This window comes from Coptis chinensis, chromosome 6 (assembly GCF_015680905.1).
Source record: "Coptis chinensis isolate HL-2020 chromosome 6, ASM1568090v1, whole genome shotgun sequence".
Classification (NCBI taxonomy): Eukaryota; Viridiplantae; Streptophyta; class Magnoliopsida; order Ranunculales; family Ranunculaceae; genus Coptis; species Coptis chinensis.
Genome location: NC_141461.1, coordinates 64,256,239 through 64,328,327, shown reverse-complemented (window position 1 = coordinate 64,328,327; position 72,089 = coordinate 64,256,239). Strand labels below are relative to the sequence as shown.

Here is a 72,089-nt window from a genome sequence, read left to right as displayed (position 1 = left end):
TTAATTTTGTGCTTAATAATCATAAAATAATCATATTTTCATGCGTTTGCAGGTTGCAGCAACCAACGTAAAAATGATGATAAAGCCAGTATTTAAGCATGGAATATGGAGTATACATAAAGCTTTCCGATTAAGCCATGTGAAGCCTAACAAATTTAGACTAAAGCCCAAAGACTCAAACAGGACAGAATCAAGTCAGAAATAGGATTACGTGCACAGAAACAACAAGTTTCCATAGCTCATATCTCTTAAACCAGGACTCCGAATTTGGCAAGTGAGTTGCTTAGACCATCAGTGTGACGAGCTCTACACAAAGGCGGAAAGTTGTTAAAATGCCAAAAGACCGGCCACCACTGGACACAGCACATGGACCCACTATGCAGGCCCGCAAGATTTGATGAGTCATCATGCAAGACAAGACAAAGGTGCAAATAATTGGCACAAAGTGGACACCTTGCATGCAATTAATAAAGTTAGTTGGATTTAGGTGCTAATAATGGAAAAAATGCAAGGTGTCAAAAGGGGGTTTAGTTTTAGATAATAAGAAAGTTAATGAAGGTGGGTGTTTCACGTGGGATGAAAAGAGAAAGCTAGCATATGTAAAGGGTGGTTGATTTTGAGCATTAACTCCTCTTGCCTTTTTCATTCCTTGTCTTGTAATTTAGTTTTAGTTTTTGTTTTATGAAAAAGCTTGTAATAGTGTTAATGGAGAACATTCTTAGTTCTTAATAAACTTCATCACTTCCTTAGGTAAATCAAGTTTTAGTATTCTTCTTCCTCTCTCTCATTAGCATATATAACTTTTAGTTCTTCAAATAATCCAAGGATCATGAGCTAAAACCCTCCACGGTGGAGGGTTAATGATGCTCATGTGAGGATTCATATATGTTTCTTAGAAGTAGGATTCACTGCTTAGGACTAAGGACCCATGTAGCACACTACCCCAAAATGGTAGTGTCCTGCCAAACTTGAGGCCTAGAGGTTTGGAATGACTGGCGTGCACCACCCTTTTCATGCCTGGGCTAGCCGCGCGCGTGGGTCCTATTTGACCTCTTAATTCTCTATTTGAAAGGATTATGTTGTATGAGTCCAGGAGTTGAGATGGTATTTCAGAGATAAAATATTAGTTTAACTCTTTATGCTAGGGAAATGGACTTAGAGATGAGTTCATCTTGCTAGGGATCGATGCTCAATCTGTTTTGGGTTTGATAATGAACCCAAAACGGCTTGGAGATGGTAGTAATCTGATTCTAAGTGAATATAATGAGACCTTGCATGAGTAGCATAATCATCTACCTTTTCTTTCTCTTTGAATATCGTGTTAAAAATCTTAGTTGTTTCGTTTTCGTGTCTCGTATTTTAAGTGTCCATTAGGATTTAAAACAAAGCAAACCTTAGCATACAAATCAGTATGAAACTTACTCACTAGTTTCCTAAGGAGCATAATAAAGTTGTAATATTGTCTTAGACTTTAGGTTGGTTCGAATCCCTACTCGAACTAAACAAACGAAGATTTGTGAGTAAGGATATTGAGTTTACAACGAACGGAGTAGAGAATCCGGATCTTTATATCGCAAAGTGTGAATATCAGTCGAACTTGGGAAGTTTTGGGCAGTTTAACTTGTTTTTAGTAGTAAATACTAAATAGGACTCTTAAAGTATTTTAGCATAGATTCCGAGGAAATCATGACCACCACTTAAGCCATTACAACTTTGTTGACAAATTGAGCTATTTTGTATTATAGATCCAATTTGTTCTGTGTAGCTATATATATGGATCTAATATATAACTAAAGATATCGATATTAGGTACTCATAGAACCACTTTAATCATTATAATTGGAGGTTACCTGTTATCTCCACCATTTAAAGAAGAACGTTTTTTGGAGAAGAGTTGAACTTGAAGGAAAAATCAGGGTGAAGTTTTTGGGCATGAAGAAAAGAAAAAAAAGGGGGTTGGACGAACTTGGGAAGTTTTAGGAGGCTTAACCTGTTTTTAGTGGTAAATACTATATAGGACTCTTAAAGTATTTTAGTACAAATTCCAAGGAAATCAGGACCACTACTTAAGCCCTTATAACTTGCTTAAAAACTGAGTTGTTTTGTATTATAGACTAGCTAAGGCCCGTGCCTATTGCAAGGATTCCATCAAGAGGCATCATTGATAATGTGATTTAAAATTCCATATGCATTTATTGTTTATTGTAATGGAAAAAAAAATTTATAAGTAGGCAACTCGATGAAAAGTCTAATTAATGCGCTAAGAAAAATTATTCAATGATAGATTAGTTAAGATATAACCGGAATAAGACTTGCAAAGAACACAAAGTGTGTTTAGCAAAAAAGAATCGAAAGTAGCTAACAAAGTTTAAACAGATGCTATACTCTATCAATATGGGAATCCAACTATTTGGTCCTAAAAAATATAGGATAGTGTACAGGACATGATATCTGTCTTTAGCATAAAAAGAAGCAAAAGTAGTTGACAAACTTTAGATAGATGTTATACGCTTTCACTATGGGAATCCGACTGTTTGGTCCCAAAGTTGGCTAGCAAAATACAGCTTTCTATATATGTATACTATGACAACAACATGCTCATGGAGTCTTATATACCCCTTTTATCCAATATAAATAAGACATGCAGTAACGAAAAATACAACAACTTTTTTTTTATCGTGGAAGAAGATATATGCACCATGGTTTCATTAACAATTATAGGGCGAAGATCCTCCCTCACCATTGATTGAACAGTTGGCTGTCATAAAAAAAATGAATCTGTCAGTAATCAAAATTATATGCATACCCCAACTTCCTTCATGTAAAAAGAAACCTTTCCTTTCCTGTTCACAATATACACGTACCTCAGTTTCTTTCACAACTTCAGTTTGAAGTTGCTCCCTTAAATTTGATCGATGAACTTGTGACTGTGAAAGTAACGGTCATAAATATGCTAGCATTGGACAACACCAATTCTGAGATTATAATGCCCGAAACATTTTTATGGTACTTGAGAAGTGTAGATACTCTCCATTGTTCTAACAGTTGGTCTGTGTGATGGTAAAATACAGTAATATGTAACAGTTCAATTGCTTGACAAACAACTTTTCATAGACTACAAATACATTCAAATCTTACCAAAGCAAAAAAAACAAAAAATCACAGAATACAGATTGTGCTGAGCACAAATTACACTTGTTCTCACTCACTAACTCATAGTTTTACTATTAAGATTGTGCTAGTAGTATCTGTATAGATTACACTTTTTTGTCACATTGTAAATCATACTTTCACTCTATAAATCAATTTCAAAGAGGAAGCAGATTTTCAGGTTGCAACGGCAGTACCAGCCCCAACACCAACAGTACTTCCAATTCCGATTCCAATACCTCCATCGCTAAACTTGACGACAATGTGAGAGGTGTAACAGTCCAGTGAATATATTTGGTAATAGTATGCCAAAGTACCAAAGTCAGGACTAGCCACCACCAAAATCAAAACCGATGATTCCTAAATATACTCAATAAATGCATCATTTTAGACTATTACATGAAAACAATATATGCACTAAGTAGCAGTCAAGGAATCTTGAGTCCCTACTTAGTTAATTTTTTTCTAGCACACCCAAACTAAAGGTGGAACCTTGTACAACACAATTACTGAAAAATGTTAAAGTGTGTCCTGGTGTTAAACAAAAAATGGATGCAAAGAAATATAACAGAAAATGATCATATAATAGAATACAATCATGAATGGATGTAATATATAAAAAAAAATCCGTACACCATCACAATCGATAAAACCAATAACACTATAACACTAGTATAATCCGTACACCATCACTAATAACAATCGATAAAACCAATAACACCATCACAATCGATAAAACCAATAACACTAAAAAATCCGGTCTACTATTGCACAACTCCCTATATTAGGAAAAAAAAATTGGACTCAAGAAAAATTGCAAAAACATGATTGGAACAGAAGAGGAAAAATTTACCTTGAGCTAGCCCACCAATAAGACTGAAATTCAATGGAAAATTCCTTAACCATGCTAGAAATGGGGTTTAAATACTCTGAAAATGCGGTTTGGCAAGACAAACTACCAAACATCAACAAAAATAGGGTAGCATTTCTTCTGAGTATAATTCCATGATTTACTTAGGCAAAAGATGTGCCATTCGACAGGGGAATTAGTGTTGTGCAATAACTGCGACTTCAAAATACATGGAAAGCCCTTAAGCTACACAGGAGAAAATCGTATCAAACCTTGAAGTGACTTAGCCATGCATATCTATTTACAATGACATTTCAATACGATAATGGGTGTTGGAAACATGCCAACACCGTTATGGGTGCTGTTTGCTCCTTTTAAAAGGAATGCATCTAGTTTTGTGCTTTAGTCAAACACCTATGAGGCAAATTACTAAGGATGATTGGGTATTACACAAATTCAAGATGGAGACATTTATTGTACAATAAAATGGAAATGAAAGAAAAAATGTATATTTAGATTGGCTTGAGAGTACCTTCAACAGAAAAGCTTATCAGAATGATTGAACGCTATCCAAAGTCTATATTCATTTCCATCTTTGTATCACGTTCACAAGCACTAAACTTTAAAAGGAGGATTAATTAAAAATGGTAATATTAAAGAAAATGGTAATAGAGAAAGAACCGAAAAAATTAAAAAGGAGGACTAACTTACTACTTGATGTCGTCTCTTTCGTGAAGAACTAGTATGCATTTCATAAATTTGACACAATCTGAGTATTAAATTCAATTCAAATAGAAATAAAAAATAATATATGTTTTGCCTAAATATGAAAACGGAAAAATTACAACATCTGAAGGAGAAGAAGTGAAAAGACAAACCTGGTGGATGATCGAGTTCTGGAGAACTAAAGGTTTTGAAGGGAACGAGATTTTTTTTTCCAATTTGTTGATTGTGAAGACCAAAAGATTTCACTTTGTTCGGTTTCCATAATTAAGATTGGTAAGTAATATCTAATCCACCGTTGGGGAGAAGTAACTACCTTAATGGCGAAAGTGATAACCAAGGGTTTAAACACAAAGGGTGTGATGACCAAGAACACCTTTACTTGATTGTTCTAAGATCACATAGATTTAGTAATGGTTTGAATGAATGAATGAATAAGATGTACTGAGTTGAAACAAAGGTTTTTATTGATTAGTAATTGAAACTTTACAATCGCTCTAGTTTTCTCTTTCTCTCTCCTGTTTTAATGATTTTTGTGAAAATGATTGAATGAATCTTCTTTCTTCTTCATCCAGTCTTTATATAGTGTCCTTAATTAGCTTTGACCCAATCAACTTATGACACGTGTCCCTTGTCTTCCTCCTTCTTTTCCCGCTCATTACCTGTAAATGTTTGAAATCACCACGAAATATACCGAGATATTGACCTTTATGTTAATATCTCGAGTTTTAAAATATCAGATAAAAATATTTAAGGGCACGATATTTGCCCACTACATCGCCCCCTCTCAAAAATTTGAAATTTCACTTCAAATTTCAATTTTTCGAGAAGCGGTTTCATTTGGGCCTAAATAACAACCCAGTCCATATCTTTGAATATAAAATTTGAAAATAAACCGTTTTGTTTTCCCTCATGTTTCCAAACTTCTTCTGTATGCTTATGAAAAAAAACCCAGGAACGAAGCTTCCTCCTTCGTCCTGATCTTTCCATTTTTCCAGAAACCAAGCTTTACTTTCGCACACTATAAGGTATGTTGTCTGCTTTCTGCACTCCAATCGTTAGTCTAAAAAACTTGCATTAATATATAAACCGTTAATCCACTAACACAAAAATTGTAGGGATTTGACAATCTTTGAATACTAAAATATTGTGTATATGTGTATATTTGTGTTACATATCGTTGTTTAATACTATATCGTTCTTAAAAATGCATAAAAGTTTGCATCTTTACATACTTAAGATGATTTGCTTGTATATTCTTCTTCATACTGTCTTACCTATCGGATATATTGATTGACAAAACCTTATATTGATATTTCCGATGTGCCAACCTTTATATCGAAATGTCCGATAACTCAAAACTATATTATTGATAATGTGCTATATATATTAAATTGGCGATACTCAAAAATACCTTTGTCATCCCCTCTTTGTTTATAGTCATTTCAATGGCGAGTGAAGACATCATCTCTGATGTTAGCATCAGTAGTGAAGATACCCATTCTGACGATAGACTCAGTAGCCATAATTTTGCCTCGACTTCTATTAAATCATATCCACCTCAGACTTCTAAGGATTTATCTTATGTTGTAGAAGGAATTCTCTGTCATCCTTTTGAGACCACTGCCTCTGAATCTGAGCGCGATACTGTTGAAGATAAAAGTCAATGGAAACATGGACTTATCCCTTTTTTTTATCAAACGACCCAATCTAGCTTTAGTCCAGGCCGCCTATCAAATTCCCTCATCCCTTTATCTCCAACACTATGCTGGTACTCGGAGCTTTACCAAATGTCAAAGTGGGACCAGACAAGGTATCATTGTTACTGGTGGACAAATTGTCGCTGGATTGAGATTTCCTCTGACCAATCTCGATCGTGAAGTGTTAAACCATCTAAACATTTCCCCTAGTCAGGGTATGGGTAACTTCTGGAGGTTAATGTTTGTCTGTAATTATTACAATAGCCACCTTTCCCCAGAAAAATATGAAGCCGACAGAATTAGACTATCCGACATCCTTATGCACTATAGATTTTGTGAAAAACACATCGGATATTTTTACCCAAAAAAACAAACCCAGAAAGAGATTAAGGGTATCCTCCGTCAAAATCGTAAGAGCAACAAGGAATGGACCAAGTATCCTATCATAGTCTTGGTTGACTGGGAAAGTGTCGATACTCAAGCGAATCCTCCTCTGAAATATCAAGTCTTCAATTCTTTAGGTGTACCCTCCTTTTGATTTATTTTTGATATTTATATATCGGAATCCCAATCTGACCCCAACCTCTCTGTATCTTTTCAGTTCTTCTTCCTCATTTTGATAAAGCTCGTGGGAACTCAAAAGGAGTACTCAAACTTTTAGAAGGGACCGATGAAGAAATTAATATCAGAACTAGGGCTGATAAAGAAGGGAACCCCACCATCATTGTTCCTCTTCCTGACATCAAAAATTATTGTGAACCTCTTTATGTTCTCAAGAGTCAGGCTCTTCAAAAAATGGGTAAGTTGCCAACTCTCACTTAATCTCCTTCAGAAAATCCTTTAGATGATCTTTCTTTTCTTCTAGCCTCCTTCGCTTTGCATGAACTACCTCCTCATCTTCCGCAATGTTATATTGATTATGTAAATAACGATCTTAAAATGACTCCAAACCTTTTCCCCCAGATTAAAAAAGAAGTTCCTGATTTTTATGACTATCCAATTTTGCAAGGTATAATTGACCAACATATTTTGTTGTATACAGATATGCCACCTCGAATGCCCATGAACCCCAATGCTGGTCGCCAATTATCTGATAAAGGAAAAAAGAAAGTTGGCGAACCCTTATTGGCACAAGCCTCTCATGATAAGCATACTGCCCCTTCCTCCGATACGCATGTTGCTTCTGCTAAGGATACGCATCCTACTTCTTCTCAACAAAACCACCCTACTCCTCCATCCAATACCCATATTTGTTCTAAGAAAAGAAAAACTGCCTGGGGTGAAAGTGGGCTTACTGCTGGTCAAACCCTCGAATCTATTCCTTCTGCAGATACAAGTCCACTCTTCAAACTTGTTTTTCGTTTGATTGATGGATGTGATGTCCCTTTAACTTCCTCGCTTTTTTATGATAATTCTAGTGAGGAATTGGGTGTTACTTTGTCTACCAACTGTATTCTCCCTAAAGACAAAGTAGCCATGTGCAACGTGGATACCGCAGAATGCCTCACCCTCTATTGTGATTATATGGAGAAGGTACTTGTGTTTTCTCTTCTATTATTTCATAATGATTTCACCTTTTTCTTTATGCTTATCTATTTCTGTTATTTCCATAGGCTAAAGTGGCTGCCATGGCCCAGTTTGATCATCACCATAAACAAAACTGCGATATCAGTCGTCTTAAAAAGACAGTGGACTCTCAACAGCTAGAAGTTGATAGAGTAACCCGAGACAATAGTAACTTAAAGAAGGAAGTCAGTCAACTTAATAGCGATTTGAAACTACATACTAAAAATGCTGAGAAGATTTTATCCCAGAAGGTTGCTGAACATGCAGAAATTGTGAAGAAAATTACCGAAGACTTTGCTTTAGAAAAAGCGAAGTATGAAGAAGCTTCTGACGCTGAATACAACCAAGTTATGTCAGCTGTAAACCTTCTAGGATCGACTGGAGGTTTTTAAACCATACGTTCCACGTGCTCTCCTTGCGGAACATGAACTTGTTTCGGATGATGAAGAAGAAACTATAGTTCCTTCTAATCCTGACGCACCTATTATCACAACCTCTCGCCTTTCTACTAATAGTGCTCAAAACCTTGATACTGATCTTGCTGCAGTGGATGATCTTCTCAACACTCCTCCAGTTTAAGATTTAAACTTTTTGCTCCTAATTCGTAATATTCATACAAGCCGCTTCCATCTTTGGCAATATACTTTTCCTTGTTATATCTCTGAATGCCCATGGACTTTGAGTCTATACCACTTTTGCCACATACCACCCATATCTATTTACTAAAAACATATATTTTAACTTTTCGATACCCTCCACCAAAAAAAGAGTATCAGCGATACTTAGACTTGTATTAATAGAAAATGAAATTTTCGATACCCTCAACCAAAAAGAGAGTATCGGTGATACTTAGACTCATATCAATAGAAAATGAAATTTTCGATACCCTTCACCAAAAAGAGAGTATCAGCGATACTTAGACTTCTATTAACAGAAAATGAAATTTTCGATACCCTCCACCAAAAAGAGAGTATCAATGATACTTAGACTTGTATCAATAGAAAATGAAATTTTCAATACCCTCAACCAAAAAGAGAGTATCGGTGATACTTAGACTCATATCAATAGAAAATGAAATTTTCGATACCCTCAACCAAAAAGAGAGTATCAATGATACTTAGACTTGTATCAACAGAAAATGAAATTTTCGATACCCTCAACCAAAAAGAAAGTATCAATGATACTTAGACTTGTATCAACAGAAAATGAAATTTTCGATACCCTCAACCAAAAAGAGAGTATCAATGATACTTAGACTTGTATCAATAGAAAATGAAATTTTCGATACCCTCCACCAAAAAAAGAGTATCAATGATACTTAGACTTGTATCAATAGAAAATGAAATTTTAGATACCCTAAACCAAAAAGAGCGTATCAATGATACATAAACTTGTATCAATAGAAAATGAAATTTTTGATACCCTCAACCAAAAAAGAAAGTATCAATGATACGTAGACTTGTATCAATAGAAAATGAAATTTTCGACACCCTCAACCAAAAAGAGAGTATCAGTGATACTTATACTTTGAAGTTTAAATTCTCATATTATCCTTAATAAATGAAATCAGAAAATTGGCTCACAACCTAATATGCCTTGAACTATCAACCTATTTAATTTTATTGAACCATCATTAAATGAATTACTACTTCTGAAACGTCCCCCTTAAATTTTCCCATAAGTTATACTTGGGACCTCACCTATGATCATGAAAACATTCTGATACCCATAATCATAACAATTATTACTAATAAAATAAAGCTGAACCACATACATTTATCATTAAATGATCTTTGATGTGTCATCCCTTGAAGATATAACTGGTATCAGAACTTTTTGCTCCTTTGCTTTGTATTGGATTTTCATATCAGCACTTTGATAATATGCCTAATACCAACATATCTGTCGATATCAGGGCCTTATGTGTCTGGTATCTGCCACTGTTTCTAATACCAAGACTTTTGACAATATGTCTAATATCAATATTTCTGTCGATATTAGGTCTTTATCTGCCTGGTATCTACCACTCTTTTTGATACTAGGACGTTTGACAATATGCCTAATACCAATATCTCTGTTGATATCAGGGTTTTATGTGCCTGGTATCTGCCACTATTTTTTATACCAGGACTTTTCACAATATGTCTTATATCAACACGTCTGTCGATAACAGGACTTTATATGCCTGATACCAACATTTCTGTCGATACCAAGACATTTGACAATATGCCTGATATCAACACGTCTGTTGATAGCAGGACTTTATGTGTCTGATACCAACATTTCTGTCGATACCAGGACTTTATGTGTCTGACATCTGCCTCTGTTTCTGATATCAAGACTTTTGGCGATATGCCTGATATCAACATTTTTGTTGATACCAGGACTTTATGTGCCTGATATCTGCCTCTGTTTCTGATATCAAGACTTTTGGTGATATGCCTGCTGTCAACATTTCTGTCGATACCAGGACTTTAAGTTCTTGATAATTGCCTTTGTTTCTGATATCAGGACTTTTGGCGATATGCCTGCTATCAACATTTCTATCGATACCAGGACTTTATGTGCCTGATATCTGCTCTGTTTCTGATACCAGGACTTTTGGTAATATGCCTGATATCAACATTTCTGTCGATACCAGGACTTTTGGCGATATGCCTGATATCAACATTTCTGTCTATATCAGGACTTTATACATAATATTATAACATCAGTGCATTATGAATTTGAAACCTTTTATTGAATTGAATATTCTGGCTACATTGCTCATTACTCAATAAAATTGAAAAAATACATTATTGATAGAATACCTTCAAATTATTGACATTCTGAGGTTTTGGTAGTAACTCTCCATCAACATTCTTCAAATAATATGCCCCATTTATTCCAACCTTATGTACAATGTAATGCCCTTCCCAGTTTGTTGTTAACTTTCCAGTTCCCTTCTCTTTTGTTGCTTAAGTGACTTCTTTCAACACAAGGTCGCCTTCTTGGAAACTTCATCCTCTAACCTTCTTATTGAACGCTTTTCTTAGATGTCTATGGTAACAATCAAGCTTTATTCTTGCTTGTTCTCGTTTTTCTTCTAGGTTTAAGATCTCTTCATGCATCCCCTAGTCATTCAGCCCTTTTTCAACAATAATTGTTCTGGATGTAGATACTACCATCTCAGCTGGAGTTACTACTTCTATACCATAGGCCAGAGTAAATGGCGACTCTCTTGTAACTACTCTTGGAGTTGTTATGTATGCCCATAGCACACTATTTAACTCGTCGACCCATAAGCCTTTCTTGTCTTGTAGCTTCTTTTTGATATTATCCATAATGGTCTTATTTGTCGCCTCATTTTGCCTATTACTGATAAAAAGTTAAAAGATAGTTTTACCTACGCATAAGCTACGAAACTATACGCAAGTAAAACTAAAGCTAATTTTCAGCTTAATTTATCAAAGTTCTCTACTCTCGATGCTATTGCAATATAGTTAGAATAAAAAGTTCGTTCCACTCCTAGTTCTTTAGAATTCAATATTAACTACGATAATCAGTTCTACGAAAGTCAATGAGAGTAACAATAGAAGTTATACTAAACAAAATACGATAATTCAAACTACGAAATTACTAATTGGACAATATGAGGAGGAATTAGGGGGATTTGATTCCACCTTAATTCGACTTAATCAACTAGCTAGGAATTGTCGTAATCCGAATTGCAATACTTTCGCATAGCAATTGGGTCTTCTTAATCCCTAATTGTTCATGGTAATCTCTCTCAACTAACAACTAGCATGTGGAACAATCAAACTCATTCTCATGGTGAACTAATTGCTTTCTAGAATGGAATAGAATATTACGAACTATTCTACGCTAACAACAATCAAGTTTCATCAAGGCTTCTTCAAACCCCTCTAATGGAGGTTTTAGCCTTGAATGATCATACTATCATTTCTAAAACAAGAACAATCAAAACAAGTCATTATTGAATAACTAATTAATTTTCTTAATCTAATTTATCAATAGTCTAAGATTTAAAATGGATTACAACTGAAATTCAAGCTAATCTAGAACTAAAATTATGAATACTAATTATCAATTTAAAACAACTAAATCTATGAATGCAAGATTGAATTTGAAATTAAAGATTGAAATAATAACTAAGTATTTTATTCTAACATTCAAAACTTGTTCTAACAACTAATAGAATTGACAACTAACTAGATTAATTTATATAAACTAATTTAATGAATTAAAACTAAGTATTTGGATCATTCAATATTTCAAACTAACTAAAAAACTAATTGACTAAGTAAAAAAAACTAAGTTTAAAACTATTTTTCTGATCTAGATCAAACTATCCTTGAGAGCTAAGTATTTGTTTGTTAAATGGAGGAGACCAAATCCACAAAATCGTGCATGGGCGGAGGAGCCTATTTTGGGCAGGAAAATCGAGCCCAAAACCTCAGTACTTCAGTCCACAAAGGGCTTTTCAGATGGATTTGACTTCAACAGCTTTTTAGTCCACTTCTTCTCCTCTGATTGGGTCAATAATGGGACCATTGGAAAGCTCTTTCCAAGCCATTCGTTTTGATATAAGTTAGGCCCAATTCCGAGGTCTGAGTCGAACGATACGGCGTTCGGAAGTTCCGCTAACTTTTGTGTGCAACCTGCCCGCGTTGACTTTGACTTCTCAGCTTTGACCGGGCTTTAAAAAGGTTTTTTCTCCTTGAATCTTGGCCTTTTATCATAGAACTTCTTAGCAACCAACCCTTGCTTCTTTATCTCGCAAAAGGGGCGCATTTCTACACATATTCAACTCCAATGCCTGAAATGCATAAGAGCACGATAACAGTACTAACTCTTACTTATTAATCACATAATTGGTCAAAAGTGATATTGTTAAAGGGGTTAAAACTATAGTTTTGGCCTCTTATCAAACCACCCACAAACAGCATTTTGCTTGTCCTCAACCAAATATGAGAAATTAGAATAAGTGACCAAAAATAGAGTTCTAACTAATCTCGTTTCGCCGAGTGCGATTGCATTGACCTTATGAAACAAGGCCTCAAACCGCTAGAAATTCCCTAGTGGACGAGTTATAGCCTCATGAGAGTTTTCCAGTGAAGATACTCTCAAACTTCATCTATACTACAACGACTAAGAAATAAAACTATTGTTTCCTTATTTATTATCAATATCTATCCATCTCATTAGCAATGAATACAGAATAATCAAGTCGAAACCTAAGCTAATATATGCATAATAATCAATCATCTACGAATAAACATATATACAATGAGTAATACTATGAAATACACTAACAGGTCCGCTTCTAAAACCTTGGAATAGCGTCCTTAAGTAGGTCCTCACATAAATGTCAAGACAAAAATACTCTGATTTTTTCACGCAAGTTTCGCTACTCCAGTGTGCAGTGGGCACACTTTACCTTACAATCTCAATGACACACAAGAAAGCCGAAGTCAATCAAATAGATCTACTATCACACTAACATATCCCTAATTGAGCTAGAGGTCTTTATTAGGTGTTGCCGGGATTAGGTGATGGTTTAAGAATGAAGGAAATGGATATTCAAAAAGAACCAGTCTGAGATAATAGAGTCTTCATATTACGTAACTAGAGAAAACATTGTTCTTACTTTTCTTCTACACTTTGTTTCCATCCTTAGCCATTTTTTCCTTTTTCTTTGGCTTTTGACTCCTTTGATTCTGTTTTTAGAGTTCTATCTCTTTATTTTATTTATTTATTTATTTGGATGGAACTCCCTTTTCTTATTTGAAGCAACTAACAAATTCTTGATTTCAAGGTTTTTCTTTTTTCTATTCTTCATCTCTAGTCTGAGACTTATTCAAAGAATAGGTAGGCTGATTTTTATTTTTATTTTGTTTTGTAAAAGGGTAAAGGATTTGCGGGTTATGAAGGGCTAAAGAAAGGCTCAGAGGGGCGACTAGCGGAAAATAATTTCATAAAGTTTGAATTTCTGGCTATATCGATCCAAAGAGGGCTTAAATTCTCGCTTAAGATATGTATAGTGATCAAGCAAGTGGACGTGTGATTTCTCTATCCGGAATTTACTTCTCCCTTGTGTCATTTCTCAAATATTTCACTCATATAAGGCTTTAGGCTATATTCTCACAGGATTTGTAGAATAACTACTCTAGCTTAGATTTCAGAAACGTACTGCCAATACAACATAGATACTCATGCAATATATTTATATAAAGATGCAAAGATTATTACTTATATATTAACCTAAGTTTCTAAAAACTATTCTAATGCAAAAGCTAACGTGAAACTTCTAGATTATTAAGAACACAGGGAAAGAAACAATACCAATATTCCTAAGTGTATATCATAAACTTTTTATATATTTATATATATATATATATATATATATATATTTTTTTTTTTTTTTTTTTTACTAGAAAACAAGTGCATATTGTACATATCTATATCCTAACAGATGCCTTAAATTACGCGTGTTTCTATGCCACCCACAAACAAGAAACATGCTTTGTCCTCAAAGTATTGAAATAAAAATGGTAGAAATATACCATGGAAACGCGTAAAATTTTGGAACATCTGCAAAACAAGGTTAAAACATACTAATATAGAAAAATAAAAACAGACATAACTCTATATGAGTTCCACCCGTTATGGGGTTACAAGAAATAAATTGCTTGGAACATAAGCAGACACTAACTGAAACTAAAAACTTACCTTATCTCCAGCGTTTAAACGTCGTCAACCTCTTCTATAAAGAAATGAGGTTCCTTCACATCCTACCATGCTATGATGATTTGCTAGGCTTCACGCCATTTATCATCTACGATTGCTTACCTGTTAAGCGCCACTTGGTTGGATGGGGTGTAAGGTGCAACCATTAGCGGTTCCCAACCTACGTATATGATCACCTCGCGAAACCAAGCACCATAGGTGTCGCTTTGGAACAAATCTTTGAAAGACTGCTCCGGTATGACTATAGGAGATGTCATCACAATAACTACTCTCTTTAAGTGCTGCAAACAACCCTGGAACAACTCACAAAAAATTAGAAATTTCAGGGGCTACGAAGGTCAGGGCGCGGGGTGCACTCAGAAATAGCCTAGGTAGGGCACGGGGTGCGCTCCTGTGCAACTCGAGCTCCAGGCGTTTCAGTGCTAGGCGCGTTCAGAAGTAGCCTATGTAGAGCGTGGGGGGTGCTCTATGTGTGAAGAGCAGGATGAACTGAAAAATAAAAGGAAAAAATTAGAGGTTTAGGGTGAGAGATGAAAGTGAGATGTGTGGGTTTTGTGTGTAGAATGAATCAAGTATATATAGGGTTTTAGTTTCTAAAACGAATTAACAAGTTGCCAAAAATTTTAAGGCAATTGCCTGAAACAAAATATTTCCAAAACCTAAAACGGAAACAACCCAGATTCATTATTCCAAAACAAACCTAATATATTTTAGATTGAATTTAGAATAACAACTTCCTAACTCATTGAAATTTCATCCTACCACAACATCTAATCCTAGCCACACCAATATTGGCAACATTCTCAACCAACTCATTGCAAAATTACTTCTAAAATGATGGATCAGATAAAAGCAATGCTAAAAACAATAATATCACCCCCAAACAATTCGAGAAGTGGGATTCATTCAAAAATCATCACATGCTTAGACAAGAACCAAATTAAATTCAAATAGAAATTCAAATAATAATTAACTATAGAATTCAAATTTAACAACTCAATATCCAATCTACTAAAAACAATAAAAACCACATCAAAACAACAAATTTCCTAAATTACTATTTTTATGGTTTTAATATTTTTTTATTTTTGTATGGATACGGATTATTATAAAGAAAACAATAAGCAGTAAAGATGTAAATCACTCCACAGATAAACATGACTCAAAAACCGAGAAAACATGCGAAAGTGGGAAGCGTGAATTACATTAAACATGGACTTAGGATCCGATACTTATAGCCACACACTCCATAGGGAGGGCCCAGTTACCTGAATGGTGCACTTACCAAAATATAAGATTGGAATGGAGTACACCGAAGAATAAAATGAGTCTTTTATAGTCAGATACTCAAGACTTTATCTAAATTATATGTATATAATTAACATGCAGTTTACCATATATCAACAACTGAAATAGTTGTGGATCGTTCTATACATAATGATCACAGGAAACACACCCAAACACAATCAAGCACCATGATTTTCTACGACACAACGTAGTGAAATGAAAGCGAAGTCTGATAGACCTAGAACATAACCGAGCATACACCTTCTTCTTCCTCTTTGAACGAAAAGGTGTCCAAGTGAATGATCGAGAGAAAATGGATGTTTGTGGAAGATATGTTGGATATGTATAAGTTTTAGAAGGAAAGAATGGAAAAAAAGGGAATGTGGATTTAGCACAAAACTCATTCATGGTGTAGGTAGGAACTGTCTCAATTCTGAAAATGAAGGTGTCAAGTGCCTTTTCCTTGAGAATTATTTTCGTATTAGGAGGATTTAGAAAATCATGAAGCACAGGAGAAACAAGAGGGTCAAGTGCAAACTCAAGTTTCCTTTGAAAAGGTGGAAGGTGGGGAAAATTGGTGATGGAAGATGAATGAGTGATAGGATGATGTGAGGTGGATGAATGGGGCTCGGCTAGAGCTCCCAAGTCTAGATCATCAGAAGCCTTGAGATATGCAAGACATTCCTCAATAGGTGGGTCAAAAAAATTACTGGGATAGAGGGTGAAAAATTCATCTTCCGTCATAGCGTCAAGGGATGAATGGATATTGACAGGGAGGGACTCGCGAGGTGGCCAGGAAGAGTTGCAAAAGAGTCAAAGGAAATCTTCCTCAACTTTCGGGGAGTTCTCGACGAAGTTGGAACTTCTAAAGGAAAGGAATTTGTGCATCTGATTATCAGGAAATGTGGGTTTGAAATAATCTTGAGCTAAGTTCTCGATCATGCGAACCTCTCCATCCGAAGTCACATCTGGGAACTGTTTCGTCATTTTAAAAACATTTACCTCAACATAAAGATGGCCAAAATATATGGACATCGAACCATCGCGGCAATTTATAAGCGCCTTGGCAGTTGCCAAAAAAGGACGCCCTAAGATGATCGGAACAGAGTCGTTAGCGACTTCTGTATTGAGGATAACAAAATCAGCTAGTAGAAATCCTGAACCTTAACAATCACGTTTTCAACCACACCCTTAGGATACTTAATAGACCGATCCGCTAATTGCAATGTCATTTTAGTAGGTTGTATCTCCTGTAGACCTATTTGTTTATATAAATAATATGTGAGTAAGTTAACACTCGCCCTCAGGTTTAATAAAGCGGTCGTCATGTGGGAATCTCCTAAGGTGCATTGTACAGTAGGATGACCAGGGTCCTTGTACTTAACGATTCCATTATGTTAGGATAAGGTTGGAAACTGTTCAGTTAAAAAGGCGTTTTTAAGAATATTTGTTTTACGCCTAGTAGTGCACAACTCTTTAAGAAACTTAGCATGATAAGGTAACTTTTTAATCTCTTCAAGAAAGGGAAGGTTTATCCTTAGATTTTTGAAAACTTCCCTAATCTCATCGAAATTTGTATCCTTAGTTAACATGACTAGTCTCTGGGGAAACGGTGGTTTCTTTCTATATTTAGTGTATGGATCAACAGGATGTCTAACATTGGCTTTTTGTTTCTTAGGTTGTGCTTTAACTGGTACCTCTATAGGGGTAGGATCTTTAGTTTCTATTTCGGTATCTAGTTCAATATCCGGTGTAGGGACTACTGGTGGAGTAACTACAGGCATAGTTACGGCGTTATCAACCACTCTGCCAGAACGGAGAGTGGTGATGGCATTTAGCTCACATACGTTTCCATTTTCATTACTAGTATTACCATTTACTTCAAAGGCTGTGTTTATTATTTTAGGATTAGGTATCGCTTGACTTGGAAACACACCTTTGGGTTGTACTTTCTCTTGGGCTAACTATTGTAAGGAAAGTTGGATGGACTGTAAAATATGTTGTTGGGTTTGCATAAAGCCGTCGAAACAATCCGGTTGTGGAGGAGTGTTTGTTACAAGTTGTGTGACAGGAACTATGTCACATTGATTATTAACAGGTGGGTTGTTATAGTTATGATTAACCTGAACGATACCTCTATTAGCATTATAATTATTATAATTCCCTTGTCTTTGTCCTTGTCCTTGTCATGGTGGAGCTTGGTTGTAATTGTTTGTTGGCCTAACATTTTGATTATTAAACCCTGGAGGTGTAACTTATTGATTATTTCTCCAACTGAAGTTGGGATGTTGTCTCCAATGGGCATTAGGAATAGGATAGTTATTAATTGAGCAAACATTATCTGGTTGTGATGTTTGTTGTTCATAGGCGAGAGGACAATAGGAGTCGGGGTGCTCAGGACTCAAACATAAATTACATGGATTAGAGTTGACATTCATGACAGGGATATGCTTTTGTTGAACAGAAATAGCTTCTACCTTTCTAGTGAGAGATTCGATTAAAGTTTTAAGCTCAGGATTGGATTTAATCTCAAACATATCGGCAACCTTAACTGCTGAAGAAGAACTAGCGGAGCGGGGGATATCGTCACTACCCCCTAGTTATTATTACGCTTTGTTTGATCTTCTAAAAACTTATAAGCCTCTTAGGCTCCTTTACTGAGGAAGCTACCCCCATTCATTATATCAAGGACCTCTTTGTGGTGGTGTAAAAGTCTCTTGAAAAAGGAAGGAACTAACGTGTCTTCCGCAAGGTTATGATGTGGACACTCTATAAGAAAGTCAGTAAAACGATTCCAAGCCTCTGAAAAGGATTCTTAAGGATTCTGTGGGAAAAAATGAATCTTGGAAAGCATTTCATTTGTCTTCAGTGGTGGGTAAAATTGTTCCATAAATAGTTGAACAAGTTTGGCCCATGAGTCCACAGAATTAGGCACTTAGGCAGTTAACCAAGACGTCACCTTGTCAATTAGGGTGCAAGGAAACACCCTCAGTTTAATTTGTTCCGCACCAACCGTAGGATGATGGAATGTGGTAAGGACTTGTTCAATCCTACGCATATGCTGATAAGGTTTTTCATGGTCTAACCCATGACCCATGAAAAATGGGTAATAAATTAAATATATTTGGGGGGATTCGGAAATCCCCCACGGGGTCTGCAAGAACGATGCAAGATTTTGGGCTATCGTTCAAAGCTTTGTAAAAGTCAGAGAGCGGAGACTCTCTTTCTTCAGCCATTATTTCAAGTGTAGTGTGTGGTATACTAGATAGGTTTGTGTGTTGACGTTCACGATAGATTACATTAATCGTTTTTTCTCTACTTGACCTTAATCTCATGCAAGGCTAAGTCCAATATTAAATAAACACGACAACAGTCAAAACAACCCTGATATGCTTGTATAAATCCTCTAACAGGAGATATGGGGAGTGGAAGAAAGGAGTACCTGAATACCTCCATGCTTCGCTTATGAATAACGTCTTATATACGCGAGCTCAGTGTATTTAACAAGTTAGAAACACTGAATAACTTGAAGAAATGGAAGTTTGAACTAACCTATGAAAATTGGGCTGCTCCAGAAGAGGGCACGGGTCGCGCTCAGGTCCAACTCGAGTTCCAGGCGCTGCAGTGCAGGGGGCGCTCGAACTTTGCCTTGATAGGGCGCGGGTCGCGCTCAGGTCCAACTCGAGTTCCAGGCGCTTCAGCACAGGGGGCACTCGAACTTTGCCTTGATAGGGCGCGGGTCGTGCTCAGGTCCAACTCGAGTTCCAGGAGCGCTCAGAAGTAGCCTTGTAAGGACGCAGGGCGCGCTCAAGCTTTTTCTGGGAAATTTGTTTAGTTTCTGAACCAGACAATCACTGTTAGAACCAAACAAGGGTGGGTGGGTTTAATGGGACTTTGGGAAGACTAACAATACTAATGAAAATAATTCTGAACGGAACTAAGATGGCAACGGCGCCATTTGATAAAAAGTAAAAAGATAGTTTTACCTATGCATACGCTACGAAACTATACACAAGTAAAACTAAAGCTAATTTTCAGCTTAATTAATTTATCAAAGTTCTCTACTTTCGATGCTATTGCAATATAGTTGGAATAGAAAGTTCATTCCATTCCTAGTTCTTTAGAATTCAATGTTAACTACGATAATCAGTTCTACCAAATTCAATGAGTAACGATAGAAGTTATACTAAACAAGATACGATAATTCAAACTACGGAATTACTAATTTGACAATATGAGGAGGAATTAGGGGGATTTGATTCCACCTTAATTCGACTTAATCAACTAGCGAGGAATTGTAGTAATCCGAATTGCAATGATTTCGCATAGTAATTGGGTCTTCCTAATCCCAAATTGTTTATGGTAATCTCTACCAACTAACAACTAGCATGTGAAACAATCAAACCTATTCTCATGGTGAACTAATTGCTTTCTAGAATGGAATAGAATATTACAAACTATTCTATGCTAACAACAATCAAGTTTCATCAAGGCTTCTTCAAACCCCTCTAATGGAGTTTTAGCCTTGAATGATCATACTATCATTTCTAAAACGAGAACAATCAAAACAAGTCATATTGAATAACTAATTAACTTTCTTAATCTAATTTATCAATAGTCTAAGATTCAAAATAGATTAGAACTAAAATTCAAACTAATCTAGAACTAAAATTATGAATACTAATTATCAATTTAAAACAACTAAATCTATGAATGCAAGATTGAATTTGAAATTAAAGATTGAAATATAAACTAAGTATTTTATTCTAAGATTCAGAACTTGTTCTAACAACTAATAGAATTGACAACTAACTAGATTAATCTATATAAACTAATTTAATGAATTAAAACTAAGTATTTGGATCATTCACTAATTCAAACTAACTAAAAAACTAATTGACTAAGTAAAAAAACTAAGTTTAAAACTATTTTTCTGATCTAGATCTAACTATCCTTAAAAGCTAAGTCTTTGTTTGTTAAATGGAGGAGACCAAATCCACAAAATCGTGCATGGGCTGAGGAGCCTGTTTTGGGCAGAAAAATCGAGCCCAAAACCTCAGTACTTCAGTCCACAAAGGGCTTTTCAGTTGGATTTGACTTTAATAGCTTTTTCGTCCACTTTTTATCCTCTGATTGTGTTAAGTCTATGACCATTGGAAAGATCTTTCCAAGCTGGTCGTTTTGACATAAGGTAGGCCCAATTCCGAGGTCTGAGTCCAAAGATACGGCCTTCGGAAGTTCTGGTGACTTTTGTTTGTTGTTTTTGCCCGCGTTGAATTTAACTTTTCAACTTTGATTGGGCTTTAAAAAGGTTTTTTTTTCCTTGAATCTTGGTCTTTTATCATAGAACTTCTTAGCAACCAACCCTTGTTCCTTTATCTCGCAAAAGGGGCGCATTTCTACCCATATTCGACTCCAATGCCTGAAATGCATAAGAACATGATAACAATACTAACTCTTACTTATTAATCACATAATTGGTCAAAAGCGATATTGTTAAAGGGGTTAAAACTACAGTTTTGGGCTCTTATCAATTACCTTGAGCATAATAAGGTGCCAAGGTGAAGTGTCTAATTTTATACGATTTTAGGAAATCTCTCACCTGGCCTCCTACGAACTGAGGACCATTATCTGATATGATTACATATGGTAGACCGTATCAACATACTACTCTTTCAAACAGAAAGCTGATAATATCTTGTTCTCTGATATGTTGCAAAGTTATAGCCTCTACCCATGTAGTAAAGTAATCAGTCACAGCAAGCATGAACATTTTCTTGCCTCTCCAAGGTATTAGAGGTCCAACAATGTCCATCCCCCATAAAGCAAACGGCCATGGGTTCAACACACAGTGCAATTCCTCTGCTGGAATGTGAATTGCATGTCCATGCTTCTGACACTGGATACACTTCTTTGCATATCGAAGACAATCCCTTCGCATCTGTGGCCAGAAGTATCCTTGCCTCACTATCTTGTTAGCTAATGATCTCCCTGCTGAATGATATCCACACTCCCCTTCATGCATCTCTATAATAATTTAACTAGCCTCGGCTGTCGATATACATTTCAAATGCGGTCCCCCAGGAGTTTTCTGATATAAGTCATCCTCAATCAACATATATCTTTCAGCTCCGGATTTTACTCTTCTAGCCTCATTTTTATCCTTTGGTAACTCACCTTTAGACAAAAACATATGCTTAACCATGAATTTGTATCTACTTCCATAACATCTGGATGCTTTGTATCGATACTTGGGTTATGCTGAACACCAACATGCAACATACGTCCTTTTGTATTTTCCAGCATAGCAACGACATATGCCAAAGCATTTGCATGTCGATTTTCTCCTCGATCAAGGTGCTAAAATTTGATTCTGCTGAAATGTTTGAGCTTCAATCTAACGAAGTTCAAATAATCAATCATATTGTCGCATTTAGCTGAATACCCTCCATTGATTTGGCTTACCACTAATTGAGAATCACTGAATACAGTCAACTCTTTGACATTTTGCGATTTAGCCATTTCCAAACCTGTCATCAATGCCTCATATTCTGCTTAGTTATTGGACGTATGAAACCCCAGAGTAACTGCTTATTCCAATCTCTAATTGTCTGGTGTTATCAGAATAGCTTCGATACCACATCCCTTTTGTCCTTATGATTTATCGACAAAAAGTCTCTAACCATATGTACCAGCCCATGGATCATCTTCATCCCTCACATCATTAGGTTCTTTCAAATTTAAGCCACTATCTTCTTCAATCTTCCAATTTTCAACTTCAGCAGGAAAATCTGCTAAAAAATCCGCCAATACTTGGCTCTTCTCTGAAACCCTATTCCTATATTCAATTCCAAACTCATCAATAAGTACTAACCACTTCGCAATTTTTCCTGACTTGGTTGTTTTAGCTAAAGTATGCTTTAATGGAAGGTTCGTCATGACAATGACTGAGTGGGATTGGAAATAAGGTTTCAACCTTTGAGTATAATAAAGGAGAGCTAATGCATATTTTTCTAGCATCGAATATCGAGTTTCAGCCTCAAGCATGGTCTTGGATTGAAAGTAAACATGTCGCTCAGACCCATTTTCCACTTTTACTAATACCGGGCTAATAACAAAATCTGATACTGCTAAATATAAAAATAAAGTATCACCTTCCTCTGGCTTTATCAGAGTTGGCACTTCTTGGAGATACTTCTTTAAATCTGAGAAAGCCCCTTCACATTCTTCCTCCCATATGAACTTTGTATTCTTCTTCAACAACTTGAATAAGGGTTTGCATCGGTCAAAAGTTCATAATATGAACCTATTCAAAGGTGCAATTCTTCCTGTTAGCTTTTGTATCTGCTTCCTAGTACTTGGAGAAGGCATCTGCTGAATAACTCGAATTTGGTCTGGATTCACATCTATACCTCTCTTTATGACTATATACCCCAGAAATTTCCCTGAATTGACCCCAAAAAAGTACATTTCTCGGGGTGGGTTGAGCTTCATATAGAATTGTCTGAATATTCGAAACACCGTATCGAGGTTTTTAACATAATCTTCTGCTTTTTTCGATTTTATCACCATATCGTCAATATAGACTTCCACAATATGTTTGATCAAATGTCTAAACATTTTCTTAACCAACCTCTGATACGTTGCTCCAGTATTTTTTAGACCAAATGACATTCTAATAAAACAATAAAGACCTCCTTCCACAACAAATGTTGTTTTCAACTGGTCCAATACAGCCATTATAACTTGAAAATATCCTGAATGCCCATCGCAAAAACTCAGCAATTCGAAACCAGTTGTTCGATCGACCAATTCATCAATTCTTGGCATCGGATAATAATCTTTGGGACATTCTTTGTTAACATCTGTGAAATCCATACAGATTCTAACCTTGCCATTCTTCTTTGGGACAACAACAATATTTTCTACCCATTCTGAGTTATCGATTTCCTTGATGATTCCACAGTCCAGCATCTTCTGTATTTCATTTTGTACCGCATCTGCGTATATTGGCCTAACCCTCCTATGCTTCTGATGTACTGGAACTGTATATTCAACTTATGAGAACATATAAGAGGATCAATACCAGGAAGATTTGCCATCGACCAAGCGAATACATCTTTATTTAGTCTTAAGAACTTCACCAAATCTTGTCTAATACATGCACTTATCTCTATTCATATAAAAGTGAAGCAACTTTCATTGTTCTGACCGATATTGACTTTTTGTACTTCCTCCATTGTTTTGCTTAGAACTATTTCCACCTCTCTCTTTATCTCTGCTGTAAATCTAAAATCCTCCTGATGTTTCTTGGTATCGGACTTTAGAGATAAATCTTCTGTTAATTGCTATCTGGTGTCTTCCGAGACGCCCCTAGTATCTATTTTTTTCTCTTTCATCATACCTTTCATAGTAACAAAATTGCATTTCTCAGATTCTGACTGATCACCTCTTATCTCATATGGCCCATAAGCAGTCGGAAATCTGATAACCTGATAAAAAGTACTCGGAACCGCTCTCATAGCATATATCCACTTTCTTCCCAAAATAGCATTATGATCTAATTGATACTTGATGACTATAAACTTAGTCATAATTATCTGTGGACCTGCCTTTACTGGCAATTTTATTTCCCGAGCTGACCTAGTTGAGGTTCCATTGAAGCCAAACAAATTAAACTGCGGTTCTTTCAGATGCGACTCATCAAATCCGATACCTGTATATGTTTTCCAAAATAGAATATTGACTGAACTTCCAGAATCCACCAATTCCTTCTGCACATCATATCCTGATATCCTTAATGTAATCAACAAAGCATTATCATGAGGTAACATCACCTTTGACAGATCATCTTGAACAAACATAATAGCTCCAGGTATGTTTTCTTCTACTAATGAAGGGTTCACCGGTATCGGCTCTATGTTCACCTCTAGCACCTCTTTCACTATTGATATCTTTCGGATTTTATCCCTTATAATCTTTTTCTGTGGGATAACCCCCTTCTATATCATATTGATCACCCCTAAAGGCTTATCATTCACCATAGTTGTTACTTCCGGCCTAGCATCTACTCTGAACTCTCAAAGCTTCCCATCTCGCATTAATCTATCCACTTCTCTGAGTAGTTGTAAACACTTATTTGTTTCATGATTCTTGACCTTATGGAAATTGCAGAAAGGTTTATTTGCTATTTCTCAAAGCTTGTGAGTTGGATGTTGGAAATAAGGTTCTTTCCCCAGCCTCCTTAAAATATCCTCTATTGTAGTATTAATGGAGATATAATTGCTTGGATCTAACTCTTCTTTCAACGATCTTTCAAACCTCTTTTTCTGTGATGGTTGGTTTTCAGACTTTGGATAAGAATCTACCAACTTCCTCTTATTGGACTTGTTGTAATTCTCCTCCTTAGCAGACTTAATTGATTCGATACCTGTAACACTGGTTGAACCGATGCTGCCATAATACCTTTTTCTACTTGCACATCTTTTTCAGTTTTATCATACAACTCTCTCAGGAGTTTAGATATCCTTTCGAGAAATATATTTGTGCATATCGGAACCTAGAATAAGCCCTGTCTAAAATGCCATCACAGCTGTCATTTCCAATTCATCTAAATGCTCTACGAGTTGTGCATCTGCCTTAAACCGAGATAAGAAAGTTTTCAGAGATTCCTTCTGATAAGCACCCAAAACTGTAATATTAAACCCCAATGAGACATATAAATTTGGTTAATTATGTGTTTAATAATCATGAAATAAGTATATTTTTGTACTTTTGCAGGTCTTTGCAGTAAACATCAAAATATTGGTTAAACCTACATTAAAGCACGGGGAATGATGTATATATGAATTCTTCCAAATCAGCCATGTGAAGCTAAACAAAGACGGATCAAAGCCGGGGACTCAAACATGATAGAATCGAGTCAGAACGGGACTATGTAAAGGAAAGTATAAACTTTCGGAGCTTATATCTCGTTAACCTAGACTCTGATTTTGGCAAGTAAGCTACCCAGATGATCAGCATGACTAGCTCTACCTTAGGCCAGAAATTGCAGAAATCGATGTCTGGACCCACCAATGGACATAGCGCATGGACCCACCTTTCGGGCCCACAAGAAGAGATGAATCATCAATCATGGAGCATGTCAAGACAAAAGTGCCAAATTATTGGTGCAAAATTGACACCTTGCATGTAATTAATAAAATTAGGCGTTAATAGTGAAAAAAAAACAAGGTGTCACTTTGTTTTAATATGGTGGATAAAAGTGAATTAAATGTGTTTGTGTGTGTGTGTGTGTGTGTGTTTTCACGTGGGATGAGGGGGATAATTCTATAAAGGAAGAAAAAAACAAAATAAGGGGGGATGCACTTCATTTACTCCCTTGACTTCTTTTCTTTTATCATGCATTATTTGTTTTAGCTCCTTAGTAGGAGAAGGAGTTTAGTTTTTAAGTTTTAGTTTTTAGTTTGGAGTTTTTATGAAAAATCTTGTAATAGTTTTAATGGTAGAATTTTTTGTGTTCTTGTTCTAAATGTAATCTAAAATCCTTAATGCAAGTGAGTTCTTTTATTATTCTTCTTCTTCTTCTTTCTCATTTTACATGTCTATTTGCATCTTTCATTTATATCCCTAGGATCATGAGCTAAATCCTTCCCTTTGTGGGGGGTTAATGATGCTCATGTGAGGGATAACCTTAGTGATGTGATTTTAGTAAATTTTTTAGGGAGAACAACTAGACCTACATCCTATCCCAAAATGGTAGTTGGTGTAAAGTCTAGTTAGGAATCAAGGTGATGATCTTAGAGATAAGTCATTGCTTTGGTTCTACATGCTAGCAATTTGAGCTTAGAGATGAGTCATAGTGTTAGGGATCAAGTTAATCTTATTTAGGACTTGTCTATGAGTTCTAGGAAGGTTAAGATGCAAGAACCTAAAATCATACAATAGAGGTTATCTTCACATGAGGAGAACTAACTCTCCACACCTATCTAGAAGTCAATTTTTATCTTTGTTTTAGTTGCATGTTTACGTAACTTAAAGTTTTCAGTTTTTGCATTAAAAGAAACCAAGTAGTTAGTATTAATTCATCCATAGTTTAAACTTACTCACTAGTTTCCTAAAAGAGCAAAAACAAGTTGTAAGTTGTCTTAGACTTAGGATGGTTCGAAATCCCTACTCAAAGCTATACACATGAATATCGTGAGTAAGGAAAATTCTTTGTTTTCGCACTTTATCTAATTAGAGAATCAAATCTCTAACACTAGCAAAAGGTGAACATCACCTTCTTCCCTTGCTTGAGCTAGAACAATACTGACACTTGCTTCAGTTTTGCTCGCTGATTACCATAATTGGTCAAGAACTTCTCCTCAATCTTTCGATAACATGATATCGACCCTTCTGGTAAAGAACATAACCACTTCAATGCCTTCCCCTTCAGACTTGAAGAGAAAGACTTGCATAACAATGAATCAAGATAAGTTGTTCCTTTGTATATCGAAAACTAGTGTCGATATCCGAATAGATGGTACATCGGATCTGATGTCCCATCATATTGAGTGTACTTAGGAAGTTTAAACTTTGGTGGAATGGGCATCAGCTCGACACTTTGATGTATCAGATTTCTGCTGACACTGTCTGCCACTTATCGAAGCAGAAGTCTTTTCGAGAAGCTGGTATTGCATCATCTCCTGTATCATCTCTTTGGTGATAGGTTGTGGTATCGGAATTTCAAGTATCGGTGATGCTTCTACAGTTCTTTCATGTATTGCTGATGCCCTTTCCATAAAATGACTAACTGATTTTGAACTACACCCCTCTTCCTCGTCTCCATGGATATCCTTTACAACCAGACTCGGACTTCCCTTATTCATCTTTTGATTCTCCTTCAGTAATATAGCATTTTGCTTTTCCACTTCCCTTAACCTTTTCAAGATTTCTTGAAGTGAAGTTTCACCTTCAATGTTCTCCTCCTGGTATCGCCTACGTACCGAAGCTCTTGTATTCTTTGTTTGTGATTGATTATTATTATCCACTCATTTGTTGTTTGCTTTCTTATTTGGAGCCATTATGATTCACTTCTCACTTTACTACTAAACTTCTGTCACGCTTCTTTCACTTAAATTCATAACAAACTTCTGGATTCAAAATCGAAGAAAAAGAAAACTTCAAATTTTCCTATTCTCAATGCACAGACAGCGCCAATGTGATGACCAAGACACCTTTACTTGATTGTTTAAAGATCACACAGATTTAGTAATGGTTTGAATGAATGAATAAGATGTACTGAGTCGAAACAAAGGTTTTTATTGATTAGTAATTGAAACTTTACAATCGCTCTGGTTTTCTCTTTCTCTCTCCTGTTTTAATGATTTTTGTGAGAATGATTTAATGAATCTTCTTTCTTCTTCATCCAATCTTTATATAGTGTCATTAATTAGCTTTGACCCAATCAACTTATGACATGTGTCCCTTGTCTTCCTCCTTCTTTTCCCGCTCAATACCTGCAAATGTTTGAAATCACCACGAAATATACCGAGATATTGACCTTTATGTCAATATCTCGAGTTTTAAAATATCAGAAAAAAATATTTAAGGGCACGATATTTACCCACTACAAAGGGTTTTCACAATTAAGACATTTAATTAATTCCTAATCTAACGTGGCGGCATGGTGACCTTCTATTTCTACCCCTGAAATCGAATCCCAACCGCGAGTTAGGAAACTTACTTGTTTTGTTAAGTTGATATATATATATATATATATACTAGAATTTAACCCGTGGCTACGCCACTTTGCTTTTATAAAAGTGCATTAAACATTATTTTTACACTATTCAATTTCATGTTAAACAACTATTTTAAGCATATATAATCCTCAACACTTCCTTATGCAAAAATGAGATTTTTTAAGGCGAGCAATCCTATTGCATTTACAATAAAAAATTAAAAACTAAAATGTTACAATATTGAATTCTTTATGTGAATGTGGCTTAAGGTACCCATTGCCTTTCAACGGTCATCATTATTGTATAACAAACTACAACAACCTTAGAACTCATGTGCAAGTTGTGTAGCATTCACGATGAAAATAGATATAAAAGTTAGCAGCAATATTAGATGCAAAAAATATTGTGCTTTAAACCTAATATAATCATAATGCACCTTAAGATCAAACAATAGTAATATATCCTAAAATGTTGCCCACTACTCCTTATGGCAATACAACAAATCACTAACTAAGGTCCTTTCACACTCGATCTGGCATAACACCAACACCAAATGTATAGTGAGGCACACCAATATATAAATTTACAGATCCATCAAAAGAGGTAAAAAGCATATGAGTTTACATTTAGTATAAAACTGGCCTTTTAGTAAAAAAACTTATGTGCATTAAGTTTGTACCGAAGATGAGTTATAGATGAGTTAAAGTTGTCTAAGAATTCAAATCCAATAATAAACTAATACTTTTTAATCCATCTGGTGCAGCCCTTCTAAATGATCTTTTTATGTTTCCCTTGTTTCCACACCTTATATGAAGTTCTCATAGCAGTTGGGTCTTGGTTTTCTGGGGCTATATCTAATTTACAAAGAACTTGGCAGGCACGTCAGAACTTGCAAAACTTGTTGTTGTAGGTGGTTGAGTGTGTGTGTGTGGAGGGGGGGGTTGAGGGCACTTTAACCTGGCAAAACTTGTTGGTGGTGGTGGTTGTTGAGTGTGTGTGTGTGGGGGTGGTGGTGGGGGGAGGGGAGATGTCTGAACAACCCATGGAAAGAAAAATTGCACCTACAATTGGCTTTAGCCTGCTCAGACTGAGCAATAAGAATAAGAAGGCCATCCTGTTGTTTAGTTGCCACGTAAGGACTGCAAAACTCAATAACTGATGGGTCTTCCTTTGGCAACTTGAGTTTGGTGGTGGGAGCACAAAAAGAAAGAAACCAACCAATCCCAAACCAATATTGAAACCACAACATAATTATAAAAAGAACAATTAGAGATTTCATTCTTACCATTCCGTAGTTTTGCTATTATATGAAGTTTTGCTTTAACCATATTATATTATCCTGCGTAGATATGTTTTCTCAAGACTCTTAGAATTACCACTAAGCTAGGTGACCTATTGGCCATGTTTTTAACATTTTTCTTCTTTTGCTTACTTACAGTAACCTCCATATATTAGTATATGTGCACCTTAGGAATTTAAAGGGAATTGAAGGGTTTATGCATACTAATTTTCCGATCCTTCTCCAAATAGCATACTCCTATAATCCAAAGTATATATATATTGCTATCAATAAGAACCAAAAGCTCAAGGGTTAGAAGTCATTTTCATGTACACTAAGTTGGAATTAAGTAAACTTAATCTAAGGAACCAAACCTATGGGGGAAAAATTCGATGAACAATTTTGGTTTTCAATGAAGAGTACACAACTCTTTATTTTTTTTTTCCTTAAGAACAAACGAAACTATTGGTTTCCAATATTTGTAATAAATAAAGTTTTCTTTAATTCAAATCTATAGAAAGTTAAACATGGTGATCACTTTAGCACTCGAGCAGGTGTATGTCTTTCAAAGTAGTTATTAGTCACCGTACCTGTATGCTAATATTATTTGTGTGGAAAATAGTACACTCAAAGCAATTATCTATTTATCTTACAATGTAACTCAGATTAGTCGAATCTTTCAGTAGCCTATTTCCTTCAGTACTTAACAATTGAGTATATATGAAAAATAACAAAAGGGGTACCTATTATCTCCACTGTTTGAAGAAGGTTACTGAAGAAGAATTGACTGGACTTTGCTAGAGAGCACCTCTTTTTTTTTTTTTTGGTGTGAAGAAGAAGGGGTTTTCTTGCCGTGAAGAGGGGATAAAGCAAGGCTTTTTATTTCGGGTGGTGATTTTGTTGGCAATTTTTTTTGGAGTAAGTAGGATTCTTTAGTTTAGAGTAAGTAGGACTCTTAAAAGAAATTGATTTCGGGCGGTGATTTTGTTGGCAAGTTTTAGGACCCTTTAGTTTAGAGTAAGTAGGACTCTTAAAAGAAACTGTGTTAGCAAGTTTTAGGACTCTTTAGTGTAGAGTAAGCAGGACTCTTAAAATAAACTGATTTATCACCATAGGATCATCCCAAAACTGTTTTCTCCCTGACCGCTCGATATAACAGCATAAAAAACCAAACTTCTTTATTATACTATCCATTTGGCCCGGCCTATGGCCGAACTTGCTACATAAATAGCTAATGACTCAAAAGCCTAAAGTCCACTTGAATAAATAATATATGTATATTGATAGCTAATAATTCATTGCATACTTTGTTTGAAGGATTTATGTTTTTCTAATTTTTTTTAAGGGTTTTATTTCTATTTTTGGGTTATTACTGTCCTAAATAACAATAACAATTCTTTATCATCCTCGGCTATATAAACTATACCAAAATATAACGCAACAATCAAGGAATAGAACACATACTCAAAACATACCAGATGTTTAAGCGATAACCGAATTATATTCATTGCGTACAATGGTCTCTCCATCTGCATAACATGCAACCTCTATTATCTAGCAAGTTCATTACGTCAAATCACAATAAGTTCATTAAATAATTAGAGTTCATACGTCAAGATATTAATAGTTGCAGATGGACATGAACTTTCAAATTCTAATACAATGCATGCAAGAATGAACTCATTCTTTCTACCTTTTGAAGTAGCCTTACTTTTACAATTAGTTTTAATTTTTTTAGACTAATTAATTCCTATGATTTATTATAATGCTGAATCACCAAAGAAATATATTCAAATGCACAGATGGAATCTCCAATAAACAAAAAGGCATATCATTCATTAACTAAATGGAGTAAATGGGTGAAGGAGGTTGTTGTCTTGGTAATGGTGTCAGCCGCGACTTTAGAAAAAATATTTTAAGATCAGTGACCCCAAACCTGTTTTAACGAAAGTTTTTTCGTGTTCATTCCTTAATATTCTTAAGAATAATATAATTTGTTGAGTTAACGAAAAAAATATGCATAAGTCATAAACATGTATATAAACACGTATCTAGATTAAATCGATTGGTTACTCAGCTAGACATAGATTGTAAGTCCTAAAGCAATGCATTAAAAGCACTTAAGCTACCGACACACATAAGGCTTTCGTGTTACGTATTAGACATTTTTCACCAGTGTTAAGCAAGTATGGTATTCTAACTCAAAACTCCTTACTAATTTCAACAAAAGTTATGATTAGAAGTTGATATTTATGAAATTCCAAAAGTGGAAAATATGTTAGATAGCCTGAACCTATACATCTAACAATGTGGTTGTTTGATCAATGTATGCCAATCAGAATACTTCGAGAGTCATAGGTGCAGTGATGATATTAAATTCAAGGGTTATTTAGGGATTGGTCCTATTTATTTAGGGGTATTTAGGGATTGGTCCTACTTCTATCGATTGACCTTGAGTCGTCTCAGTTGACCGTGGTCAACCCATTTTATAATAATATATTTTTTGATTTTTTTACAAATGGACAAACTACCCTTAAGCGTGCTTGACACGCTACTTTATATTGAATTGTTGGTCTTCTCTATCTAACACTACGACAATTCATCTTCTCTCATAAAACCCTAACCAAACATTATCTTCAAGTTTGAAAAAGAAACACTTAATCTTCTCCATTAAAAACGATAACTTGACGATTGCTCCCAAACACTTAACCTTTAGTCGACAATTCAAGGATGTCACGTGCTTGGATAACATACCTGAAATTTCCTGATTCAGAAGAAAATTCTGCAAAAGCATATCCAGTTGAGGTTTGCCTTGGACATACTAAGGGTATTGTTTCTTCAAGTGATTCTAGCTACAGCTTTCCTTCACGGTTTGCATTCAAAGTGACTTTGCGGTGCAAGGCACCAGAAAGTGCCGCAAAGAGGTGCGGTCGGAAAATTTGTTGTGCGGGGAGAAGACATATTTCGCACTTTTAAAGTGGCAACTCTTGACTTAAGTCCTATTTTGTCCTTGGATCAACTAAGAATCAGTAAGGATCATGAGGCTACAGCTTCAGAGTGGCTCCTTGAGACCGTGACCAAGGAGATTGCTCTATTTCGGGAATTGTTACTAATTATGATCTGTAAAATTGGAAAGCTTACTCTTGCACGGTTGTTAATGGCTCATGACACATTCAGGGCGTATAATACCCCTATTGTATATAAGAAGGTCAATACTGAAGAAGTTCTAGAACTCCTAGTCTCCAATGAGAAATCTTTGGCAAGGCACTGCTTTCACTATATGAGGAACCTGGTTCTCCAAATTTGCCCAACAGCGTCTGCTTGCGGCTTAACAATTTGTCATTATCAAAGATTGGATCGTTTGAACATTTATTATGGGTCCAGATGCTAGATCTCAGTCACAACGAGCTTCAATCTATTGAAGGTTTGGAGGCAATGCACCTCCTGATCTCTTGCTTAAATCTCAGTTACAATAGATTCAACAGTTTCACTACGCTTAGGCCTTTGAGATCATTACCGTAATTACTTATCTTGGATCCTATAGATAGAACAAGATATTTGTGCCCTTCTCCTTTGTCTCATGCTGTAAGAGATGATTGCAATTTTGATGATTGTGCAAGTGGCGATGTCGAAGTAGCAGAAACTTGGGAAGCGGTGCTGATTTTTAAAGCCTTTCACTTGACACAGCTAGATATTGTGGGAAATGCAATCAACAATGAAAAGTTTAAGTCGTTGCTGGTAAAAGTTTAAGTCGTTCAGATTTTTGACAGTGGTCCATTGTTTAATTTGGTTTTCCTGCCCACTCAAGGGTAGTTTGGCCATTTGTAAAAAAATCAAAAAATATATTATTATAAAATGGGTTGACCACGGTCAACTGAGACGACTCAAGGTCAATCGATAGAAGAAGGACCAATCCCTAATAATCGATAATTTTAGGACCTATCTCTAAATACCCCTAAATAAGTAGGACCAATCCCTAAATAACCCTAAATTCAAATATTCAATTAATTATCGAAAAAAATATATTAAATTCAATTTACACTATACCCCTGGTCCAAAAAATTTGCATTACTGCCTTCACCTAGTCACGAATCCTATATTTTTTTGGTTACATAATCTGATAGACTTCATTTTGTTGGAAATGTACATCTAGATCAAAACATTAATTTCCAAATGACACTAAAAATGATATGTAATCCAAAATAATTATCGAGAAACTAAGTATAGAAACTCAAGTCGAAAACCCATGACAATCTAAAGCCTGCAAATGGTTTGATTAACATTACAAAGAAAAAGGTCACATTCCTATCATTAGAGTAGGTTTACAAACTCCCTTTCAGTATGGAGTAGCCTATATACAATAGAGTAAGTACTGATAGTTTTAGACTTCTAGTTTGAAGACGCAAGAGGAAAAACTGTAGGACTTCGCTTACATGGCAAAAACATGATCCTTGAGCACCGACTTGGTCTCACCCAGTTTCATTCCTAGCACATAGCATAAACAATGTGTAAAAACTAAATTTTCCAAGAACAATATTGATAGTTCAAAATTTTGACAGTATTGATAGTTCAAAATTTTGATGGAGTACGTTTAATGTTGTGTAGTAGAAAAAGAGACAATATAGTGATATTCTAATCCCAACTCGATATGCTAATCTACAGTCGATACCAAAAAAAGTGAAGAATACTTAAATAAATCTTGATTCCAAATTAGATGTAAATTGGAGATTAGGATTTTGTTGGCCGGGCCTGCTACATTGATAGCTGATAGCTAACAATTCAATAGCCAAAAGTTGTCTACTTGAATATCTAATATATGTACATTCTTAGCTACTGAGTTAAAAGCCAATATTCAAAAGAAATTGAGCATTTGTATCCCTAAATGCATTTCTCTAAGATCAGTAAGAACTTAAATGTTGTGTCCAACAATTAAGTATAGTTATGTTCAATTTATACAGGCGCCTTGCTAAACACCAACTATGGGACTCCTCACTGAACCTCACCACCACCCCCTCTGGAGGAGGGAGACACTTCCAACTTCTTCAGTTGGTAACCCAATCATTTGTCAGATTAGTGTCTCCAAAGTGCATCCTTGAGAGTTGAGACCATGACCCAAGTTTTAGTTCACTGGCTGAAATACTAAAATGCAACAGTATAGTACATATATTAGATTTTGCAAACAACCAAGTCTAAACCTTACACATAATTTGGGAACCTGAAAAGAACATGCTTCTTAATTGAGTACTGCAATATAAACGAATATGGAGAGCTTACTTCTTTCACTCACCACCGTTAAAGCTTTGAGCCACATTTTAAACCAGAAGTCACATGTTTTATTTGTACAACAACAAAACATACTGTAAACTCTAGCTTAGGGTGGGAAAGCCTTGTATAACATATAAGTTGTTTTTTTCTACATGAATTGCAACATATCTAGTTCAAAACTATTTTTTATATTCACTTGTTTGCATAAACTCCAAATGTAATTCATGTAACGTCTGTACGCTGATGAATCACTTTTTTTTTTGCTCCCAAGGATTGCATTAACAATGAAAGAATGTGTTACAGGGAGAAGTTTTTAAGTTTTTACATTACATCTGACTCGAGAATCTAAAATAGGCTGGATCTAAAAGGACACTCAAGCCTAGAGACAAATTGTGGATTAGTGTCATCATACCATATAGCTTGTCCATCTGCCATTGTAGAGGCCCTCCCTGCAGTAGCATCTGCTCCAAAATTGGCTTCATGATAGGTGTGTGTCAATTAACTTCATAAACTACTACATAAGATTCCCAACCAACATAATAACACTATTACACTAAAGTGTCAGCTTAACATCTCCAACGCAAACTCTTAAAAGTACTACAGAGAAAGTAAAATTTTCTTTACTATATTGCAAAATGTTTCAACAGGAATATCCAGCCGCTACTTACAAATATTGTCAAATATCCTTGGAAATAAAAGTTGAGAAATATTTGAAATATCCAGCCGCTACTTACAAACATTGTCAAATATCCTTGCAAATAAAAGTTGAGAAATATTTGAAAATTTTATGCTTAATATTTAACCTAGAGTCCAAATTGATTTATTGTCTTTCAAGTTCACCTCCAGCTTCTTATAAAAAACAATAAGGTCAAACAGTGCACATTCAGCCGGATAATTTGTAACTCCAAAACAATAGGCAAGTACTCCGAAGCGTCTTCCATACAATGCCTACTATTCCTGCACCAAATACCGATATTTGCAATAAAAAACTTGAGTCAGAAGTTGTGTTACAAACTTCCATTTGCATGATGATTAATAACCAACAACTAAGTTTGATGTTGTATGTATGTAATAGCAAGGATGCCATTAAAACTGAATTTGAAAAAGTAAAAAAATACCTTACAAACTAACTCCCATATATTCCCAGGAAAAAAAATTAAACAAATTGCACTGAAGTAACTACCAAATAAATAAAACTAATTACGTTGAACTAACTACATACCAAACGGTATTTCAAAATGCACTATTTCATAATTGGTCTTTGAACATTGACATGCATTTTCTCTTGGTCACAACTTGAGGACTTGTGATGAATGAATAGACCCGTGCATGCAGACAAATTTGCAAAAATAGTTGAGCTCAAGCATGTATTTAGTTATTGAATGCAACCATAATGCATCTATTAGACAGATGTGTGAGTGGTATGTAGGCATACCTGCAAGTGGCTCTGGCAATTGACATGGTAACCAATCAATCTTCAATCTTGAATATATCGTTTGGTGTTGTCCTAGAACATGACCATGAAGGAAAATGCTATTAAATATTTGACAAAGTTTTCAATATTCGATTAGGTTCACACAGGCAAAACATGATCATGAAGGGAAATGCTATTATATTTTTGACAAAGTTTGTAATATTCGATTGTGTTCATTAGTTGGAATCATACCGATCTGCCATGGGGAGTTAAGTCCATGCAAAATACATGTATTTACTATCTACACCACCAAGTAGGTTAACTGCTTCTCAAGTACAACCATGATCTAATGAACATAAAAACTTTTAACTATCATTTAAATTTAATTAGAAAATTAAGACGATTCAAAGATGTTAGACTTGTTGTTTTTGTGACTATGTTATGATGATGGTGCTCTCCTTTGTATGTGATGATCAACATTGTAGTTTTATCTCAAGCTCTTTCAATTTATTTATGGGTATGACAATTCTACACACTTATACACATGTAATACCCCCTAAAATCAAAATAGCTCATATAGTCAACGTCATACATATCAAAAAATAAAAAGGAAGACTGATCTCAGATCCATACAAAATATTAAGATTTTATATACTAAGGGGTATGAGTCCACTACCTTAATATCTTTCATCCACTACCTTAATATCTTCCAAAATTTTGTCTATATGAATCCTATATGCCACACAACGTTTTTCATACATGGCATTTGCAACCATTGTCCCTCATTGTACATCTTAGTAGTTAGCTCCTAGAAAAAGAAAAAAAAAAAACTACGCTATATGAAAAATAAAAAAATTGTCGATATGAATCTATACTTATTTATCATCAGTAACCTATGCTAACTCCATCACCCAAATTTAGATCATATTTGTGAGCATCCGTTGTGTCCTTTTATTAACAATCTTAACCCTGGTACTAATACTGAAAAATCAAAATAACTACGGCCGATTTCCAGATTACAATAGTATATCAAAACCAAGAATTATTGCTCCATCAAAAGAAGGTTACTTAATTTTTAGCTCAAATGGTATGTCAATTCGACAAAGAACCACTTAAAAAAAGTAAAAACAAAAAAAGGCCATGAGGTTTGTTATTCCTCTAACAGACTTTGTACCCATTTCTTTTTCAGCCTAATTTGTTTCCCAACAATTTAACTGAATAATAAAAACTTGTGATGAAAAGGGCAAAAATTCGACTCACCATGTATCATTGTTGGAAAGTAGTTTGGCCCTGATCCTTGATCACTGCCTTGAATGGTATTGCAACTTTGTTTTAGAAACCTATAGGGGAGAGAAAAAGATATTTAGGTATATATGTGACTTTTCTGAAAAATTTCAACAGTCTCTTCTGTATTTTCGACATTTCATAAATATAAAATCTGTCATAACCTGAAAATTTAAAACAATATACTTCTCATTGATTAACCCAGCTACTTAACCGTCTCAACAAATGCCAGAGCAGTTAAATAATTGGTTAGAAAAATGAGATCACTGCAATATTAGGACTTAGTACAACAAAGAACTTGAATGTATCGACTAATGCCAGATCATCTAAGCACCTCGTACAAATATACTTCTCATTAATTAACCCAGCTACTTAACCGTCTCGATGAATGCCAGAGCAGTTAAATAACTGGTTTAAAAAAATGAGATCACTGCAACATTAGGACTTAGTACATCAAAGAACTTGAATGTCTCGACTAATCATATCATCCAAAGCCATTACCGAAAACACATTAAATATATACTTTCGAGTCTAACACCCCAAAACTCGAACAATTATATACCTACAGTACGTGACTTTTTTGAAAAATTTCGACAGTCTCCTCTGTATTTTCGACATTTCATAAATATAAAACCTGTCATAACCTGAAAATTTAAAACAATATACTTCTCATTGATTAACCCAGCTGTTTAACCATCTCGACGAATGCGAGGAGCTTTAACTGGTTTAAAAAATGAGATCACTGCAACATTAGAACTTACTACAGCAAAGAACTTGAATGTCTCGATTAATGCTAGATCATCGAAATACCTCGTACAAAACCATTACCGAAAAGACAAATTAAATATATACTTTCGAGATAATTATTTCCAACGTGTAATACTATAATATAAAATTTAACTCCATGTCTTTTTAGAGGAAAATGAAAAAAAAATGAAAAAAACCATTCCAAGAATCTGAATCCAAAAAAAAAGTTGGATTGCACTGGCATCTTATAAGTCATAACGGAGCGATACGAAAAAAATTCTAATCTATTGTTGAAATTGCTTTTAGTTATCATGTTAAACTCAATAAATTAAAAACCATATACCCTTTAGAAACTCTTAAAAAATAGGTATCAGTTACATCAATTAAGTGTTAGTTGAGCCTACTTATCAACTGAAATTACAACCTTTCCAAAAAATTGTGGCTAAATTTGTCATTTCCTATAATGATGCATACTAAAAGAACATAGTAATTTTTTTTGTCTAGGTGGTAGACACTCTTCACATAAGTCCCACCAACGTACTATTAATGTCTGCAAAAGCTAGAGGAAATATTCATAGATAAGTGGTTAGTATATTAGTTATCATGGATCAAACAAAATTTTAACAAAGAAATATAAATAAAAATGAATATGAATATGAGGTTTCTCAAAATTTAGGCACGCCACAGTTGAAGTCACTGGAAAAGCTGGATCTTGATACCACGAATCGTATTAACGATACCCATATAAAAATTATAGAAAGCCAGAGATACCGTACCATTTCGTAGTTGCACTATGTATTAATAGGTGCACTATGTATTACTACTACATATGTTGTTTCTATTTCATTTCATTCAATCAATTTATCAAAAAAAAAAAAGCAAAAGAATACCAAACTTTCAAACCTTTCGGTTATCTAACGTAATAGACAACAAAACTGAGCAAATTCAATGAAGTTCACATCTTAAATTGACAATGGTGAGTTAATTTATCTCTCTACTGATTGAAATTTTCACATACGACAGGGTCATCTAACCTTCATGTAATCTATAGGTGCGTGCTATCTAAAAAAGAGACTACACAAACTTGATTACCCTGTATTGGCTCCGGTGCTCATAAGCACATAACATCTACTTATTTCTATACAGATCGAGATCGAGATCGAAATCATATCGAGGCAGAATACCAATATACCACAGTACAAAATTATTAGCAAAATCATCTCGAAAGCAATAAGTATTAATTTCTATATCCAAAAAATAAAATCCAACCTACACAAACACGTGAAGCAATGTAGCAATTCAACGATATTAAAGTGGCAATTAAGGAAACACATTGAACAGGAGTGTGATCTTACCGTATCATTCAAGAACTTCGTATGACGATCATATAAGCATTGATTCCTCGAATATGAGCTTGGTATTATCTACAAACATCAAAATTAAATTAATTGTGACCTTGCAAACCCTACCACAAAATTTCCACATTTATTATTAAATGAGTAATAATACATCCTAAGATCACCATTACTTGAAAAAGCAACCTGCGGGATCCTGTAGCAAACAAAGAACCCCATTCTATATCTGCCCCCACAATGAACAAATAAAACACCACTCCGATGTTCTCCTTAAATTCTAGGTCACTGCCATCCGTATTGACTAAATGCTAAGCCATGATCAGGTACTCATTATTCTTCGTTTATGGGCTTATGGCTACATTTTAATCATTTTTTTCCTTCTATAACCAAATTTCCACCATTTAGAAGAGAATCGAGTCTCAAATATCTGAAGCCATCACTCGTGACCCCTTAATTTTACTAGATTTTTTAATGAACTTTGACAACAAAACTGAGTTTACGAAGCGGAAACCATCACTTGTTTCCCCTTAAATATTAGTAAACCATTCACCTGATTACAAAAGAGAAGATACTTACAAGAAAATGGATGACAAATATTGGTAGTAAGCAACATTGACATATCATATAACATAGTGTATATAATAATTATATAATAAGACTATCTAGTATTTACCAAAAGAGAAAAGAGATGGAAATTCTGCTAGTTCTAAGCAATAATCACACTGTTCATACATTTTAAGATGCCAATGGAGATCTTTAGCACAAAATACACTCATTAAAATGTTATTGATTGTCCCCAAATTGATAAGACACTGGCGTTGAAGCTAATGCAGACAAACATAAACCCAAAGCTCGCTTCATTGCGAATAACTAACATAGAATGAGATGAAAACTCACTAAGTAATAAAAGAAATAAAGAAGATGATGAATATCAAACCTGCTCCTTCATCCTGCAACAACATGTGTCGCTTCATAGTAACAACTTAAGAATTAAGTGTAGGTCTACGGTAACTCAACTGTCGAAAGAGAGAATCAACACTAATATTGGTAAAAATGGCTTCCAATTAGCAGTAAATATGGTTATTTTGTTGGAGAGATGTGCGTGAATTTTTATTTTAGTTGAATACATTTTTATTAGGGAAGAGATTTAGAATACGTAGGGTTTTCTGTTTTTTTACCAAAATCAGTTAGTCCACATAAAAAGCGTTTTAATGGAGTTGCCCAATTAAAAATGAATGGCCTTTGCTAACACACAATAAAGGAGGGAATGCTAGCAAGCTACCCTTAGAGGGTAGCACCGTTGTACCTCCATAAAAAAACAATAATGATGCATTGGTTCCAACGTTGGACATGACATCCTTGTTTTAAGGTAAATAGTTTTCTTCTTATTATTATGCATGTGGCATGCAGTCTCTACACATGTTTCAATTAAATAACAGATATAGTTCGATGTGTTAAAAACCAAAACTAAATAGTAGATACTCTTAAGGGAAAATAGGCTTATATTTGTACTGGACTTCCACGCACAAAAGGAACAAAAAATAGTAATATAATGGTGCTAGAAAATATTAACTCAGTAGATAACATAATTTGTAACGTTTTTTCTTCATTGCAAGTGGGATCTTATTGAGAGAAGTAACAATAAGAACATCTGGCAGGTAAAAGAAGCATACCATGCATATTTTTAAAATAAAATGTGTGCATAAAAGTGGGAACCTCCTCATTCATGTTTCTACTAAAATGCTAGAGCTTATTTAACAAAATGATATAGACATATAAAACAAATCAAGCAAAGAGCCAAGGACTAACCAATAGTATGTGTTTGTAGGGGATTTGACATCTTATCTATCAGTAGCTAGTACCCACCTCCTGTAATTGCTTCTAATGCGAGAAATGATCTCGCCAATTGCTTTGATTATGTTGCAACAATTTACTCAAAAATTCAGGGTTGTGAATAACCATTGCCAAAAAACTTTGAATGGAGACATTAAGTTGCGGCACTTGTTGTATTTATTCACTCTAAATACCATTTCATGGAAATGGGATTTACTTCAAAGACGCCCAACGTGGAAGCAAGGCATAAAAGTTACAAACTGTGGTGATTACAATAACAACAATCTTCTAATTCAAAACCTTTTTTCCCCTTTCCTTTCAATTGAACAAAAAACACACTTTTCATTTATCGACTGAAAAGGAGCACTTAAGAAGTTTATCATTGACAGCTTCATTTTTGTTAGGTACTGCTCTGGTTACTCCTACTTTCACAATATTTGTAAGAGATTCCCTAAGACTTGTGTAAGGATAACTTATTTTCGAAAAAAAATATTCATAATAGACACCATGTGATACGTATGGAGCAACTAATTTAAAAAAAAAAACAAAAAAATCATATTACATGCTATATATAAAATATAATGTGTCGAAGACACCACAAACACATATTGTGTATGATATCCCTCAATTCTTGATATCTCCCCATGTCAAACACTTCGTATCTGTGTCGGAGATGGACACACGTATCTGTGTCAATGTAACTTAGCTATGGAGTCAAATACTTGCGAGCACAGTTCAAGAGGGTATGTATAAAGTTTATGTCTCTCAACATGTCAAACACATCATACTTCATTGGATATTGATACACGTTTGTGTCAGTGAAAGACAACCTCAAACAAAAATATGAGGCGATGTTGCAGGTGATGTAACTTCCACTTTTACACTACCCTAACGCCACCTACCCCTTTTCTAATTATTTAGACTTCCTTCTTCCCCAACCTAAACATAGAATGCAGAAATATAAGCAAAACTTACATCCAAAAACTTTTGTTTTGCGAGAAAACGTAAATCTAGCTATTACTACCCTAGATCCCCCACCTTGAGAGAAATTATCTTACAACTTGTATGTTCCATAGGATTTTATTTCATCATATTATTGTATATAACCTCACATCTAGCTATGAAAATTATACTATTTGCAGCTTAACCACACGTCCACACCAATATGGAGTTTCAGTTTGCACATATTAGGTCATAATAACTTTTCATAGAATCATAGCTTGTTAATTAACCACTTATCCATAACTATTTATGTTGTATGATTTGACCGTACATTAGACTATTTATCTGAGAACCCACATTTTAGTACAAATTTCATGAGACAGGAGCATAGAACAAAACTTTTTCACACCTTCGAGGGTTTTCATGAAGAATTCTTCCATGAAATTTCCCCATGCCTCCCTATGTATTTTTCTTCCTTAAAAATCGTTTTTAATTTGGAGAAAGATTCCCTTGTCTAAGTCACAAAATTATCTACCAATAAAAAGAACCTAATGAAAATTCCATGTGCAACCAAAAAGACACCCCTAATTTTCTAACTCTGTCACATAGAATTGTGTATCTATTCTTATTACCACTCTGAACCAACAGTCAACATACGACTTTTTACTTTCTAATGAGAACAATATGAAAAAATCAATGATAACAATCAAAAGACAAACCTGTTTCCTAGATATGATATGAGGATCGACAATAAAGTGAATTTCATTCATAAGCCTTCCAAGCTTCAATGATGCTAATGATATATGAATGTTTAGTCTTGGGATTGATGGTGTTTTGCATTTGTTGCAATACTCCCACACCTTCAATTCCCTCCAGCAAAATCTAAAATGAATTAAAAAATATAAAAAAAAAAATAAAAAAAAAAATCAGAACTGATTAAACAATTGTAATATGTTGTGGGTCGCCAAAGCAATAGTGCAATTAGCCTAATTGCTTATACATAACTATTTTGTTGCATATATTGCTTGAAGCTGATTATCCCAAAATAAATTTAGATAGGGAATGGATTAATGGATATATAGGCATATATTTATACATCTTTGATTTTCTTACATCCAAAAACTTTTGTTTTGCGAGAAAACGTAAATCTAGCTATTACTACCCTAGATCCCCCACCTTGAGAGAAATTATCTTACAACTTGTATGTTCCATAGGATTTTATTTCATCAGATTATTGTATATAACCTCACCTCTAACTATGAAAATTATACTATTTGCTGCTTAACCACACATCGACACCAATATGGAGTTTCAGTTTGCACATATTAGGTCATAATAACTTTTCATAGAATCATAGCTTGTTAATTAACCACCTATCCACAACTATTTATGTTGTATGATTTGACCGTACATTAGACTATTTATCTGAGAACCCACATTTTAGTACAAAATTTCATGAGACAAGAGCATAGAACAAAACTTTTTCACACCTTCGAGGGTTTTCATGGAGAATTCTTCCATGAAATTTCCCCATGCCTCCCTATGTATTTTTCTTCCTTAAAAATCATTTTTAATTTGGAGAAGGATTCCCTTGTCTAAGTCACAAAATTATCTACCAATAAAAAGAACCTAATGAAAATTCCATGTGCAACCAAAAAGACACCCCTAATTTTCTAACTCTTTGTCACATAGAATTGTGTATCTATTCTTATTACCACTCCGAACCAACATTCAACGTACGACTTTTTACTTTCTAATGAGAACAATATGAAAAAATCAATGATAACAATCAAAAGACAAACCTGTTTCCTAGATATGATATGAGGATCAACAGTAAAGCGAATTTCATTCATAAGCCTTCCAAGCTTCAATGATGCTAATGATATATGAATGTTTAGTCTTGGGATTGATGGTGTTCTGCATTTGTTGCAATACTCCCACACCTTCAATTCCCTGCAGCAAAATCTGAAATGAATTAAAAAATATAAAAAAAAAACACTAATGTAAAAAAAAAAAAATCAAAACTGATTAAACACTTGTAATATGTTGTGGGCTGGGTTACACTTGCCAAAGCAATAGTGCAATTAGCCTAATTGCTTATACATAACTATTTTGTTGTATATATTGCTTGAAGCTGATTATCCCAAAATAAATTTAGACAGGGAATGGATTAATGGATATATAGGCATATATTTATACATCTTTGATTTTGATTACATCCCGCTTATAAATTCTATTAATAATCTTACCTCGAATTGGAAGCAAAGTTCCAAGCAGTGTTTTGACAGACCGTAGCCATTCATAGCCTTAGAGCTAATTCGATAGTCCAAGAGTCGATTCGATAGTCGATTACAGTTGGAACTATAAGCTAGAAGAGGGTAGAGAGAGGCTTTTGATTGCTGCTTCTCGATTGCTACCCGGTATCAGTCGCCAGAGGGTACAGATAAATTAAAATTGAAGACTTTCATTGTACTCTTTGTTCTATTTAAGGGTTTATTTGATTGCGTGGAGAATTCTCAGGGGTGAATCTCAATTTGTGGATTTTACTTTTAAGTGGAGTGTATTAATGAGATAGGAAGCGTTTTTATGGTTGGGAGGGCGCACAAAGGTTTTGTTTTTTTTTTAATCTTTTTATGTTTCTTTCTTTTTGGTTTTGGTTACGAAGGGTTGTTACGCGAACAGTTCCCAAAACTGGGCGTCAATTTGTTTTTTTTTCAGCCGAACTTTTGTTAAATCCAACGTGACCCCTTCAGAGTAAAAGTGGGGTTGACGTGGCTTCCTGGGAGCATTCCCGACTATTCAGTATTAATGGTCTTTGATACAAGCCAAAAATACTCCCTCCTAATACCTCACTAAAATTAGAATTAGCTTTCATATTATTTAAAATAATTTAGAAAACCTCTTTTACGTCACTAAAATTATAATCAACCCCTCCAAATGTTTTTATATTGTTTTGACAGGTTTAAAGATTTGAAAAAAAAACCGATGCGTAGCACGGTTCGCATACTTGTAGCAATAATAAACACAGAGCTATTTAAAATAACATCATGCTCTAATGCTCTATTATGGTTAAATGACCTCCAAATACTTGTGTCGCTGTTCCAAGTGAGTATTGTGCTATAGCAGTAAAGATAGCTGGATTTGCTAAGTGCCATAATTTCTTGTTCTCGAATCTCAAATCTCAACTACAGCTTCCTTCGCGAACTGACCGAAATGAGTGGGTTCATCTGGTAGGTAGCTACTATGTTAGGGCCGGGTTGAGATCTTACCTGTGCCCAACCCAAATTCTTAAACGTATAATAATCAAACCCAAACCAACCTAACACTGGGTATGGTGTTGGGTCCGTAATCGGGCTTGGGCTTTGTTAGTTGTCCATCTTATACCAAGCCCAACAAAGGGGTTGGTTAGAGAACATTTGAAAAATCATTTGGAGACCAGACTGCACATACCATAAATGCAGGGAGACAGTTATTCTAAATTCTACTTACCAATGCAAACTTGATGGATCTAGAATAGAATCAGGCCAATTGCTCTAGAACAACAACGCATCTCTCATCTTTGACTTAATAGAAAGGCCACATCAGATAATTCGTTCCACCAAGGAACAAAACTGAAGTATAATGAAGTATATACAAATGTGATCACACCAATACCAGGACCTGCATAGCCAGTGTGATTTAATCATCTACCACACTTGACAATAAATGAAGCAAAGAGCTCCCATTTGTTTCTAATATAAAAATCAGTTATAGATTATAAAAACAGTTAATGTGGAAAAGCAGACATTCAAAGCAGACCTTCATCCCATTCAAGGCCAAGCCAAAAAAGATCTTGTAGCACTGCATTATCACATTTGATAATAAAGAAGTGAGTCCCTATGTTAAATCAATCACTTACTTCATGTGGGAGGGCATGCAAGATCGTGAGAGTTGTCATATCAAGAACCACTCTAGTTCCTACAGTCAATATTTCTTTATCCACTTTACTCCGGCAGCCAACAACATATCTCGGGCCACTATTGGCTTTAACAATCACTGAAAAAAAAAACAAACTTTATCAGTTAAACAGTCGCTCCTCATCAATTTTGATGGGAACCAAGTGCAAGCGCATGAAATACTTACATCGCTCATTATCAAGAGGTCGAAGAACTTCTCCAATAATTTGGCCAACACTCTGAAGAGACTTCAAATCATCTTCAATTTTAGCATACTCCTTTTTTGCAGCTCTCAAAGCTTCCTTCCCTGCATATTCAACATTCAATCTTAAATCAATGGCGTGGATCCAATTTTTCTCCAAAGTTAATTAAAAAAGTGTTCTTTCCAACTTAAAACACTCACGTGTTTAAATTCCCTGTAATTCTTATCATTAAACATAAAATTCTTCTTACTCTAATAACTAACAATTTGTTAATTCAAGAAATAAAAAAGCTAGGGTTTGTGTAATTCAGTGAGAGGTTAAAAAAGGAACATGTTCAAGTTTTGGCTTCAAGTTCTTTGTGATGCAATAGTTTTTTACGGTGAGTGCATTAACGAGCGTCTTGGTGACGTCTTTGCCAAACATCTTGTTCACCACCACCACCACCACCATGTTGTTGTTCCATGTTCAGATTCAATAAGAAGTTAACACCCGGTTTAGTTTATAAAATAACAACTCTGCCTTGTTTAAGAAGTGATGCAATTTGGGCTTCTTTTTTGTGGTGCCTGAATTAGACAGTTTGGTAGTGAAATCAAAACTTTAGTTGCGCTTTGCAATCGTCTTGAGAGATTTGAGAGATGTTGGCAGAATGGCAGCCATTATTTTTTTGGGAGAGAGAGAGAGAGTTTGGGGAAGATAGGCTTTCTTTTTTCTTTCTTGAGTTTTCTGTTTGTTTCGTTTTGTATGCGTACAAAAGGGTGTATATTTCATTTTTTTCCTACTGAATTATGGTAAAAGCTGAGGTGTCCTCTTAAGAGAAAAAAAAAGGGGTGACGTGTTTCACTGGGAGAATTCTCAACTACTCAGTATTCATTGTCTTTGATAGATATTAACCAATTCTCCTGTCCTTCAAGGACTTCGAACTTCCAAGTGAACTTATACATGGTGGGAGCGAGTATTCATTCATTTTATTGCTAATATATATTGGTCTGATAGGTCTGTTCATAATGGAACATATACATACAAACTGATAAACAGCTTATTCTCATCTACATATAGGGGGGATTCGATCAGTTAAACAAAATGTGGCAGACAAAAAATGGATGGATCAAATACAGAATAATTATAAACTAATAATGTCAAGTATAAGAGACTAAAACATGGACTTACCTTTGAGCATTGTTCACGATGGCATGTTCCTTGAGCAAGAATGCATCAGGGGTTCGGATAAGTCTGTGCCATTGGTTTTGAGGGCGAGTATCAAGCAATATTGAAGCAATTGCAGGTAAGCATGGCTTATATATCCAAGGAGCGGTGATGCCGTGATGGTATCGAGTTTCCACAAATCCAACATGGGGGTGGGGAATTATCAAGGACAGCTGATAGTCATGATCAACACACAAGACCAAACGATGCAAACATCATGTAGTGAGAATGTGGAAGGTAGATTTGAACCAAGAGATCAAAACAACTCATTCCATCTTCTAACTTCTCTATTACTGTGTGCTCATCTCTTTCTTCTCAACATTTGTTTCTCCCGCCTTGCAATTTAGTGATTTCTTTTTACGACTAGTATAGAGCAACATAATCTTCTTACGATTTAAACCTCAAAACATAATGAAGCCATCAGTTTAACTCAGAACTTTGAAATATTAAATTGAAAAAAGAAGGGAAGCTGAGCCATTTTGAAGAGTCAGTTTGGAGGAAAATGAAATAACCAATTAGTATACATACCTTCAGTTCCTACATTAATCAAAAGGAATTTCCATGGAATTTGAACCAATGAGTGTAAAACCTCTTAATATCGATCATGGTTTCTAGCTTTCAGTTACCAACTCTCTGTTTGATTTAGCATCATGTACTAAAAGAAAAAAATAGGAACTGTAGTGCTCTAAGAAATTTATCACTAGTAACAGTAATGAATTGCTAACATGAAAGATCAAGATTGAAATCGAGTTGAAATAATATTTGTTCTTGAGTAATAATATCGGTTACAGCATTCTCTCTTTTTCTCTCTCTTACTCTCAGTTTTCTATTTTGTTGTAATGATCTCTAATGAATTAATCTTTTTCTTGCTAGTCTATTTATAGTTCTTTTAGAATAGCTTGGACCAATCCCCTCTTGACATGTGTCCATCCTCTCCTTCTTCCTTCCTTTTCCCGCTTTCCTGCAACATATCAATTGTAATACAAAATATCGATAATAACCGTCGAAATATCGAACTGACGATATTTTCCCACGACATCGCCCCCTCTAGAAACTTTCAAATTTCAACCTGCAAAATTTGAATGCTTCGAGAATCTATCAGAATATGAACAGTTTCAAATTTTAAAAATTTCAAAAAATTAAGCGGTTACACCTAGAAATTTGAACAGTTATCACGAAATATTCACAATAAAAAGAGTTTCACCACTTTCTCTCTCTTCACTTTCTCCCAAAAAGCTTTATCTTTCCAAACCCCACCACCATTATCGTCTTCAGAAAAGCTTCATTTTGTCTGTACTTGCTGTTACTTTCAACAAATTCTTCTACACAATATCAGGTTAGTACTACAAAGTAACTTAACATATTATTTCTTATTCCGATTCCATATTTTCTTGAAAATATTCTAACTGATCTCACCATCTTCTTTTTTATAGATTATGTTACTTAGCGTTTAGGCTTTGAATACTTGAATATTACCTGTGTACCCTTATACTAACTAGATTTTTAACACCAATCTTTGACAGTATGGCTAGGAGAAAAACTTGTGTTAACTTTATACATACTCTCTCGAAACAATCCCAGCTTTGACATCAAGAACATATGCGTTTGAGACACACCTCTTCACCTCGAGACCCGACATTATCATCTCGAGACACCGACACGTGCTTATTACCTAATATATTATATACTTATACTATATATAGCGATAATAGCTCAGATAAAGGATATAATTCTAATAAAAAATTTATTATTTTTAGTGATACCACCATGTCGAACGAAAGTACTGAGTCTGCAACTCGCATCAACTCGTCTGCTTCTGCTTAGTCATCCCAACGAACTGAGTCTGCCGAACCAGAATGGCATGCCTCCTATTTGGCTGATGGTTTACTCTGCCATCCATTCGAGACTGTTGATTCTGGCACCGATCGCAAGATTATTGATGACCAAAGTATTTGGAGTGGCGGCTTGAACCCTTGTTTTCTAGAAACACCCAACTTACACCTAGTTAAAGCTGCCTATCAAATTCATGACTGTGTCCAACTTCGACACTATGCTGGAAGTAAAAAAGGAACTCAATGCCAAAGTGGTGAGCTCAACACCACCATTATCACTGTTGGACAATTGGTTGCCGGCTTACGCCTTCCCCTTTCTACCCTTGACCGAGAAGTACTGAACTATCTGGCCATCTCTCCTGGTCAAGGCACAGGCAACTTCTAGAGATTGTTGTACATTTGCAACTTCTACAATTCTCATCTTGAACCCGATGTTCGGTCTTCGAAGAGAATTCATCTTATTGATATCCAAAAACACTATTCCTTTCTTGAACGTTACAAGAAAAATAACTATGATACGAAAGTACCCAGTGGTTATTTTTATCCTAAGAAACGAATTGGTCGTGCTGGTATTATAAGGATAAACCGAGATAATGACTTCCGATGGCCATTATACCCTATCATTGTTTCTAGTTGGTGGGAATCACTTGAACCGATAGCAGTTCCATCTTTGGCGCACCCTGTTTTTAACCTCAATGGTATGTTATCTTTCGATATCCTCTCCTTCTTTATCTCGAGCCTTGATTCTGACTTATCTACTATTGCGAGCTTATTTCAGTTCCTAAACCATCTTTGATGAGAAGTCTTGGGGAATCTGCTAGAGTAACAGATCTTCTAAAAGGCACTGATAAAGAGATCAATGTTCGAACTGGCGCTGATATTTATGGCAACCCAAAACTGATTGTCGAACTCATTGATATCGCCAACTATGTTGCTCCTTTATACTGCTTAAAGAATTCCGTTCTTCGAGGTTAAGATTCCTTACCTTCCAAACCCTGTCCCTTACAACCTTGTTCTTCTGAACAAACGCTACGAACGACTTTCAACTTTACTGAACTACCCGTTAATACTCCCCCATGTTATTTTACATATATGCAAACTGGTTTTAAAATTACTGTAGATCTTTTCCCTCAAATCAAACAAGAAATTCCTGACTTCTATAATTATCCTCCTTTGAATGACGTATTTGATCAGCATTGTTTATGTTTCACAAATATGGCATCTCGTATTCCACAAGTCCCTATCAAATCCTCAAAATTATTGGATAAGATTTTGAGCAAAAAGAAAACCATGGATGGCAGTTCTTCCCAAGCTCCTACTTCTTCCCGAGATAAAAATGTCGATCCTATTCATCATTGAAGAAAAGAAAAGAACCAACCAATCCTTTGGCTCCACCAGCCTCTAAAATAAGCAAACCCATCAGACCTACTCACACTGCATCTATTACTTTACCTTCGAAAACTTCCACCCTTCCACCTAACACAAACCCTATTGCTTCTGCCTCTTCTTCGCCCTCTAGTGACTTTCACGTTAAACTCGTTATGCGAGATCAAACCAACGTCCAAAACAATGCTTCTCTGTTATCTGAACCTGCAGTACCCGGTATCGGGGAAGCTCTTGTGACAAATACTATACTTCCTCGAGATAGGCGAGCAATTGCTGCAATCAGCTCCGATAAACGATTTCAACTTTTGTGTTCTTCTATTGAAAAAGTAAGTTTCTATGATTTCCCTTATTCTTATCTACTTATTTATTATTCATAAATCATATATTCTCCTTCTCAGGTCAAAATTGCTGCGGTGGGGCAATTTGATTATGAAATGTCTTGCTTTCGTCGATATAGAGAAGAAAATGCTCAACTGAAGAAAGATAAACATCATCTTGAGCAAACTCTCGAGACCGAAAAACAACATTCTGCCAAGATGAAGAAGTTTTTTGACGACACCTCAGCTATGAATAAGAAATTGTCCGCATCTTATCAGTCTATGGAGAAAGAACTTACTCAAACCAAAACCTCCTTTGCTACTGAAAAAACTGCCTGGACAACTCTACAAAACAATCTCGAAGTTGAACTGGAAAAAGCCCATGCCCAAGTTGCTTCATATGCTGCCAACATGGAATATGTGGCCGAGACCATGAGAAGCTTACGGAGATACATTCCTGACGATGTTGCCGAAGAGAAAGGGCAAGATTTTGGCACTGAAATCGAGTTGCCCTCTGAACCTGCTGATACCGATGTTGTAGATTCTACCCTTCATGTAAATGATGTTGTTAGGACTGGCGACCCAGAGATATCTACTCCACCTTTTAATCCTTTCACTTTCATTAGTACTCCTAGTGCTAATCTCGACATCCTTCTTGGAGCAAAGAAAGCTGATTTGAACCCAATGAGGATCTTACTCCACTTTAATTTGTTGTTTTATTACTCTGTCACTGTAATCTTGATACAATGATCCATTTATTTTTTGTCCACGATCCCGATGACAAGCTTTAAATGTTGATTCTGATTTAAACCTTCTTTTGTAATCTTTCTAAAACTCCTTTTGATATGTGAACAAAATATCTTTTTGCCTTCTATAGATTCCTCTTGCATACAACACTTATGATATTTACCACCTTTAAATAGTAAATAAACTCCTCTTCTCTAACATGTATATAAATTTTAAACCAAGTTTCGATATCCCTCCAACTAAAAGAAGTATTGATACTTATCATATAATTATATACTTTTAAAACGAGTTTCGATACCCCTTCAACTAAAAGAAGTATCGATACTTATTATATACTTATATATTTAAAACGAGTTTCGATACCCCTCTAACTAAAAGAACTGTCGATACCTATCATATATTTAAAATTTTAAAACGAGTTTCGATACCATTCCCACTAAAAGTAGTATCGATACTTATCATATACTTAAATTTTTAAAACGAGTTTCGATACCACTTCCACTAAAAGTAGTATCGATACTTATCATATACTTAAATTTTTAAAACGAGTTTCGATACCACTCCCACTAAAAGTAGTATCGATACTTATCATATACTTAAAATTTTCAAATGAGTTTCGATACCACTCCCACTAAAACTAGTATCAATACTTATCATATACTTAAATTTTTAAAACAAGTTTCGATGCCACTCCCACTAAAAGTTGTATCGATACTTATCATATACTTAAATTCAAACGAGTTTCGATACCACTCCCACTAAAAGTAGTATCGATACTTATCATATACTTAAATTTTTCAAATGAGTTTCGATACCACTCCCACTAAAAGTAGTATCGATACTTATCATATAATATTATTCTTTGGCATGCATTTATTATAACAATTAAATATTCTATTGACTCACAAAGTACAGGCTCAAATACCAATGCTGATTGTACTAAACCACGTTATTAAACTTTACACAAACATCTATCAAACCTCTAACTGTCCCATGCAATACAACGAATAAAACAGCTATTTCGTACCTCTTCCTCGTTTTCATGCCCACCTACCATTAGTACTTCTCTTTTTCTTATCAAATCCTTAATAAACAAACCTTTTCATCCTACTATTTCTTCTATAAAACGCCTTACAATCTTTGCATTTTAACATACAACTTTCACACTCTTCACTAATTTTCTTACAAATAACACCATAACTGCCCATTCTTTCTTCCTTATTATTCTGGCCATTACTATGGTTTTACCCAATCATCCTGACCCCTCTCCCTTTTCCCCAAAATGCTGGTCTGATTGCAATATCACTGACCTTTCTGATGAGGAAGAGCAGTCAGAAGAAGAGCCTAAAGAAGGAGAAGAAAACAAAAACGAAGAAACTGATGAGGAAGAAAAAGAAAATGCCCCTAGCAATGAATGGTTGAAAGATCCCCATTGTAATGACTATGCCAAAGATAACGAAGATGATAATGAAGAAACTCCCAATATTTACTCTGATGAAGATGATGGTGAAGATGGTGATGATGAAGATGAAGAAGAAGATGAAGATGAAGATGACGATGAAAATTATGATTAACTTTGTTTCTTACATTTTATCTTCTATTGTAACCTGTAATAGGCTGCTTCGCCTACCCTTGCTTTCTTTCTAATGAAATATTATAGCACTATCTCTGATACTAGCTTCCTTAATTACTAATATATGCTTCTATTTTCGACATAAAAATAAATGTATGTCGATATTCGACACTCGACATCCACATTATATTTAAATATTAATCCTAAAAACATACCTTACTTCATCTGTATTTTATTGACCTGGTATCGAGATGAGGATCTATAGATCACCAGGATTTTTTTGACCTGAACTCGCATTTATGCCAATAACAAGATTTTATTAACCTGGTATCGAGATGAGGATCTACAGATCACCAGGATTTTATTGACCTGAACTCGCATTTCTGCCAATAACAGGATTTTATTGACCTGGTATCGAGATGAGGATCTGGATCACCGGGATTTTATTGACTGAACTTCGCATTTCTGCCAAGAACAAGATTTTATTGACCTGGTATCGAGATGAGGATCTACAGATCACTAGGATTTTATTGACCTGAACTCGCACTTTTGCCAAGAACAGGATTTTACTGACCTGGTATCTAGATGAGGATCTACAGATCACCAGGATTTTATTGACCTAAACTCGCATTTCTGCCAAGAACAGGATTTTATTTACCTGAACTCGCATTGTTGCCAAGAACAGGATTTTATTGACCTGGTATCGAGATGAGGATCTACAGATCACCAGGATTTTATTGACCTGAACTCACATTTCTGCCAAGACCAGGATTTTATTGACTTGAACTCGCATTGTTGCCAAGAACAGGATTTTATTGACCTGGTATCGAGATGAGGATCTACAGATCACCAGGATTTTATTGACCTGAACTCGCATTTACGCCAAGAAGCGAGGATTTTATTTACTGAACTTGCATTCTTTTGCCAAGAACATGATTTTATTGACTGGTATCGAGATGAGGATTCTGAGATCACGGGATTTTATTGACTGAACTTCGCATTTTACGCCAAGAACGGGGATTTTATTTACTGAACTTCGCATTCTTTGCCAAGAACAGGATTTTATTGACCTGCAATCAATCATATAACTCCATATCTACAAATATTTATTATGACAATATCTTTATTGAATTTATAACCTTGATACCAAATATTACATCATGATACTTGAAATATCATTTATTGGTAAAATGTTTTCAAATTGCTTACATTTTGAGGCTTTGGTAATATTACACCTTCAGCCATTTTTAAGTAATAAGCTCCATTTACTCCAACCTTGTGAATGATATAAGGGCCCTCCCAGCTTGCCGCTAGTTTGCCAGCCCCTTTTTCTTTAGTTGCTTGAGTGACCTCTTTCAATACCAAGTTACCCTCCTGAAAATGCCTTTCTCTAACTTTCTTTCAATACCAAGTTACCCTTGCTTGATCCTTTGTCTCCTCGAGACTGAGCACTTCTGAAGCCATTTTTTCATTATTTTGACCGCTCTCTATCATCCTTGTTTTTTATGTCGATACCACCATTTCAGCTGGCGTTACCGCCTCTATACCATATGCCAAAGTGAAAAGTGACTCCCCCGTGGTTGTTCGAGGTGTTGTTCTATAAGCCCACAAAACACTATTTAGCTCATCCACCCAAAGACCCTTCTTGTCTTCTAGTTTTTTCTTGATATTATCCATAATGGTCTTATTTGTTGCCTCTGCTTGCCCGTTACCCTGAGCATAGTATGGCGCCGGTGTGAAATGCTTAACCTTATAAGATTCCAAAAAAACTTTCACCTTTCCTCCTTCGAATTGCGGCCCATTATCTGATATAATAGCATATGGCAATCCATATCGACATATGACTCGTTCAAAAAGGAAATTTATGACATCCTTTTATTTGATATGCTGCAAAGTTATGGCTTCAACCCACTTTGTAAAATAATCTGTGACTGCCAATATGAACCTTCTTTTACCTCTCCCTGGTGTAAGCGGTCCTACAATATCCATCCCCCATAGAGCAAAAGGCCATGGGTTTGAAACACAATGTAACTCTTCAGCCGGAACATGTATGACTTTCCCATGAATTTGGCATTTTACACACTTTTTTGCATATTGAAGGCAATCCTTTCGCATTTGAGGCCAGAAATATCCCTGTCTCGTGATTTTATTTGCTAATGATCTACCAGGTGAATGGTTTCCACACTCGCCTTCGTGAAGCTCCACAATGATTAGATGCGCCTCCTCATACGATATGCATTCCAAATGTGGACCTCTAGGATTCTTTTGATACAACTCATTATCAACCAATACATATCTTTGGGCACCCGACTTAATTCTTCTAGCCTCATTTTTATTCTCCACTACTTTTCCCTCCGCTAGTTATGAAATATATGCTTCCATCCATGACGCCCCCAGTGTATCAATTTCCATGACTTCTTGCTAGTCGATGTCGATGCTTGGCTTTTGTTGCACTATGATATGCAGAGTACGACCCTCCGTGTTTTCTATCATCGCTGCCACATATGCTAAGGCATCCGCATGCATATTCTCATTTCTATTGAGATGCTGAAATCTTATTTTACTGAAATACTTCAACTTGGATTTTATAAAATTCAAATAATCCACCATTTTTTCATCTCTTTGAGTATCCCCATTGATCCGGTGACCACGAGCATCGAGTCACTAAAAATCGACAATTCTTTAACATTAAGAGACTTAGCCATCTCGAGCCCAGCTATTAAAGCTTCATATTCAGCCTCATTGTTGGATGCATGCATGAAACCCCACGTTATTATTCTTGTCTCGAGCCTTTGATTTTCGGGAGTAACCAACACCTCCGATGCCACAACCTTTTCCTCCAGAGGATCCATCGACAAATAGTCTCCAACCATTCCTTCCAGCCCATGGATCATCTGCATCGATAACATCTTCAGGCTCTTGCAGCATTGCAAATTCCTCTTCTTCCATGCCCCAACTGGCATCCTCAAATGGAAAATCAGCCAGGAAATCAGCTAATATCTGACTCTTTTCTGATACACGGTTTCGATATTCGACTCCAAATTCATTTATGAGTACAGACCATTTAGACATCCTTCCTGACTTTGCTATCCTTGCCAGAATTTGCTTTAACGGAAGATTCGTCATCACTATCACTGAATGTGCTTGAAAATATGGTTTTAACCTCTGAGATGAGAATAATAGTGCCAGAGCATATTTTTCTAGCATTGAATATCGAGTCTCAGCCTCGAGCATTGTTTTACTTTGAAAATACACTGGTCTTTCCAACCCACCTTCAACTTTCACCAAGACAGAACTTATAGCGAAATTTGATACAGCCAAATAAAGGAGCAAACTCTCTCCCTCCTCTGGCTTTGTTAGAGTCGGTACTTCTTGGAGATATTTCTTTAATTCAGAAAATGCTTCTTCACACTCTTCATTCCAACAAAATTTGACATTCTTTTTGAGCAACTTAAAAAGTGGCTTACAATGATCAGAAGTTCTGGAGATGAACCTATTTAGCGCCGCTATCCTTCCCATCAACCTTTGTATTTGCTTTTGGGTTGTTGGTGACGGCATTTGCTGAAGTGCTCGTATTTGATCAGGATTAGCATCGATACCCCGCTTTGTAACGATATAACCCAAAAACTTGCCCGAGCTGACCCCGAATGTACATTTTTCCGGATTAAGCTTCATATTAAACTCTCTCGGTATTTGAATCTGATCATCGAGGTCCTTTTATATGATCTCCCGCTTTCATAGACTTAATGACCATGTCATCGATATAGACCTCGACAATACGTTTAATGAGTTTTTTGAACATCTTCTCCACTAATCTTTGGTACGTGGCTCCAGCATTCTTTAAACCAAATGGCATTCTGATGAAACAGTATATTCCTCCATTGACCACGAATGCCGTTTTTAATTGATCTAGTACAGCCATTAGAATCTAAAAATATTCTGAATAACCATCACAAAAACTAATCAACTCGAAACCAGCAGTTCGGTCCACCAACTTGTCAATTCGAGGCATAGGATAATGATCCTTTAGACACTTTCTATTTACATCAGTAAAGTCGACACAGATCCAAACTCTACCATCTTTCTTGGGCACAACCACTATATTTGCTACCCATTCAGAATGCTCGACTTCTTTGATGATGTTATTATCTAACATCTTTTGTATCTCTGCTTGCATCGCTTCCTCGTATATTGGTCTCACCTTTCTGTGCTTTCGATGTATTGGAGTTGCGTTTTCTTCCATATTTAACTTGTGTGTACAGATATCTGGATCGATACCAGTGAGATCCGACATCGACCATGCAAAAACATCTTGATTCTCCTTTAAAAAGACTACCAACTCCTTTCTTATATTTTTATCCATTTCTGTACCAATGAACGTATGGCGTTCACTTTCTCCTATCCCGATATTAATCCTTTCCACCGCTTCTATTGTTTTTCTTTCCCATGGTTGCTCCTCATGTTGTTTAAGCTCTTGAGTGAACTTTACCGCCCTCTGATATCGCATATTGATGTCGGCAGCTAAGTTTGTTGTAATCGCTATGTAGAGTTTTCCACGGCGCTGATATCTTGGGCTTTACCCTTCATCATTCCCTTTACTGTAACAAAATTACACTTTTCTGATTCTGACTGATCACCCCTAATCTCATGTAAACCAGATACGGTTGGGAATCTTACAACTTGATAAAATGTACTAGGAACAACACGCATTTTATGTATCCATTTCCTTCCTAATATAGCATTATGATCAGACTGGTGCTTGATGACCACAAATTTTGTCATCACCGTTTGAGGCCCCGCTTTTACTGGCAATTTTATCTCTCCTGCTGGTCTGGTACACGTTCCATTAAACCAATACAAACTGAACTTCGGGGGCTTTAAGTGTGACTCATCGAAATCAATTCCGCTAAACGCCTTCCAAAATAGAATATTAACTGAACTACCACAGTCCACTAATATCTTCTGTACATCATAACCCGAAATACGCAAAGTGACTAGCAAAACATTATCATGTGGTAACATTATCTTGGACAAATCTTCCGGTACGAACATGATTGCCCCTGGAACACTAACCGATATCAGTTGCTGGCTCACTGGTACTGGCTCAATATTGACCTCGAGCACTTCTTTGACCGTTGAGATCTTCCTTATCTTATCTCGAACAATCTTTTTCTGAGGAATTTCCCCCCGATAAATCATTTTTATTACCCCTAAAGGCTTCTCTTGTATCATTGCCGTCTCTGCTGGCCTGATATCTGCCCGAAACTCTCTCAACTTTCCATCTTTCATTAGCCTGTCTATTTCCTTGACTAATTGGAGACATCTATTTGTCTCATGGTTCTCGACCTTGTGAAACTGACAATACGGCTTCCCCTTTATTTCTCTTAGAATGTATTTCGGCCACACAACAAAATCTTCCTTTTCTATTCTTCGCAAAATATCTTCTGGGGTAGAATTCAGAGCTATAAAGTTACTACGATCGAGTTCCTCTCTCGAAGTCTTATCATATTTCCGTCTCTGCTGTGGCTGATTATCTCGATTAGAGTAATTGTCTTGAGGTCTCTTATTCTCTGATCTCGAGGAATCTCGTCCTTCATGGCGATCCTTATTATCCTTTTTTTTTTCCCCGCATCGGTTACTTGTAAAACTGCCTGCGCATTGGCAGTTCTCAACCCCTCTTCTACTAATATATCACTATCGACCTTGTCATACAACTCCTGCAATGTTTTAACCTGTTTTCGCAGTAAATACTTACGTATAAAAGATCCTGGCATTAATCCTGCTTGAAACGCTATGACAGCCGTCATTTCCGATTCATCTAATATTTCCACCGATTGTGTCTCAACCTTGAACATTGTTAAGAAATCCTTCATAGATTCTTTCTTTGCTTGCTTTAAGTGAAACAAAGCCGACACCTACTTGGGTTTAACCCTCTGGTGACCGTAATTAGTTATGAACCTTTCTTCAATTTCTCTAAAGCTTGAAATTGACCCCTCTGGAATTGTACAGAACCACTTTAAAGCTTTGCCCTTTAAGCTTGACGAAAAAGATCGACATAGTACAGTATCCCAATATTCGGTACCCTGATATATTGAGAACTGATGTCGGTAACTAAAAAGATGGTCCATTGGATCCGTAGCTCCTTCATATTGGCTTAATTTTGGATTCTTAAACTTCGGAGGTAACGAAGCCCTCTCTATCTCTTTATTTAATGGATTTCTACTGACATCATCTGCTAGCTTCCTTATCGATGTTGATCTAACAACTGATCCCCTAACTGCTTCGACATCATTTCTTGCACCATTTTATTTGTAACTAGTACTTTTCCTTCTTCCTCTTGGGCTAGTGTCGGTGTTATTCATGCTACCGATTTTACTTCTCCAATATGACTCCTTCTTCTCTCCTCTAAATAACTTTTTCTCACTATTGGAGTTCCTAAACTCGATTCTTCATCACCCTTCTCATACCTAGCGTCTTCAGCACGCTTCTCCTTCTCTTCCCTTATTAGTTTATTCTCAGCCATTAACATCTGATTCTACTTTTCTAAATCATTCATCCTTCTCAACAAATCTTTCAATGACACTTCTTTCTCTTGTATCTCCTCTGCTTCTTCTATTATCCTACTAGTGGATCTTCGAGTTCTTCTCTCCTCATTCTTAGATATAGCCTGAGAAGTGCTTCACTCATTAACCATCATTGCCTTATTTGCTGTAGCACGCTTTGGAGGCATTTTGATTACTTTTTCTAACCAAAAACTTCAATTAATGGATTCAACCAAAGAAAAAGACAACGAGAAATCACAGTCACGATCTTTGTCTTTGAACCCAGACGATGCCAATGTAGTGCTCTAAGAAATTTATCACTAGTAACAGTAATGAATTGCTAACATGAAAGATCAAGATTGAAATCAAGTTGAAATAATATTTGTTCTTGAGTAATAATATCGGTTACAGTATTCTCTCTTTTTCTCTCTCTTACTCTCAGTTTTTCATTTTGTTGTAATGATCTCCAATGAATTAATCTTTTTCTTGCTAGTCTATTTATAGTTCTTTTAGAATAGCTTGGACCAATCCCCTTGTCCATCCTCTCCTTCTTCCTTTCTTTTCCCGTTTTCCTGTAACATATCAATTGTAATACAAAATATCGATAATAACCAGAATTGATGATATTTGCCCACGACAGGAACCAAGAGTGTGTATAATTGATTAGTTGATTGGAACGTGTTCCTCAAAAAACAAACCTTCAAGCTAACAGTAGAGTAAAGCGAAAAGAGAGTATGAATGAACTGAACTCAACGCCAACGCAGAAAACCTCCAATGGTGTGTATGTTAAACAGTTCACGCAGCACTTCACAGTTCCCTGGCCCCGATTGGCGGCTTAGTTCCCTTGGTGATTATGCGAAAGATTTTTTGCGGTGTACAAACACGTGTGTTCTCTCCAGCCGAATAGATGGTGTTTGAGCTGGATCATTCTCATGCACGAATCACCATCAAAACAGGTCAAACCTTAAAATAGATCTGAATAGCCATTTTCAGCCAAAAATCAAACAACTTCTTATGATGTACGTACGTACGTGTCGTTTTTTTTAAACCGATTCTCCGTACTCAACGTCCATTCCATAAAGTCTATCTATATAAACAAATACAACCTCTTCTTTCTCCCCTCATTCTTTTGCATTGCAGTGTTTCTCTTTTCATAGAGAACTACTGCATTAAAAGAATCAATCCCTTTCTTCCTTGGTTAATCAAGTAAGCAAGTTGATATTAATAAAATGGCAGCCGCTCAACAACAAGTTGTCGTTCTTGCTCTCATTTTCATTACCATTGTTGGGACAGTGTCCGCCATCACCGAAGCACCTGCTAAGGCTCCATCACAAAAATCATCAGACGCGAAATCACCCTTAGCAGCAACACCTAAAGCTTCTTCCACTGCTCCCGTTGCTTCTCCTAAAGCTTCCGCTAAAGCACCTGAAGCCGACTCACCAGCGAAAGAATCAGCAGAAGCACCCCAAGAAGCTTCCACACCCTCAGCATCTAGCCCAGTTGATAGCGACATTTCGTCACCTCCTTCTCCCGTTGGTGAAGGTGAAGCCCCTTCACCCTACACTATCACTTCTCCTGATCTATTCACACCACCAGCTGAAGCTCCTGCAGCAGAAGCACCTACACCTAAGATCAACGGCGGAGCTACCTTGAAGGTTTCTGCTGCTTTCGGTGGAGTTGCTGCCGTTGCTGCTTTTTTCTTCTAAATATTTTGCACATGTAAGATTATTGTACTGGGTTCGGATTTGGGTGGTGGTTTATTGTTATTTTATTACTATGAATGAATTGGAGATTCGACATGTTAATACATGACATATAGTCAGTCATTGATTTATTTGGGATTCATTCCTAGTTTTCTACATCTCGTTTCATCCTTTATTTATGTTATTTTGTATTTGTAGTAGCCATATTCAGGAATGTATGACATAGGTAATGGCCAAGAGATAAGGCCCAGACCATAGTATGTATTAGGCCTAGAGAATAGGCCCAATACCATATTATGCTCCATGAGTAAACCTAAGAGAGGGATATAAAAAGAAAGAGAGGAGAAAAGAGAGGGGGGGCTCAAAAGGGAGGCAGAGAGGGGTGAGGAAAGAGAGGTGAACTACGGCGGCTTGATCCCGAAATGGGTACGTAATTGGTGCAGCCGATCCAAAATGAGTGCCGAAATACGAGTAAAATTATAGGTCGCGGAATGGGCTGCGACAAATGGCACCGTCTGTGGGGACCTTGAAGCTAATATCATTCATATAGTGGAGTACATTGATCGTAGAAATTAGACAAAAGTGGCATCATTTGACTCTCGTTATCATTTTTAAATAGCTAGACGTCAGTTTGTACTCTATAAGGGTTTCAAGGGCGTGTTGGATTTTGCAGCTGGTGATACTTTGGATTTCGGTCGAGCTGGGAAGAGACTACCTCGAGTGATGACTGGCTGGAATTATCGCTGAACTTGAGATGAGAACCGCAATAGTGTACTCTGATGTTCCTTCTTCAATATCTCATGAGCGTATGATTAGTGTGGGAAATCAGCTTCCACTACGTGCCCACGGGAGGTCTGATGGTGATGGAGTGTGGTATGTCAGCTGGGAATCCTGGGATGAGGATTTTGTTTGTTGTTGGTGGTGGTGAATGGGTCAGATCTGGTGGTGAGTGGAGAAATGGGTGGAGAAGATGGGGAAATGGGTCGGTTTGGACCCATTTCAAATCTGGGCAAAATGGGCTTATTGGGATGTTTTTGGGCCTATTAGTTATCTGGTGAAGCTGTGAAGTAGAAGAGTTCGTTGGATGCATTTTCTCAGGTCTGGAAAAATGGGGGTGCTAAGTCTCTGTTCAAGGGTGCGGGTGCTAACATCCTACGTGCAGTTGCTGGTGCTAGTGTTCTTGTTCGTTATGACAAGCTACAGTTGATTATTCATCAGGAAGAAATATGGCTCTTGTGGTGCCTAAGTGAATTACTAGCTTCCATGATATTGATGAAAGTTTATAATAGTCCAATTGTTTAGTTATGTTGAGGAATTTTAATAACAAATAATAGTAGGCTCAGAGGGAGTTTCTCCCGAAGTTTTTGGATGGTTTCTGGTGAGACTATTAGAGTGTATATGCAGAATTCGTTCAGTCCATAATTAGTAAGTGCAAACGATATCAGGTTGAAGCAATGATTCTTAAAGAGGCCCAAGACTTGCCGAAGGGATTGGAGAGAGGAAATAGAATTATTCAAACCATCATGAGACAGCTGCTATTTGCTTTGGATGGACTCCACTCTACAGGGATCGTTCATAGAGACATCAAGCCACAGAATATTATTTTCTCCGAAGTGTCTCGTACATTCAAAATCATTGACCTTGGTGCTGCAGCAGACCTGCGAGTAGGAATCAATTACATTACAAAGGAGTTTTTGTTGGACTCAAGATACCGAAAGCAAAGTATATCATGAGCACTCGACTCCATCTGCGCTCTGCTCCGATTGGCATTACCCTCTCTCGATCTTTTGGCAAAGCGAATTTTGTGATTCATAACAGATTTGAGATCTTAGCTACTGCTACTAAAGAGGATGGAGTTTATGTTAGAACATCTGAATTGGAGTTGAGTCAATTAGGATTGAGATTAAAGGAGATGTTTGTGTTGAGAGTGTTGAATTATGGTAAGGATGTTTGTCTTGTTTGAAGTTTTTTGATTGGGCTGGTAGACAGCCTGGGTTTTTATCATACTCGTGCTACGTTTAATGCCATTTTTAAGATTTTGTCTAAAGAGAAGTTGATGTCGTTGATGTTGGATTTTTTAGAGAGTTATAGAATGCAGAAAAGGACACATAGAGTCAGGTTTTATGACGCACTTGTTGTTGGTTATGCTGTTGCTGGTAAACTGGTATTGCATTGAAATTGGTTGGTAGGATACGGTTTCAAGGTTCTGATTTGGACCCGTTTCGTATCATGTATTTCTTAATGCTTTATTGGAGCAAAGTTGTTTTGATGTTGTTGAAGTTGTATTGAAGCAAATCAAGTTGAGGGGTTTGGAGAATGAGGTTACTTCGTGTATACGGGTAAAGAATTATTGTAAGCAAAATAAGTTGAGCGAGGTGGTCTGTCATTTGCGTAGGTTGCAGAGTAAAGGCGATGTGATAAATGATCATATGGTGGGTGCTCTTGTTGATGCACACTGTAAGAAGAATGAGTTTGAGGAGGCACATCGATTGATGGAAGACTTTTGGAGATTAAGGAAGTTTCCACTTGGGCATACGTATGGTATCTGGATTCGAGATCTTGTTCAGGCTGGGAAACTTGATGGAGCAATGGATTTCTTGCAAAGTAAGAAGTTAATGGAAGGGTATGTTCCCGAGGTATTCCGATATAATATTTTGGTTTGCCGACTTTTGAGAGAAAACAGGCTAACTGTAGTGAGGATGTTGAGTCTACTCTTATGTGGGAAGAGATAGAAAGGAGCTGCCTCTAAGCCAGAGAGCGGAGGGGTTCGAGAAGACCCTTCGCGGATACGCTGTGGGACTATCCGAATGAGTGCGGGGGGGATGAGCCCTCTGTGGACCCTCGTGTCCGAATCAAACATGGGGGCAAGCTGAGTTGTTCTTGGATGTGCATTCCGAAGGAGAGCGGAGGGGGTTCGAGAAGACCCTTTGTGGATATGTCGTGGGGCTATCCGAATGAGTGCGGGGGGATGAGCCCTTCATGGACCCTCATGTCCAAATCAAACATGGGGCAGGCAGAGCTGTCCCGGACCGACGTGTCCAAAGCCTCGAGCGGGATAGGATCCGCGGACCCTCGGGTCCAAACAGCGCATGTGGGGCAGGCAGAGCTGTCCCGGACCGGCGTGTCCGAAGCCTCGAGCAGGATATGATCCGCGGACCCTCGTGTCCAAACAGCGCGTGTGGGGTAGGCAGAGCTGTCCGGACCTTCGTGTCCAAAGCCTCGAGTGGGATAGGATCTGCGGACCCTCGTGTCCAAACAGCGCGTGTGGGGCAGGCAGAGCTGTCCCGGACCGGCGTGTCCAAAGCCTCGAGCGGGATAGGATCCGCGGACCCCTCGTGTCCAAACGGTGTGTGTGGGAGAAGCGAGGTGTCCCGGACCTTCGTGTCCGAAGCCTCGAGCGGGATAGGATATGCGGACATGAGATCCGAGTCAAGCCTGGGGGCAAGCGGAGTTGCCCCTCACCAGACTCCACTCCTGAGCAGAGACAGCGGGGGGGATGAGCCTTCCGCGGATATGAGATCCGAATCAAACATGGGGGCAAGCTGAGTTGCCCCTCATCAGACTCCACTTCTGAGCAGAGATAGTGGGGGGAATGAGCCCCTCCGCGGACATAAGATCCGAATCAAACAGGGGGACAAGCTGAGTTGCCCCTCATCAGACTCCACTCCTAAGCAGAGACGGTGGGGGGATGAGCCTTCCGCAGACATGAGATCCGAATCAAACATGGGGGCAAGCTGAGTTGCCCCTCATCAGACTCCATTCGAGGCGTAGCGGCGGGGGATGAGCCCTCTGCAGACATAAGATCCGAATCAAACATGGGGGCAAGCTAAGTTACCCTTTATTAGACTCCATTCCAGAGCAAAGACAACGGGGGGGGATGAGCCTTCTGTGGATATGAGATCCGAATCAAACATGGGGGCAAGCTGAGTTGCCCCTCATCGGTTTTACTCCCCGAAAGCAGACAAGGGGTGATGAGCCCCTCCATGAGACATGAGATTCGAATCAAGCTTGGGGGCAAGCTGAGTTGCCTCTCATCAAACTCCATTCCAAAGCAGAGATAGCAGGGGGATGAGCCTTCTACGAGCCGGAGTTCCAAATTGCAATTGGGAGCAAACAGCGTATCCAGAAGAAACAATACTATTGAGTTCAACAAAAGAGAAATAGAGGGGACGAGGGCCTTTGCGGATGGGATATCGAGTTCCATGAGTAAATGCAAAGGGGATGAGACCCTTGGCGGATACAAGGTTGAGTTCTACGAAAGGGGGAGACTCTACGGATATAGTAGTGAGTTCTGTGAAGGAGAGCTAATGGCGGGGCTGAGACACTCCACGGACATAGTGGCGAGTTTTCGGAAGGAGAGGTGTTAGCTGAGGTGAGACACTCCGCGGACATAGTAGTGAGTTCTATGAAGGAGAGCTTATGGCTGGGCTAAGACACTCTGTCCAGACATAGTGGTGAGTTCTCTGAAGGAGAGATGGTGGCTGAGGTGATACACTCCGCGAACAGGTCAGTGAGTTCCGAGAAGGAGAGTAGGTGGCTAGGGGAGGCGTTCTGCTGACATAGTAGTGAGTTCTATGTGAGAGGTGCTGGCTGGGTTGAGACACATCGTGGGCATTGTATTGAGTTGAAGAGAGAGAACAAAGGGGATGAGACCCTTCGTGGATACGTTAATGGGGTATACAAACGAGAACCGATGGATTGAGTACTTCATAGACATACGGTCCAGTAGCAGAGTACATGGATATGAAATGTCCTGAGGAGAAGAAAATTACGTACAGTCACATGATACTGTGGATATCTAGAGTTCAAAGAGAGAGAAAAGGAAGTTTGAGGGACTTCGGGTCGGTCCGCCCGTCATCATCGTTTTAAACGAGAGAGGACAAATGTAGTAGCCATATTCAGGAATGTATCACATAGGTACTGGGTCAAGAGATAAGCCCAAGACCATAGAATGTATTGGGCCCAGATAATAGGCCCAATCCCATACTATGCCCCATGAATAAACCTAAGAGAGGGATATAAAAAGAAAGAGAGGAAAAGAGAGAGAGAGAGAGAGAGAGAGAGGGGTCAAAAGGGAGGCAGAGACAACCTAATTGGTGCAGCCGATCCAAAATGAGTGCTGAAATACGAGTAAAATTATAGGTCGCGGAATGGGCTGCGACAGTACTGTCAGTACATTTGATAGTTGTCATAATAAATAAACTGTCCTATTTAAAAGGGTCGTGGGCTGCGATGAATTAAATCTAGTAACCATTATGGGCGTGGCGATCTTGGTTAGCTGAGAGCCTACAAAACTGTGCATTGTCAGGACACTCAATGGCGATTTAAATAGGAGGAGAATATATATATCAATGATTGGAGAAGAAACGGTTTTGTCATTGTTCTTTAATTCTTGGTGCCGGTGGAAAATGGAAGACAAGAAAAAGGAAAGGAAACGAGGATTGATGAAGAAAATTTGCTCTTTTTTTTGTTGTCTTTGTTTGTGATTTGTGGAAGATGATTAGATGAGAGAGCATAGGGAGAGGAAAAAAAAGTGCGGACACCTTTTTCACCCCCTATCCAAATCAAAACTAGACTAACAAGTTCAATCAAAACTTAATGGGAGCAATGTTCGGCCAAGGTCTTGGATCAAATCCCAGCGTTGGCGGGAAAATGGATGGATTCAAATCGAAGTAAATGTACCTTGTCCACTAAGACTTTCACCGAGCTTAAATCCTTCTACCCGGTTTGCCTTACGGTTATGTGCGGCAGCAGGCATGTTAAGTTAACAAACTCACAAAAGCGTCATTCTCGAACAAGACTAACAAGCCAACATAAAATTGACAGGGTTTGATATCTGGCCAATTTCCTCCATATCTCATAAACCAAGAAACACGAGTTGCATGCGTATCTTACCAATGGACTATACGCTAAAGTTTCGGCCTTCCTACTATGGGCGTACTGTGGGGATTTTGAGCCTGTTCCAACCTTTGTTATAAATGTAAATGAGCAGAGCATACATAAAAATTCCACAAAATCATTTAATGTTTTGCCTGATATTCAAATTCAATTACAATCTAGCCAACAGCCAGATATCCAGTATCCGTTAGGATCAAGGGCTTCAAGGGATTATGTTGTGCATCAATTCAGCAATGACAATAAATTGGTATACCATCAGTATGTAATCTATTTACAATTGTTCTGTATTTCCGTCACAAAGTTCTAGCTACTTAAACAGATCAAAACATCTTTTGCTAGCTGTCTGGAAACTAACGTCAGTCCTAATTCTCAGTACTTAAATTACTTGTCCATTTTATACCTGAAATAAGTCAAGTGTAAATCAGATAGATGTCCGGATGCATTCTGTAAGATCAACTGCGTACCAAATTCAGAGTTTAAAACTTGAAGAGATTCTTGTGCACCTTTGATACCAACCGACACGTTAGTGAAATTCTAGTGCTGGTTCTTTGGATACTCATAATAGGGTCAGTGCTTCTGGCTTCTACTCTGTCTTCTGATCCTAGCAAACATGAATTTTTATGTTGTTTCATAGCTTCAAAAGTGTTGACAACCTGAAATAGAATTTAAACAAGCAAGAGACCTGTAAATACCGTGCATATCAATTACAAATAAAAAAAAGAAAAATCCCACACAAACAGACTGCATCTACAATTTCCCCATCAATCTTACTTGTAAAAAAGAAAACACTTACATTGTCTAAATGATGCACAGTAGTATCCTCTATGCCATGCAAGTAATCTGAATTATTGAAAAAACTGATGAGAAACATTTTTTTTTATGTAAATCAAATCAAGCTAATGCTAACATGCCAATAACAATCACACCTAAGTATGCCTCATCTTTGAATATCAGCAAACTGCAAGGTGTCAATAAAACTGAGAAAGGACAGTGGTGATTTGAGGATATATCATTGTTGAGGTCATCTTTTAGACTAACGAAATCAGTATCTATCTCAGTATTTCTTGCCACATCATTGCATGCTGTGAGTTTTAGATGTGGTGAGAAGTTCATCACAGCAGGACATCCAAGTGACAGAATCGCAGCAACTGGGAAATAAGCAGGCCCATCCTGGTGTGGCTAAATGATTCAGGGAAAAGAAGTATGTTATGCAAAGTTCACACACATATTATGTAGATGTGGAAGAATCAATATAAGCAAACAACTGGAATTGAAAAAGAGGAGTACAACTGTTGAATTTAGAAGTTAATAAACATTATTATATATAACACAGAAACCATAATGGAACCAAGTCAAGTGTTTAAACATAATTCCCTGCATAGTTCACCTGGAATATCTGTCGGGTAGTACAATACAAGTGATTTTCAGGGTTATTTTATGTCTTGGCAAAGGCAAAGCTAAACTAAGGAGGGAAGTTATTTTATCACACATAAAGCAGTATATCAAGAGCTGCAGTATTCATACCCCACAAAACAAGGAACAGCCACAAATCCTAAATCCTTAATTTACTATCCCTCCACTACCACCACTTCCAATCAACATGGAGAAGCAGCTGCTGCCCTAACCACGATGTCACAGCCACTGCCATTTCTTCCCTTCTTCTTCACCCTATTTCTTGTTTTCCTTTCTTCCACTTCCCCCTTCCCTCATTTGTTTCTGCAGCAACTGTAATTCACTCAAGTTTGACCAAATCACAGTCACTATAGAGAAAATAAGAGGTGGGGAGGGGGAAGGAGGAAAAAGAGGAAGGAAGACGAAAGGAAAACGGGAGAAAAAAAAAGAAGAATAAAGGAGAATAATAAGGAGAAAGAAACATTATTTAGTTTTTCCTCTAAACAGGAGGATAAAGAAGAAGACACTTTCATAATAATCTATTGAAATCTTACTAAAGTTGACACTTAATATTTAATAATATCCATGTCCGACACCCCGAAACTTGGGCAATCCCACATACTCTGACAAAGACGAAACACAAACACATCCATTCTTTTTTCTGCCAAGTGACCGTAAATTATATTAAAAAAAATCAAAATAAAAAACCTATATAAAGGAGTTGCATCTTTACATATGCCCACTCCTCTAGTTAGGATAATAGGATGTAATAGAACTGCAAGTCAATGGCCTAACACTTAACACAGATAACTACAGAAATAATTTTATCACTGTATAGGTTTATATCAAGCTGACTAACCAACCAAAAGTAATAAAGAAGGACAAGGAAAAAGGTTCCCAACACAAACCATGATGCCTTGGTCGGGAAAGTATTCATTGATAAGGACATGATTGATTGCTGATGGGAACAGCCCTGTATCTTTGTATATTCTTTCCGTAATCTTTGTCAACCAAGGAGGCACTGCACAAAAAAGCAACAGAAAGTGAATTATGTAAACAGAAACTCCCTCCCACCCCAATGAACACACAGACAGCACAAATGCAGAAATTGCTAATACTGCCAACCTCTATGAAAGTGTTGCATGTGTATGTCTACTGATAAAACATTAGCTATAATTCATTGGATTATATTATCAAAAAAGATCAATTTAAGAAAATTAAAAACTGAGAGAAGGAATACAAACTGGGGATATGGAGTCCAAAATTCGAACTCATCAAAGTTCCAAGCTAAAATGAAGAGACAACAAGTTTGAACTCATTCTCAAGTAGTTTAAAGTGGTCAACAGTAATTTCATTAAACCGTTTCCTTTCCTTTCTTTCTGATCCCAACTCAAATTGTATGTAATGTAATATATGAGGTCAGATTAGTTAAGCTCATAGCCCCAGGGGTTGGACATACTTCATAATCTCTCTTTTCTTTTCTTTTTTTAATTTTCTTTATTAATTTATAGATAAATGTATTGATATAATTAACTAAATTACATCAACACCCCTAACAAAAGCTAATTTTCAAGGACCAAAGACCCCCAGCCCATTACACAATTACGCCCATTCCCAACACTGCTCCCTAATTACAGTACTAAACAAAAAATGATATGAAAGAAACAAGACAAGGCAAGGAGGCAAAAGCTCAAGAACCCCAGAAGTTTCACCGAGACCACCACCTGCAAGCCCCCAACCTCCTCCCGCTCTTCTTGCCTCATCTTCTTATACTACATTGGCCCACCCATTTCCTCTTCCACCCTAGCACCTCACAAATTGATATTTCACCCACCACATTCCTCTATAATTTCCTATTTTTCCCCTCATCAGTTTTATAATTCTATTGCAACTCCTACCCCTACCCCAACTCCATAGCCTGAAGCCAAAAAATCTCTTAAACCCATTACAATGACTTCCCATCCTCCAGTTCTCCCCCCATTGTTGTACTGCAGTAATTACCACATGCAGAAACCGGCCTTACCTGTTTTCAGCTAAAGAAATAACAATAATGACAAGCTGGTCCTTCCACTTAATCTTCTTTATGATCAAAGCCCTTTGGTACGCTGATTCATAGCTCACAATTCTTCACACCCACCACTCACCAGTCACCACCCACCCTAGATAGAAGCCATCTTTGCCATTGCCCTTTTCTGCTCTCCGTTAAAGTCATCAAGGCCAATAGTGAACTACGTCAATGAGCCACGAGACCTTAATGGAAGAACTTTAGAGGGGGTCACTAATAATTGGATTTTTTTTAAAATGCATTGCATTCCAACCTGGAGCCAATACTATTTCATTTTGGAATGGTATATGGATAGTGACGCACTGACGCCCCACTTAGGAGCAATATACGGATATCTTGCATACAATACTAATGATATCTTAATGGCCCAATACTAACAGCCAAAGAGTCCCAAGTCAAAACTAATCGAATTGCACGTACCCA

The 72,089-nt window shown here is 36.6% G+C and overlaps 3 protein-coding genes and 2 long non-coding RNA genes across 8 annotated transcripts in view; all 5 read right to left on the bottom strand.

Annotated features, from left to right (window-relative positions):
- Nucleotides 1-35,925: 35,925 nt before the first annotated feature.
- On the bottom strand, nt 35,926-38,050 carry LOC147493926 (uncharacterized). Its single transcript, XR_015197530.1, has 3 exons — nt 37,970-38,050; nt 36,731-36,802; nt 35,926-36,252 (listed from the first exon to the last, which is right to left on the bottom strand). It is a non-coding gene; the product is annotated as an uncharacterized LOC147493926 (long non-coding RNA).
- A 1,073-nt stretch (nt 38,051-39,123) lies between these two features.
- Nucleotides 39,124-42,234, bottom strand: LOC147493925 (uncharacterized). The gene is made up of 3 exons (XR_015197662.1): nt 41,905-42,234; nt 40,096-40,164; nt 39,124-39,299 (listed from the first exon to the last, which is right to left on the bottom strand). It is a non-coding gene; the product is annotated as an uncharacterized LOC147493925 (long non-coding RNA).
- A 3,404-nt stretch (nt 42,235-45,638) lies between these two features.
- On the bottom strand, nt 45,639-47,471 carry LOC147493924 (26S proteasome regulatory subunit S10B homolog B-like). The gene is made up of 4 exons (XM_086567976.1): nt 47,402-47,471; nt 46,993-47,112; nt 46,769-46,905; nt 45,639-46,530 (listed from the first exon to the last, which is right to left on the bottom strand). Exons 1-4 carry the CDS (start codon nt 47,469-47,471, stop codon nt 46,513-46,515), a joined length of 345 nt encoding a protein of 114 aa, XP_086424102.1. The 3' UTR covers nt 45,639-46,512.
- Nucleotides 47,472-58,605: 11,134 nt separating this feature from the next.
- Nucleotides 58,606-60,589, bottom strand: LOC147493923 (uncharacterized). Its single transcript, XM_086567975.1, has 3 exons — nt 60,491-60,589; nt 59,706-59,798; nt 58,606-59,592 (listed from the first exon to the last, which is right to left on the bottom strand). Exons 1-3 carry the CDS (start codon nt 60,587-60,589, stop codon nt 58,606-58,608), a joined length of 1,179 nt encoding a protein of 392 aa, XP_086424101.1.
- Nucleotides 60,590-68,317: 7,728 nt separating this feature from the next.
- Nucleotides 68,318-72,089, bottom strand: part of LOC147493922 (oxidoreductase) — a 7,196-nt gene continuing 3,424 nt past the window's right edge. For 3 of the 4 annotated variants that reach the window (XM_086566823.1, XM_086566824.1, XM_086566825.1), the window contains exons 5-8: nt 70,510-70,622; nt 69,136-69,388; nt 69,003-69,049; nt 68,434-68,862 (exon numbers count right to left, since the gene is read on the bottom strand). In XM_086566823.1, the coding sequence (XP_086422949.1) occupies nt 68,686-68,862; nt 69,003-69,049; nt 69,136-69,388; nt 70,510-70,622 (590 nt within the window). In that variant the 3' untranslated portion in view covers nt 68,434-68,685. Of the gene's footprint in view, nt 68,863-69,002; nt 69,050-69,135; nt 69,389-70,509; nt 70,623-72,089 lie in introns of all 4 variants that reach the window. The other variant, XM_086566826.1, reaches the window with a different exon arrangement.

Bases quoted from the DNA above. Each gene is read 5' to 3' on its own strand.
- LOC147493924 (XM_086567976.1), bottom strand. From the start codon at position 47,471: ATGGAACAACAACATGGTGGTGGTGGTGGTGGTGAACAAGATGTTTGG. The intron at 47,113-47,401 runs GTTAATGCACTC...TTGAATATGCAG, and splicing joins AAGACGTCACCAAGACGCTC to GGAAGGAAGCTTTGAGAGCT. The intron at 46,906-46,992 runs GTAAGTATTTCA...TTTTTTTTTCAG, and splicing joins ACCTCTTGATAATGAGCGAT to TGATTGTTAAAGCCAATAGT.
- LOC147493923 (XM_086567975.1), bottom strand. From the start codon at position 60,589: ATGGCTGAGAATAAACTAATAAGGGAAGAGAAGGAGAAGCGTGCTGAA. The intron at 59,799-60,490 runs GTGAGAAAAAGT...CTGCGAAAACAG, and splicing joins CGAGTTTAGGAACTCCAATA to GTTAAAACATTGCAGGAGTT. The intron at 59,593-59,705 runs GTAACCGATGCG...CGAGATAATCAG, and splicing joins ATGCGCAGGCAGTTTTACAA to CCACAGCAGAGACGGAAATA.